This window comes from Cricetulus griseus (genome assembly GCF_003668045.3).
Source record: "Cricetulus griseus strain 17A/GY chromosome 1 unlocalized genomic scaffold, alternate assembly CriGri-PICRH-1.0 chr1_1, whole genome shotgun sequence".
NCBI lineage: Eukaryota > Metazoa > Chordata > Mammalia > Rodentia > Cricetidae > Cricetulus > Cricetulus griseus.
The window spans coordinates 58,848,006-58,920,094 of NW_023276807.1; the positions used below are offsets into that span (position 1 = coordinate 58,848,006).

The 72,089-nt window shown below is 39.7% G+C and overlaps 1 protein-coding gene across 1 annotated transcript; it reads left to right on the plus strand.

Annotated features, from left to right (window-relative positions):
* Positions 1-3,003: 3,003 nt before the first annotated feature.
* LOC100755245 (disintegrin and metalloproteinase domain-containing protein 5) lies at positions 3,004-58,936 on the plus strand. Its single transcript, XM_027395395.1, has 21 exons — positions 3,004-3,058; positions 3,981-4,060; positions 4,567-4,622; positions 6,515-6,593; positions 6,868-6,944; positions 8,439-8,613; positions 9,439-9,504; positions 10,714-10,785; positions 10,969-11,126; positions 11,940-12,021; positions 16,409-16,545; positions 24,056-24,242; positions 30,788-30,883; positions 32,319-32,514; positions 34,878-34,968; positions 35,619-35,835; positions 42,105-42,191; positions 42,968-43,082; positions 44,906-45,068; positions 46,096-46,149; positions 58,837-58,936. The coding sequence occupies exons 1-21, from the start codon at positions 3,004-3,006 to the stop codon at positions 58,934-58,936; spliced, it is 2,343 nt and encodes a 780-aa protein (XP_027251196.1).
* The last annotated feature ends 13,153 nt before the right edge of the window (positions 58,937-72,089 follow it).

Here is a 72,089-nt window from a genome sequence, read left to right on the forward strand (position 1 = left end):
TGTGATGGAACTAAACAGTTCTTAAAAGATAAAATGTGGTTAAGGAACATTTAAGAAAATGTTCAACATCCTCAATCATCAGCAAAACTCAAAACTGCTTTGAGATTTCTTCTTACCCCAGTCAGAATGGCTAAAATTCAAAAACAAATGGTGAAAAAGGATTATCTGGGTGTGGGGAAAGGGGACATGTATTTGATGCAGGTGGGCATGCAAACTGGCACAGCCTCGTGGAAATTATTATGGAGGTAAAATATACATTTACCATATGATACAGCTATACCCAAAGTACTTTATAGCTTAGCACAGAAATACTTGATTATCCATGTTTGTTTCTGCTCTAGTCATAACATCCAGGAGATGGAAACAGCCTAGATGTCCAGCAACCAATGAAAGGATAATGAAAATGTGGTATATCTACCACCAAATTATTATTTAGCTATTAAACATGGAATTATGGAATTTGAAGGTCAATGGATGGAGGCAGAAACAATCATTCTGAATGAGGATAACCTTGACACAGCAAGACAAATAGCACATTTTATCTCGTTTGTGTAAGTTTCTCTACACAGCCAGAGAACCTTAATTACTGTCATTTTAACAACAGTAAATACTGCAATCTGTGAGTGTGAGATGTTTTCACTTTCTTTATGGATATATGGGCTTGGGCCCATCCAAAAGCAGTATGATGTTGTTGATGTCCATTTTCTTCAGTCCATCCCTTGATTTCAGTGTGTGTGTGTGATGTATCAGGGAGCCTGTTAGTTGTACATACAACTCTGATGTGATAATACCCAACAGAAACAACTAAGGAGAAAGGTTTGTCTTGGGCCATGGTTTCAGAAGGCATTGGTCCGCCATAGCTGGAGTGCATGAAGGAGTGGTTGCAAAGCAAACTTATATTTTATCTTTTGCAACAAATTTATAGTTAATGTGGGGTATGGCTGGATTTTTATTGTACTTATGATTTGGGCTAGGGCCTACAAAGAGATGGGTGCCTGTGGACACTATGAAATCACTTATTTTGCTTCCAGTATATAACTTATTTTTTTTTGAGAATTTCTTAATATGAGTTCTGTACTTATGCCACTTACATTTTTGTCCCTCTGACTCCCCTACTCCCTCTTGGATTCATAACCTCCTCTTTAATATTATTAAACACTTACACACAAACATGCACATGCACATGCATGTAAACTACAGGTCCATTTAGTGTTGCTTGCACTTGCATGTGTTTAGTGTTGTATCAGGTTCTAGGAGCCCCAGAGACCAACTCAAGGAGCCGACACCTCTGATGCAAAAGCAAAGGTTTCTTTTTCTTGTTCAAGCTGGCCAGCTTGGATCTCACTCCATGGCGGGGAAATGAGATGCCAACTAGCCATAAAGAGAAGCTTTTAAAGGGGAAGACCATAAGGTTGAAGGCCACAAAGTTCAGGTTTCCATGGTTACTTAAGGTCATGCAAATGCAGAGTAAAGCAGTAACTATATGTTTTAAGTAAGATACATTTGAGTAAGATAAGACAGGGCACAGGGTTGCAGGGTTACAGCATTACAGGGTCACAGGGTCTGTCAGTTATCCCCTGGGCTGGAAACTTTGACCCATTGCGGATCTCTGTAAGAGTCTCCATATGCTGCAAAACAGGAAGTTTCTTTGACGAGGGGTTGGAGCTATGCTTACCTGTGGACATCAAGCATCAAGGCAAGTGTCTAGATGCCAAAATTATATTGGTTTAGGAAAATTGAAACAGTAGATTCTTCTAGAGTCTATGACCTTTTCAGCCATGGTTACTTGGCTAGGTTTATACCAAATTTACCAAACTTGAATCCCCCCCCCAGTTGAGTGGGCCTTAAGTCATCTTATTAGCTAGCTGTCAGTTACCCCAGGATAAAATGCCATTCTTGCACTTGGGTGCTGCCTTGCCATGCTGGCCATTGTTGTTGTTTTTCTCTGTTGGCAGCTTGCAAAGCCCCTTCAGATACTATGACAGCCTGGCTCAGGGAGGAGGCTTCCAGGTGGGTTCTACTTTGATTTTACAAAGTCTTGTGTTCAAAGTGTGGTGTCTTCAGCAATATGGTCCTGCCCTCAAGTTCTGTGAAGCAACCAAGGGTCTTGACTCCCTTGACCAAAAACTGCAAAGGAGGTTTTTGGTAGCTTGTCTGTCGCTCTTGGGGGAGAGCATTATCATCCAGTGTGGCATAACTCCAATAAAAACACATATGCAAATATACATACATTGTATATTGTATTTTAAGTAAGCTTATAAAATGTTTCCTGTAGCTTAAAAAAGAATTCTTTGTGTTTTTATCTTTCTCCCTTCCTCAGTTAAATTTCTTGCTTCCTCCCCACTTTTTTGTATTTCTTTTCTTCAAAGCATCTGTGTCCCACCATGCCCCTCTCCAGGGCTCCTCCCACACTTGCATTCTATTTTCCTGGCTTTTGTAGTTACTTCAGCTTATATACCCATCCCTTTAAAAGACTAATTAAAGGACGAGACCAGGAGTGTGACAATAAGATCCTGAAGAGAATGTTTTGAAAGTCTGTGTTTGGCCAAGAAGCATCTTAGGGAGTGTCGTGCATGCAGCATCAAAAAATAAAAAACAAAACAAAACATGTTTGCAAACATTTTATTTTGCTCAGTTGTTGGGACAACGTGCTAGAATATTATTGGAGGACACATGGCTGCCCTCAGTCAGCTGAACATTTTCGTGTATCTTTTCCTCAGTTGAGTGGAAATTTAAGAGAATGATAAACAATACAAAGAAAACCAGCTCCCCTAGCCTGAAGAGTAAACCGTAGGCAGGAGCCTTCCTTTCACAGTTCTAAGGATGGCTGGTACAGGCAGCCTATCTGGAAGTGTGCAACCAATTAATTCTCCTGCCCTTTCCTCACTGGTTTCCTTGGAGACAGCCCTGTGGGTTCGGGGCGCGAGCTGCCATTACTGGCCACAACGTCCTCCCGTCGGGCCTGATGCTCCTCAGCTTGGCTCCAGGACCACCGAGGGAGCCATGTTCCTCCTCCTAGTGCTGTTTACGGGTCTTAGTGGGCTGCAAGCCGGCCAGAGTGAGTCTAGAGATCCAGAATCTCGGCTTCTGAGGGGTCAGGGTGATCGAGGGTCGGGGTGGACTTCACCTAGCACCAGGCTCACACACTGCACTGGCTTTGCTTACGTGCTCCTCCTTGGTTGCAAAGCATTCCCTGGCTTGGGATGGGTTTTCTTAATTGTAATGTGGATGAATCGTATTTCCTCTTCCCAATTAGTATATAAGTGGTAGTCAAGAATCAACTAATCAACGCAAAAAACCTACCAATTTTTTTTTCCTGGCAACTGTTGTCCTCCTTGAATAAGTTCTTCCTTTCTTTTGTTTTTTTAATTTTAGTTAATATTTTTCATAAATCATATTTTGATCATATTCTTTCCCCTCCCCCAGATCCTCTCTTATCTCCTTACCCTACCCAACTTTATATTCTTTCTCTTTGTCTCACTCAACTGCCCCCCCAATAAAAATCAAAACAAAAAGTCCAATAAGATAAAAAGTACCAAATTAAAACAAAAAATACACGGTGTCTGTTTTGTGCTGGCTAACTGGGCACATGGGCTGCCCTGGAGTGTTGTTGATAGATCCGATGCCATTCCATTGGAGAAAACTGATTTTTCGCTTTCTTAATAACCTTTTTTCCAGGATGGTACTCTCTTATTGAGTCTATGTTTCTAAGCTTTTCACATCACTGTAGACCAGTGTTTAGGTAGTTTAGCTGTGAATTCAGAGGAGGGAGGACAGTGGGAAGTGAGAAAGAGGAGAGCAGGGGAGAGGAAGGGGAAGAGGGGGGCAGGGATGATGGATTAGCAACATTTTAATAGACAGTGGAAAAGGGAAAGGAAAAGATGTATAAACCACCCAAACAACTGCTAATGTAGAGAAACAGATGCTAAATTAGACTTAAAAATGGATCTCAAAATGGTATTGCTTATTTTCATTTTTAGATCCTCAGAAAACCCTCCTGCAGACAACAGTTCCTGAAAAGATTTCATCACCGGATGTGGAAAAAGACCCTGAAAATCATGTAATAGCAACACCATCTTTATATGTCACTGGTGCGAAGTTGAGCACGTCATGACTGAAACTGGTTAGACAGAGGCGGGGCTGGTGGAGCCCAGAAAAGCTCAACTGCAGCAGAGCATTGTGGGATAGGAACTTCCGGGATGGGGCCTCACAGGTGCCAAAAAGGTGGCAAGCAACTAGAATGGGTTGGAATGAGGGTGATGCTGTGATATGGAGGGCAAGGTGAAGTAGGTTGTCTTGGGAGACTGGGAGTATCTGTCTAAACCAGAAGATACCAGTTAACACCAGGCAAGTTTCTGCCCTAGGAATGTTAGGGAGGATCATCACGGGTGCTAAGCTTCACCACCTTCTCAGTTCAGCATCTTGAAGGCTCAGAAACCTACATGGGAAGGGAAGCCAAAGACCCTTGCATATTTTTACTAGTTTTGCTAGTCCTTTAAAACATTAAGTGGCATAAACACGTAAGTTATCATATGACTGACATTTTAAAAACTATTTTTGCTACAGATTGTATATCTTATTACGATAGCTGGAAACCCATATTTTGTCCATCTTATAAAACAGTGAGTAATTATTTTGTTATTCCAAATTTAAATTTTTTTACTTTTATAAGAGTTATTATTATCATTACAGTTCAAATGTATTAATGTCTATTGAATGTTGGCCATTAGACAAGGTCCTAGACATAAAAAGAAAAATAAAGCAAGATACACAGGGCATTTATAGCACATGAAGATATATGCCAAGGCACTAAAGCTAAGAAACAGAATTTTATTAAAATATGGTGATAAATGCATAAGTTATGTCCTTAGCAAGTTAGTGAAAGCTTTTTGAAATAGAGGTTAAGTTGTGACTTGATAAAGGATAGAGATTAAAGGTATGTAAGGGCAATGCAAAAGGACATGGTGCATGCATTGTGCTCCGTGTGAGCGTTGATGAGGATGGACAATCAGTTATAGCACGAGGAAGACAGATTTCATAGACCTCAAGACAGAATAAGTAGAACAATCAAGAGACAGGAGGGACCTCAGATAATTTAGCTGTTGCTCAAGAAAATGGGTAGGTTATTGTGTATTTAAGTGATGATTATAAATCATGGAGGTTCTCATAGGAAGACTGAGGACTTATGTCCAAGTCGGTATTTTCTGCTGGAGAGGTATATATAAGATTCATATAAGACTGAATCTCTCAGGACGTTCAGTAAGTGTATAGACTTAATAGTAAACAGTAATGTGTTATTAATTATTATTGGTGAATACATATGCAGAAAATGTTTATAAACCTTGGGAAAGATCAATATTTTGGGGCTAGGTGGAAAAGTGTGTAGCTAACATGGAAGATGAAGCTGAAGGAACATGAAGGCAGGACAAGAGGAAGTGTAATAAATACAGGTATTGGAAGGAGTGGTCACTGTTTGAGGGTAATCAGTACATTTATGGTCAATCATGTGCCTTTTGGATTTGAAAAAATGATTTTAGCCATTCCCCACAGAAAACTTTAGGGTGGTTAATAACCAAGAAAGCAAAAGATGTGTGTATAGACCACACTTCTAATTTAAAAAATCTGTTGTCAATTAAAAGAGGACAGAGCAGCATTGGAGCATGACATCAAGTGAGAATCCTTTAGGCTGGTAGTCACTTGTAAACAACTTTTCTAATAGCGCAGGGGTAAAAAGCCTATGGAATCATGGTAGAGAAATTACAGGAGAGGAATGGTTCATAGCTCAGTACATGCACAGGATGGAATCCATGGCACAGGTCAAAGGGCTTTGATTGAAATGAAGAAGTAACCCACATTAAAGAAAGGAGTAAGGCAAGCTCAGAGGGTGTGAGAGTGGGTGGCATAGAGGATATGTGTCATGGTTGGTAGGGATGGTGTCAAGTTCTTTAATATTTAGTGGGGTGGGAGATTATGGAAGAAATTTCTGACCCCTGTTATTAAGAACTGTAGACCTAGCACTCAGGAGACTGAGACAGGAGGATTGCAATAAATTTGGGTTCAGTTGTTGTGTCTGCATAGGTGTATCAAGAAGGAAGAGGAGCAGGAGGAGGAGAGGAAGGGGACTGGGGAGGAAGAAGAGGATGGAGGGGGCAAGGAAGGAGGAGGAAGTCAGTAGCAACAAGGACTTGGATTTACCAAGCTGACTGAACATAAATTTGTGGTGAGACCAAGAGAATTGGTGTTAATCCCACATTCTAATTTAGGGATTCAAATATAAAATCTGGTGTCAATGAATGGCAAAGATTTGAAAGGACTTCAGAGCCTATATTATTTCTCTTTTGAGTTGCCCATTAACCTGCATGTTAGTGTTTTCTCTATTCAAAACGCTACTATCAGTGACAGGAAACTAGACAATAGAGTACAGCAAGCCAACAGGTATTCAGTTAATTTGCATATAGAGACTGCCTGTCTCACATTTGTCTCATTGGAAGATGTTTTTGGGATTTTTACATAGATCACTTATAGCTCCAGCTGCGGTGGTTTACACATACGACAAAAATGGTGTCCAACATTCTCAACCTTTGTCTCCTCTGGTAAGCCTTAAGGTTTCTTCCATATTGGTTTGTTATTTGGGTTTTCTTTTTAAAAATGAAAGTCTCTAATTATTTCAGCATTATTTTATACATTCATTTGAATTGTATAACATACTCAGGTGCCATTTTCTGCTTGATGCTAATTTATTGTGTAATTGACTATCATACCAAAGTATTAAGGTAGGTGAATAATAAACGTGGCTGACATGTCTTGGGTGTGTATTGAAAAATGAGTTAGTCACCTGCTTTCCTATGTACATGTTTTTTTTTTCAGGGAAGTTGCACTTACAATGGATATGTTGCAGGTTTTCCAAACTCTCTGGTGACACTCAGCATTTGCCCAGGACTCAGGTTGTATATTATTTAAAAATACTATGGTAGTTAGATTGCTATTGCTGTGAGGACCATGACAAAAAGCAACCTAGGGAGGAAAGGGTATTTTTTATCTGATTCCTCTAGGGAACAGTCCATCCCTAAAGAAATTTGGGGCAGATACTTGGAGGCAGGAACTGAAGCAGAGGCTATGGAGCAACATGACTTGTTTGCCATGACTTGATCAGTTTGCTTTATTATGCAACTCAGGACCTGCTGCCCAGGGATAGCAGCATCCACTGTAGCCTGGACCCCTTCACTTCAACCATTAATCAAGAAAATACCCCCACAGATTTGCCAGTAGGCAGTCTGATGGAGGCATTTTGTCAATTGAAGCTTCTCTTCCCAGGTAACTCCAGTTTGTGGCAAACTGTTGAGGAAACAACTGGGGAGGGACTTAGCATTGTATCTTGCTGTCTTATGAATTTCTCATTCTATATTCACCCTTATTTTTAAAGTCTCTGAAAAATGAACCCAAATTGCTAAGAAAATGGGACTGTGAGTCTATTCCTGGTGAGGGGCCTAGTGGTTGAGGCTGTGATCTGTTTTGAATTCGGGGAGCATCAATCAATATTTTCATACTTCTCTAGTTTCAACCAATGCTGCTTTTGATTTCCTAGAATAAAAGAGAATATTTGAGGATAATAGAGACTTTGGCTTATTGGCCATTTTTAGGCATGTATTTCCATCAGTTCATCTACACTAATAATTTAGGACCAAGGTATCTGAGAAAAGTCAGGTGTGTCATAGATGAGGGACCTATCTTGGTTAGGGTTTCCATTGCTGTGATATAACACTGTGACCAAAGTGACTTGGGAAGGAAATGGTTTATTTCATCTTATAGTTTACAAGTCCATCCTCCAGAGAAGTCAGGACAGGAACTCAGAGACAGTAATTAATATAGAGACCATGTAGGAAGGTTGTTCCCCATGGCTTGCTCAGTTCAATATGCTGTCTTATACGACCCAGGACCAACTGCCCAGCGATAGAACCGCTCATAATGAATGGGCTTTAGACCCTCCCACATCAATTAGGAATCAAGAAAACACCCCACAGACATGTCTTCAGGCCAATCTGATGGAGGCATTTTCTCAATTAGGATTCCCTTTCTAAAAAGACATGCCTAAATTTGTGTCAGGTTAACAAAAATGACAGCACAGAACCCAAGACTAAGGAAGAGCACTTCTACCGACTAGTACAGAAAGCTGATACACACTGCACCAGAGATGAATACTGGTAGTTTTGGAGCACACATCCATGTCTGTACCTGATCTCTTACATGTCTGTGATAGGCAGGCACATGTGTCCTGTAGCACAGTGATCTAGTTCTGGTATAAACTTGAAGAAAATACAGGTAAAGGAGACAAAGATGACTTTGGACTTAAAAAAAAATCCCAGCCAAACTTTGCCGTTACAATATTACAGATTTGGTTGAATCATTCCAGACTTTTCTCTGATTGTTCTAACATTCAGGGGAACAATACAATTCCAAAATATCTCCTATGGAATTGAGCCTGTGGAAGCTGTGCCAGGGTTTGTGCATGTGGTCTATGAGAGCACAAATGAGAACATTGAGATCCCTGTCTTGCAAGATGAGAGTTACAATTGGTATAACGAGTCACAGTTAGAGTCCAGAAGCAATGCGAAGGTAGGTGTTTACTCTTTCAACTCTTTTGGCATAATTTTATGAAGTGAAAATGCTTTTGGAGTACCCATTACTGTGGTTTTATTTTTTAAATGAAGGCCCCATGTCATCTTTTAATAGCTAGAGGAATCCCAGTTGAAATTAGACACAAGTTCAGTAAAAACTTAGGCAATTAACCTCAGAAACAAGAAGATTGGAAGATAGAACTGAAAGTGTCTAGATAGTTTTAATGCCTGTGCTTTTAGATAATTAACACAGCATGTTCCCCCAATCATTCCAGGTATTTAGATGAAAGTATTAACTATTTTTATGACAGTCCAAAAGTAGATAATTTTAATGGCTTACCTAAGGTAAAATAGAGTAATAACCTTTCCATTAGCAAGGACCCATAAACTGCCATGGTAGCATGCCTGGCTCTAGTGCATGCCTCTGACTGCAAACTTAGGTGATATTTTTCTGAAGTTATGGTTAGCAAATCATCTTCCTCACACTTGTTAGCAAAAACATTGTCCTACATAGATGGTTTGAAATTATCAGAAGGGTGAAGAAAAACAAGGCCTTGGTTATAAACTTAGAATTTTATTTCAAATATTACAAAATAAAAATTTCCTGAGTTCTCATCCAGCTTGATATGTCTAGCTGAAAGTTCTCACTAACCACAGCACTTCTAGGCTGGGAGATCCTCTGCATGGCAGGGAAGTTGTGTGTTTGAAAACAGCCTTATTACATAGTTTGTAGCAGATATCTTTCATCTTATTTATAAATATAATTTTAGTAGAAGATAACATTTAAAAACATTTCTCAGGATTCACGTTGTGTGTTTTTCAGAAAACTCAATTTGTCCAGTTACCCCCACGATACATTGAGATGGATATTGTCGTGGATAAACATCTGGTGTGTGCCATTCTTTTTATGTGTCAATCAATCATTTTGACAATCTCCTAGATGTATACAGTGTGTTATGACCATATATGCCTCCATCACCCTGTCTCATCCTCCTTCCACTTCTGCTAATTCCCCACCCCTCCTCCTCCTCCTCCTCCTCCTTCTTCTCCTCCTCCTCCTCCTCCTTTTCTTCTTCATTGCACCAGTGGGCATGTCTTGCCTGACAGGCCAATATTGTAGCACTCAGAGCCCACAGCTGGCTAAGACTGTTGAAGACTTCTCTCGCAGGAGCCTACACAATTCCTTCTGGCACTGTGAGGGCTAGCTAGCAGAGAGTGAGCTTCCAGTTCAGTTTCAGCTTGATTTCTGTGTCCTGTATCCAAAGTTTGTGGTCTTCTCAGCAGTAGAGTTTTAGTACTTATTTCTTATGGGCAACCAGGGAAAATGGCAATCATCTGTACTGTTTTGGGAGCCCTTGGCATCAGAGATATATGGCATTTGACACTGGATTTTGTTTGTTAGTTTGTTTCAAAACCTAATTTTTTTCTGGGGTGGGGGACATTTCCTGCATTAGCAGGTTACCTCTGTTCATGCTTTTCTGGAATTACAATGTTGAGTTAGTTTATGAACTAGTAGCTTTCTGTATGCCCTTAAAAGCATCCTTGGTTTGGGTTGCCTCTCCTACCATTCCTCTACTCACTTAAATCTTCCTGTGCCTCGTATTCCTCCCTTGGACTTTCATATCACGTGAGGGTTATTATCACCACCACCCCTCCACCCTGCCAGGCCTCTTTTATGGTTTCGTCATGCATGGCTCCTCTCTTGTTTCCTGTCTTTTATAGACATGCATTCCGGCAACCTATGAGTATCTCCACCACTTTATTTTTTATGGCTCTACTGCTACCAGCCTCTGTGGTGTTTTTCCTGACTTCCTCACCTACTATGAATGTGGACTGGTGTGCACAACTGTTCCCCCTATGGAAACAATATGGCTGGAGCCATCATGGTGCCATCTTGCTCCTGGTCTACAATGTATTAAACAATGCTAAAATTCATGTTACTTGATATTTTAAAGTAATTATTTACTTATCATTATTGAGTTTATCGATTTCAAACAGAATGTAGTTTTATCCACAGTACAGTGTTATTTGTATGTTTAGAAGCATGTGCTTGTCTAATCATACCCATTAATTTTCAAAATTGCTTTTTTTTTTCCAGTTTGATTACATGGGCTCTGACACTAAAATTGTGATACAGAAAGTTATTCAGATCATCAGCCTTGTTAACACCGTGAGTTTTCAAAAGCAAGCTTGTTTATAGAATGTGGGAAAATAGAGATATGAATCAATGCCTGTCATACTTTGCTGAGCTCTTGAAGACACTATACAACCAAAAGTACCATGTTAAATATGTTTTTAAGTGTTCCAAGGGATGCTCAAATTCATATTAAATACCTTTATCTTTTCTTTCTAGATGTTCTCCAAGTTAAAACTGACTGTTGTAATACATTCCATTGACATCTGGTCGAAGGAAAACAGAATTTCTTTCCCAGGGGACCCTAAGGACTTATTGATTGCATTTTTAAATTGGAAACAAGACCATAAACCACAAGTTGTTTCATATTTATTGGCGTAAGCATATATTCTGTATCTACTAACATTGAAGGATTAGCTCAGATGACATATCATTTATGAAAGATACACATTTGCTTTGCATGGATATCATGAATATAAAAAAATGGAAGGCACGAAGTCTTTCTCCTTTAGGACTAATGTGAGACAAAATGTACATAGTTTTATTGAACAAGACAGAAGTGCCAAAGATGTGATGTAGAGTGCCAGTAGCTGCAGCTGTCCATCTGGACACAATGGCTCCACTGTCCTATCATAACCAAATAAAATCCTCAATAATAATGGAAAATTAGAAGTGTATGAAAATGAATCAAACAGCTTTGGCTCACAAATGTCTGTTACTTGCTATCAGCTCTCTCTAGTCCTGTTTTTTACCTAATTAATTAATCACCTAGTTAATATTTTTATTTTTAAATAAAGATCTAGTTACTGTTAATGATAAATGAATGACAAGGCCACAAAATTGAGGTTTTCGGGATCTCTAGCTAAATAGATAATCAAAGTTTTATACACATATACAGATCTGGTGTATGGAATCAGACGGAAAACTACTGTTACTACTCACTGCAGTGGCATTTTCATCAGATGGTTGGGTCTTACTTAGCCTTATATTATATACCTAGACAGTTATGAAATTCACAGTTGGTATATTGAAATATTCTTAATATTGAAGCTTTGGGGACTATATTTAAATTGTGCAACCCTGAGCACCACAGATCTTAGAACATAGTAAATGCTTGATAATCTTTGATTCTATGAAAATTACTGACATTACTAACACTGCTTTCCAATCTACTCATGTTTATTTTATAGTTTTGAGAAGTATCCTGCTTCCATTGGAGCCCTATATCCAGGGAACTTGTGCAGTGCATATTTTGATGGTGCTGTTGCTCTGGTATGCAATTGCTGTCCAGTTTTCTCCCCCAACTCTTTTTGTTTTTTTTTGTTTTTGTTGTTTTCCATGTTTCAAAAATTCCTAAATATTTTATTGGAGGAGAATGTCTTATTTGTTTGTTTATTCTTCTCTCATATAATAATAATCCAGACTGCAGCTTCCCTGATCCACTCCTTCCACCACCCCCACATCTGCCGCAGATCTACCCCCCAACCCATTTCCCCCAAGAAAATAGAGGGCCTCCTAGGGACATTGACTGAAAACATTATAGTAAGCTAGAATAAGGCTAGGCACAAACCCTCACATTAAGGCAAGGTGAGCGAACCCAGTAGAAGAAAAGGGGTCCCAAGAGCAGGCTTTTGAGTTAGAGACACCCCAACTCCTACTGTCAGGAGTCCCCCCAAAACACCAAGCCCACAACCATAACACATACTCAAAGGGTCCAGCACAGACCCATGCAGGGCCTGCATTTTCTAATTCAGTCTCTGTGAGCCCCACACGAGTCCTGCTTTCTTGGTTCTGTGATGGCGTTCTCCTGGTATCTTCTACATCTGGCTGCCACAGTTCCTCCTCCTCCTTTTCTGCAGGGTTCTGCAAGCTCTGAGGTGAGGGACCAACTGTATGGAGACCTCCAACCTGGGTTCTTTCTAGGAGGGGAAAATTTTTTTCTGAGTTTACTCATCTTTTTCTTTTCTTTTCTTTTCTTTTTTTTTATGTTACCAACCATTACATCAACCCATGCTGTGTGCCACAGCTTTAAAAGCACACTGCCCTCTGCCTTAGTGGATTCAATTTGTTAATTTTTAAGTGCTTATTGGTTGTATTTGTTTCTTAAAATTCTTTGATGGATTTTTTTTCAAATTATAGACCCATCATAGACACCATCGCCTCCTTTATTTTTGACATAGTTATGTTTCATTAAATGTTCTTTTAAAAAATCATCAATGAATCTATTTAAAGAAGTTTCCTTGCTGGAAAGTTTTAAAGAAATCAATCCAATTTACTGTTATCAATGATTTAATGCCTTGTGTCATGTGGGCAATGGTACATTGGTTTTCAAAGGTTGTGTCAATTTCATATGTTCAATAAAATTGCTCATAATATTAATTTACCTTGCCTCCCTCCATCTTGTCCTTTCTTTGGGGTTGTTTTCCCTAGGTTTTATTAGTTCTTTTCCTTTTAATGTGACTAAGATATGATTGGCTTGTTTCAATAGTGTTTGGTTTTATTGATACTTTTTAATCTAATTTTATGTTTCCCATCCCTAGCTTCTAAACCGTGATGGTGAATTTGTCTGAAGGCATTTAAAGCTACAAGTATTTTATGCCAACTTAGGTATATCATAGATATTGTGAGGTTTCATAATTAAGTCCACAGTATTTTCTAATTTTCCCAGTATAGTTTCCATTATATGTGAACCATCCCTGTCTGTCTGAGCATACCTTTACTCTGGCTCTAAATTGGAGGCTCCTTTTCTGGAACATTTTTGGATTTAACACAAGGGCTTGTTCAATTAAGGACTTTTATATCCAGATGAAACCAGAAAACCCTGATCCTGACTTCTGTCAGTTTTTAATTTCTTTTCACTATGTTTTCTGTGTTTCTTCCTTGGGTACATCTTTTTGGGAGGGGGTGGCAGGGAAGTAATTTTCTCCTCAGCTGAAGGATGGAAAATGTTTTCTTTCATTGTGTCTGAGTTTGTCAATGAAAGGGAGTCTACCCTCTCTTCCTTGGATGTGGAAGAATGTGGCACACCTCTATTTCTCTTTTCTCTCACCTACCTCATGCTTATCGTCAGCTAGGCTATCAGGCCTTTTTGTTTTTGTGATTTGACTTAATGTCTTCATTTTGATTGTCAGGCATCTACTGATGTTCATGGGGAGCTACAGGGTCTTTGAGAGCAGTAGAGTGTCCACTCTTTTGGACCTATGATCTGTTTTAGTCATTTTCTTTGGGGTTCTGTATTTTTTGTTTGTTTTAAATTTTTTTGCCATTGCACTTGGTATTATGTGACATTGTGGTTTTGACTTCTATTTCCCCAATGAATGCTAGTGCCAAGGGCCTCACACTGTTGGCCATTTGTATGCTTCTAAGAATTATAAGTTTGGGTCTTGGCACATGTCTACATTTTTGTCATGTATTAATTAATTTTTCCATTGAGTTATGAGAGTTTCTTACATGTTTGGACATTAACACTACAAGATACATACTTTTCACACTTCCTTCCTTCTCACAGGCTTCTTTTTGATTTGTTAATTGATTCATTTGCTGTAAAAATACCAAAAAAAATGATCTAATTTAAGGACTTTAGTCTGACATTCATTTTTCGCTCTGTTACCTGAGCTTTTGGCATCTTAATCAAGAAAAACTTGCAAAGGCCAAGGTCTAGAAACCTTCATACTGTTCATTCCAGGATGCTAGTATTAGGTCTGCAATCCTTGTCAAGTTTACTTTTGTGAATGATTAAAATTTCCAGTATTCACAACACCCTTCATATAACACTCTGCTTTTTTCTCACTGTGATATCTTGCCATTATTAAAAAAAGATAATCAGCAATTTACACGCATGGTTTCATGTGGGGGTCCTTATCGGAGTTCTGTTGGTCTACATACTTGGTTTTGTGTAAGTCCCATTTGTTTTGATCGACTTGGCTTTGAATTACAACTTGAGCAGTTTTGCTCCTCATGCTTTAGATGGCTGTGGCCTTTGGACTTGTGGCAGTGTACAGATGTTAGGATTCTCTTTCACTTGTGTGAAGAGTCTAAATAACTATAGATGAAGTGGATATTTTAACCACTTTTTCACTTCCAGTATCTGAGACTGGGGTAGCTTTCAGATTGTTTTTGTCACTTTAATTTCTTTAATTTTGGGGGTGTGGTAAGCCTCCGTCTAAGCATTTTGTGTTGGTTGTGTGTCAGAAGTTGTGGTGATATCTTTCTTCCACAAATAAAGCTTATATGGGGGTCAGAGAATGGAGCTTGCCACTAGCTAATCATAGAGGTCTGGAGGTCTGTGCCGACAGACAGGAAGTGACATAGCTCGGTGGAAACAGGATATAAGCAGGGAGAAACATGAAATCGCTCTCTTCTGTGTTGAGACGCTTAGGTGGTAAGGTGTGCTGTGGCTTGCTCCTTCTCTCTGATCTTGCAGCATTTCCCTCTATATCTGACTTTGGCTTTTTAATATCTAGACCAATTAAGAGCTCCTTTTTACAATAAGTAGTGTTATTTTCTTATTTCCTCTGCTGTGTCATTATTGTAAATACTATTACATTGTATGTGTTAGCTTTGGCTACTCCAAGCTTACTGGGTTTGTGTGTCCTAACACCTACTTAGCAGAATAAGTGGGCTTTCTCAGCAGGAGGGAATGCCTTTTTGGTTTTGACTTCTATAGAGTAAGAGACTTCTACAGAGACTTCCTTCTCCTTTCCTTTTGCATGGTTTTTCTTTCTCTTTCTTTGTTGGTCTCTCTCTCCTTAGATTTTCAGTCTCTCTTGCTAGATTTTCAGTGCTGTATATTGAAGGATATGGTGAGATCAGGAATCCCTCCCTCGTATCAAATTCTAGCAGGCAAGTTCTGTTGATGATATTAAGAGCACAAATATGGACATTTTTGTTGATTTATATTCCATTGGACTGCCCTTTATTCTGTCCTCACAGGTACAAACTGTGATACTTCACACAATGTCATAATGCTCACTTTAAAAGCAATGAGACTGGTCTAGTTAGTTTTTAAAATTTAGGTTGTGGGCAAAAAACACATTCTGAAGTTGTTGTTGCTTTCAAAATCTAAACTCAGGGACCTGGCAGCTGTCATGCTGCAGGAAACATGTTTCCAACCTCATGTACAGGGCCCTCTCCAAAAGTCCCTTTCCCTCCCCACATAGCCACAATTTCTTTAGTATGGTCAAGACAGAGACTCCAAGAAGGCAGTATTTGCACAGGTTATTAATAAATGTCTTCCCATGCTCCTTCTGTATTGGACAAATCAGAGGAGATCAAAGCTAGCTTCCTCTCAACAACAGAATGACATCATAGAGGGCATTAATGCCAGGAAATCTGAGTTACTGGGACACATTGAGGAATGCAGATTTTATTATTAAATAGTAGATTGGAGACATTGTATTAAAAGTAAATCAAAGAAGCCTTAAAAATGAGGTGGTGTTCATGTGTCAACTTTGCTAAGGTACTTGTGTTGCTGTCACTTAATAATAGCATTTTGAAGTAAAACTTACTCTATTGATCCACCCATGTTTAATGAACCCATTGTTAAGACATTATTATAACTACTACAGTTGCATCCATGGAGGTGTCTTGAATGTGTTAATCAATTTTCATTGCAGCCAACATTGCTTTGCTAACTCCTTTCCCTTCTGTTCATGTTTAGTATCCAAAAGGTTTATCATTAGAGTCATATAGTGTCATTGTCGCACAGCTGCTGAGCATCGGTATGGGCTTAACTTATGACAGTACTGACACCTGTCATTGCACAGGAGAGGTTTGCCTAATGACGCCCAAAGCAATGTAAGACAATCTTCTTTATTAAACACACACATTTCCTCTCGCATTTGACTGGCTTTCTATTTCTGTTAACTGAATTAAAGTATTGATCATATATATGATATATAATAATGCATACATATATGTACATATTTCGAGGAGCTTTTATGCTATTTTCTTTATTGAACTTGTGGATTTTAAACCCCATTCACTGTGTGTATGCATCTTGATAGTCCCTACCTGAACTTATCTTTTGTCTTTTCTCTCAATGTTTATTTTACTCTTTTTGGTATATAATGGTGGTATATCATTTTGAGGCACATATGAAATTTTGATTCATGAATATATTATACATTAATCAACTCTGAATAATGGGCATAACCATAACATTACACTTGTTTCTTTATTGTGATGACACTAAAACTGTCCTAATTGTTTTGAGATACATACTATATTAATGCTAACTCTAATCACCCTGTTGTACCTGAAAGGCAGAAAGTACTTCTTCCATCAAGGCCGACCTCTCTCCTTATTTTCTTCAACCTGCTCTCCATGGATTTTGGCAGCCACTATTCCACTGCCAACTTATATGGGCTCAATATTTTAAATCCTACTTTTGAGTGATGTGACATTTTTCTTCCTGTCTCTGAATTCTTCCATTTAACTGAATGTCCTCTAAGTCCACACATGTTGTTGCAAATGAGAGTGTTTTATACTTTTTATGGCTGAATAGTTGCATAAACACATATTTTCTTTTTCCCATATTTTTCTTCTCCATTTTTAAAATTAGAAACAAGATTGTTTTACATGTCAATCCCAGTTCCTTCTGCCTCCCCTCCTCGCCTGCCCCACTCAACCAACACCCTACCTATCCCATATACTTTCTGCTCCCCAGGGAGGGTGGGGCCTACCATAAGGGGTCTTCAGAGTCTGTCATATCCTTTGGGATAGGGCCTAGGCCCTCCCCCATGTGTCTAGGCTCAGGGAGTACCTCTCTATGTGGAATGGGCTCCCAAAGTCCATTCCTATGCTAGGGATAAGTACTGGTCCACTACAAGAGGTCCCATAGATTTCCAAGGTGTCCTCACTGTCACCCACATTCATGGGGTCTGGATAAGTCCCATGCTGGTTTCCCAGTGATCAGTCTGGGAACCAAGAGCTCCCCCTTGTTCAGGTCAGCTGTTTCTGTGGGTTTCACCAGTCTGGTCTGGACCCCTTTGCTCATCACTTCTCCTTCTCTGCAACTGGATTACAGTCCAGTTCAGTGTTTAGCTGTGGGTGTCTGCTTCTACTTCCATCAGCTGCTGGATGAAGGCTATAGGATGGCATATAAGTCTCATTATCAGAGAAGGGCATTTAAGGTAGCCTCTTCTCGGTTGCTTAGATTGTTAGTTGGTGTCATCTTTATAGATCTCCAGACATTTCCCTAGTGCCTGATTTCTCTTTACACCTATAATGTCTCCCTCTATTATGGTATCTCTTATCTTGCTCTCCTATATTCTTCCCCCAACTCAAACTAGCTTCTCCCTCATGTCCTCCCCATCCCTCCTCTTCTTGCCTTCTCATTCTTCTAGCTCCCCCTCCCCTCCCCCCATGCACCCAATTTACTCAGGAGATCTTGTCGCTTTCCCCTTCTCCAAGGGAACATGCATGTCTCTCTGAGAGTCCTCCTTGTTTCCTAGCTTCTCTGGAAGTGTGGATTGTAGGCTGGTGATCCTTTGCTCTATGTCTAAAATCCATATATGAGTGAGTACATACCATGTTTGTCTTTTTGTGACTGGGTTACCTCGCTCAGAATGGGTCCTTCTAGTAATATCCATTTGCCTTCGAATTTCAAGATTCCATTTTTTTTTTTTTTCTGCTGAGTAGTACTCCATTGTGTAAATATGCCACATTTTCTGAATCCATTATTCAGTTGAGGGGCATCTAGGTTGCTTTCAGATTCTGGCTATTACAAATAATGCTGCTATGAACATGGTTGAACAGAGGTCCTTGTTGTATGAATGTGCCTCTTTTGGGTATATGCCTAAGAGTGGAATTGCTGGATCTTGTGGTAGACTGATTCCCATTTTCCTGAGGAGTTGCCGTAATGATTTCCAAAGTGTCTGTACAAGTTGGCACTCCCACCAGCAGTGGAGAAGTGTTCCCCTTTCTCCACATCCTCTCCAACATGAACTGTCATTGGTGCTTTTGATTTTAGCCATTCTGACAGGAGTAAGATGGTATTTCAGAGTTGATTTGATTTGCATTTCCCTTCTGGCTAAGGATGTTGAATACTTTCTTATGTGTCTTTCAGCCATTTTAGATTCCTCTATTGAGAATTGTCTATTTAGTTCTGTACCCCATTTTTTATTTGGATTGTTTGGTGTTTTGGAGAATAGCTTCTTGAGTTCTTTGTATATTTTGGCGATCAGCTCTCTGGGAGATGTGGGGTTGGTGAATATCTTTTCCCAGTCTGTGGGCTGCCGTTTTGTCTTGCTGTGTCCTTTGCCTTACAGAAGCTTCTCAGATTCAGGAGATCCCATTTATCAATTGTTGATCTCAGTGTCTGTGCTACTGGTGTAATGTTCAGGAAGCGGTCTCCTGTACCAATTAATTCAAGGGAATTTCCCACTTTGTCTTCTAATATGGTTAGTGTGGCTGGGTTTATGTTGAGGTCTTTGATCCATGTTGACTTGTTTTGTGCAAGGCGATAGGCTTGGGTCTATCTGTAGTCTTTTATGTGTCTGAATCCAATTATGCCAGCACCATTTGTTGAAGATGTTCTCTTTGTTCCATCGTATCCATTTGGATTGTTTATCTAAAATCAGGTGTTCCTAGGTATGTGGGTTAATATCAGGGTTTTCAGCTGGATTCCATTGGTCTATCTATTTTTGTGCCAATACCAAGCTGTTTTCAGGATATAACTCTGTAATAGAGCTTGAAGTCAGGGATGGTGATGCCTCCAGAAATTCCTTTATTGTACAGGGTTGTTTTGGCTATCCTGGGCCTTTTGTTTCTCCATATAAAGTTGAGAATTGTTCTTTCAAGGTCTGTGAAGAATTGTGTTGGGATTTTGATGGGGATTGCATTGAATCTGTAGATTGCTTTTGGCAAGCTTGCCATTTTTACTATGTTGATCCTACCTATCCAGGAGCATGGTAGATCTTTCCATTTTCTGGTATCTTTTTTAATTTCTTTCTTTAGAGACTCAAAATTCTTACGGCACAGGTCTTTCACTTTTTTGGTTAATGTTACTCCAAGGTATTTTATGTTGTTTGTGGCAATTGTAAAGGGTAATGTTTCTCTGATTTTTTCTCCATCAATGTGTCATCGGTATATAGTAGGGCTACAGATTTTTTGAGTTAATCCTGCCACTTTGCTGAAGGTGTTTATCAGCTATAGGAGTTCCATGGTAGAGTTTTTCGGGTCACTTATGTAGACTATCATATCATCTGCAAATAGTGAGAGTTTGACTTCTTCCTTTCCGATTTGTATTCCCTTGATCTCCTTTGTTGTCTTATTGCTCTAGCTAGAACTTCAAGGACAATATTGAAGAGGTATGGAGAGACAAGAGCCTTGTCTTGTCCCTGATTTTAGAGGAGTTGCATTGAGTTTCTTTCCATTTAATTTGATGTTGGCTGTTGGCTTTCCGTATATTGCCTTTATTATGTTGAAGTATGTTCCTGTTATCCCTGATTTCTCCAAGATCTTTATCATGAAGGGATGCTGAATTTTGTCAAAGGCTTATTCGACATCTAGTGAGATGATCACATGGTTTTTCTCTTTCAGTTTGTTTGTATGGTTGATTAAATTGATGGATTTTTGTATGTTGAACCATCCTTGCATCCCTGGGATGAAGCCTACTTGATCATGGCGGGTGATTTTTCTGATGTGTTCTTGGATTTGATTTGCCAGTACTTTATTGAGTATTTTTGCTTCGATGTTCATGAGGGATATTGGTCTGTAGTTCTCTTTTTTAGTTGTGTTTTTGTGTAGCTTGGGTATCATGGTAATTGTAGCCTTGTAAAATGAGTTGGCTAATGAACCTTCTGCTTCTATTGTGTGGAACAATTTGAGGAGTACTGGTATTAGCTCTTATTTGAATTTCTGGTAGAATTCTGCAGTGAAGCCATTTGGCCCTGGGCTTTTTCTTTGGTTGATAGACCTTTGATGACTGGTTCTATTTCATTAGGGGCTATAGGTTGATTTAAATTGCTTATGTGTTCTTGTTTAATTTTGGTAAGTGATATCTATCCAGAAAATTGTCCATTTCCTTAAGATTTTCTAATTTTGTGGAGTACAGGTTTTCAAAGTATGACCTAATGATTCTCTGGATTTCCTCAGTGTCTGTTGTTATATACCCCCTTTCATCTCTGATTTTGTAAATTAGCATGCTTGCTCTCTCTGCCTTTTGGTTAGTTTGGATGGAGGGTTGTCTATCTTAATGATCTTCTCAAAGAACCAACTCTTTGTTTCATTGATTCTTTGTAATGTTTTCCTAGTTTTTACTTTATTGATTTCAGCCCTCAGTTTGATTATTTCCTGGCCTCTACTCCTCTGTGGCGAATTTGCTTCTTTTTGTTCTAAAGCTTTCAGTTGTTCTGTCAATTTTCTAGTGTGACGATTCTCCAGTTTTCATGTGTGCACTTAGTGCTATGAACTTTCCTCTTAGCACTGTTCAAAGTATCCCATAATTGGATATGTTGTGTCTTCATTCTCATTAAAGTCTAGGAAGTCTTTAATTTCTTCTTTTATTTCTTCCTCTACCCAGGAATGGTGCAATTGGGAGTTATTCAAATTCCATGAGTTTGTAGGTTTTCTGCAATTTGTGTTGTTGTTGAATTCTAACTTTAAAGCATTGTGGTCTAATAAGGTACAAGGGTTTATTTCAATTTTTTTATATATGTGGAGGTTTGCTTTGTTGCCAAGTATGTGATCAATTTTAGAGAAGGTTCCATGTGTTGCTGAGGAGAAGGTATATTCTTTTGTTTTTGGATGGAATGTTCTATAGATGTCTGTGAAACCCAATTGGGTCATAACTTCTGTTAGATCCTTTGTTTCTTAAGTTTCCGTCTGGTGGTCCTATCTAGTGGCGAAAGCAGGGTATTTAAGTCTCCTACTGCAAGTGTGTGTGGTTTTATGTGTGGTTGGAGCTTTAGTAATGTTTCTTTTACAAATGAATATACCTTCGTATTTGGGGCATAGATGTTCAGGATTGATACTTCATCTTGATGGACTTTTCCTGTAACGAGTATGAAACACCCTTCTTCATCTCTTTTGGTTGATTTTAGTTTGAATTCTAATTTTGTTAGATATTGGGATTGCTACACTAGCTTGTTTCTTGGATCCATTTGATTGAAAAATCTTTTCCCAACCTTTTACTCTGAGGTAAAGTCTGTCTTTGAAGTTGAGGTGTGTTTCTTGTACACACCAGAAGGATGGATTCTGTCTTCATATCCATTCTGGTAGCCTATATCTTTTTATTGGCAAGTTAAGAACATTGACATTGAGGGATATTAGTGTCCATTGATTGTTGGTTCTTGTTTGTTTTGGATTTATTGTTGGTGGTGTTATTATGTGTGGATTTCCCCTTCTTTTTAATTTTGGTGTTTGGTAAAGTGGGATTATCTATTGCCTATGTTTTTGTGAGTGTACTTATCTTCATTGGATTGGAGTTTTCCTTCTAATACTTTCGGTAGGGCTGGATTTGTGGATATGTATTGTTTAAATTCCATGGTTTTGTCATGGAATATCTTGTTTTCTCCATCTATGTTGATTGAAAGCTTTACTGGGTACAGTAGTCTGGGTTGGCATCCATGTTCCCTTAGTGTTTGTAGGATATCTATCCAGGACCTTCTGGCTTTCAAAGTTTCCATTGAGAAGTTGGAGTAATTCTGATAGGTCTGCCCTTATATGTTACTTGGCCTTTTTCCTTTGCTGCTCTTAATATTTTCTCTTTATTCTGTAAGTTTGGTGTTTTGCTTATTATGTGGCGAGGGGATTTCTTTATGTGGTCCAGTGCATTTGGTGTTCTTTAAGCTTCTTTTACTTTCATAGGCATATCCTTCTGTAGGTTGGGGAAGTTTTCTTCTATGATTTTCTTGAGTATGTTTTCTGTACCTTTGAGCTGTATTTCTTCACCTTCTTCTATACCTATTATTCTTAGGTTTGGCCTTTTCATGGTGTCTCATATTTTCTGGGTATTCTGTGTTAGGGATTTGCTGGACTTGAGATTTTCCTTGGTTGATGACTGTATATCCTCTAACGAGTCTTCAACACCTAAGATTCTCTCTTCCATCTCTTGTATTCTGTTGGTTATACTCAAATCCTTGGTTCCTGATCCTTTATCCAGCCTTTCTATTTCCAGCATTGCCTCATTCTGTGTTTTCTTTATTGTTTCTATTTCAGCTTTTATGCCTTGAACTCTTTCGATTATTTCCTTTACTTGTTTGGCTGTTTTCTCTTTGCTTTCTAGATTCCTTATGAGAATTATTTATTTCTTGAAATTTTTGCTTTTTCTTCCATTTCCTTAAGAGATTTTCCCATTTCCTCTCTAAGGGTGTCTATCATCTTCCTAAAGTGGTTTTTTAGGTCTGTCTCTTCTTCTTCCTCTGTGTTGGGCTTTTCAGGTCTTGCTGGTGTGGAGTCCCTAGATTCTGGTGGTGTCATATTGGTTTTTCTGTTGTTGGGTGTGTGGGTGTGTTCTTATTCTGTTGTCTTCCCATTTCTTCTTCCATTGGGTGCAGGTGTAGGTCTCTCTATCTCTTCATGTCACCTCAGCAGACGTCAGGGCCAAGAGTGAGGTGTTTCCGGACTCAGCAAGTCCTCCCTACGCAGAGGTCAGGGCAGAGGGGGCAAGACTGAAATTTTGAAGTTCAAATTATTTGGGACTAGTAAGAGAATTATCAGTAGCAGTCCCCATGCTTTAAGACTCCAAACTTATAGGGGAACACATGTGCAAATACACACACTCTACACAGACACACACATGCTGTCACACTTACACATACAGACACACTCTACATACACAGACACACTATACACACACAGACAGACACACATGCACACACAATGTACACACACAGACACACACAGAGACAGGCATGAATGTACACACACACACACACACACACACACACACACACACACACACACTCTTCACACACAAACACACACAGACACACACACTCTACACATACACATGTGCACAGAAATAACAGACTTTAGCATCTATGACATTGCTCTCTTGGTAGTGGAAGTCGAGAACCCCAAGGATCAGTACCTTGCATGTACTGAGGGGTCACCTGCACCAGGCTCTACATAAACACAGTATGTGATAATTTTATTTTCATTGTATTATTGGTTTTTACTTTTTCTTGGTAGAAATAAAAAAGCCTGAGAAAACATCTTAGCAATCCAGTCACTGTGTTTGAAAGTGTGCTTAATGTGTTCTGTGAAGGATGGCACTCTTGAAATTTTTGTCAAACATTGCATTATTGGAACCGGAGTGCATAGCAGCAGCTTTGATCATGTGCACATTGTTGTGTTCTAGATACTTTGGTGGTATGAAGGATTTCAGCACTTGTAGCTTGGACGAGTTTAAGTATTTGTCAACGGGCAGAGACCTTGGATGTCTCCAGGACTGGCCTATGGAGAGATCATTTCGCCGCAGGCCAAGGCGAATATGTGGCAATGGGATTCTGGAAGGTAATGAACAATGTGACTGTGGCACCTTGAAGGTTAGTATTCTTTTTTTTTTTTCTCCAACTCTTCTCAGTTTCTCATGTGTAGCAGTAAGAAAAACAGAAAAAAACTTTATCTTTTAGTTAGATTTGAAGTTGACTTTTTTTTTTGTAGCTAAAATCTTCAATCTCCTAATTTTCCTTTTGTGAGTTAGCATATTGGTTCTTTGAATGGTAACTTCCTATAAGGAGTACCTTTTGACATTAATTATTGCCTGTGACATTTGAAAAATGACTACGAAACTATCTTAAACTGTCTATACAATCTCCTCTTTGCCCAAAACCCTAACAAGGCACTAAAAGGCAAGAGGTAGACTATTTGTAATAAGATGGTAGGGTGTGTTCCTGTCTAATATACTGAGAAAACTGTTCCGGGGGCAAGTGTTCTTAATGAAACTATTTCAAAATAAAGCATCCTTTCACTTATAGAAGATATAAAGTATGAAAATCAGATCAAAATAAGCTACACATGAAAAATGACAGGGACCTCAGCAGCAGGCTTGTGACATGTTAGAGAAAAGGTTGACTATGAAAGATATCATGGCATAGTATCTCCGTCAGGTCTAGAAGACACTAATGGCACCTTGGCCCTCTTGTTCTTTCGGCTACCTCTTCCACAATGATCCCTGAGCCTTAGTTGTAGGTGTTACTGTACAGACATACCAAACAGGGTGGAACACCCCATGTTCACTCATTCTCTGTGTTCTGACCAGTTGTCTATAGGAGTGAATCTATCTACTCCCTCATAACTTATCCCATCCAAAGTGTCCCTCCCTTTAACACATTACACATGAACATCACAAAATAGGCTGAAAAAGGTTGGATATATTGTATGTATTATATAATATATATATATATATTATATCATATATATATATAATTGAATATTTCCAATTTTATTTTATTTCCTTTTTTAATTTAAATTAGAAACAAGCTTCTTTTACATGTCAACCCCAGTTCCCTCTCCCTTCCCTCCTTCCCTGCCTCCCACAACCTCCTATCCCATTCTCTTTCTTATCCCCAGAGAAGGTGAGGCCTTCCATGGGGATCTTCAAAGTCTGTCGTATCATTTGGAGCAGGGCCTAGACTCTCCCCCATGTGTCTAGGCTGAGAGAGCATCCCTCTATGTGGAGTGGGCTCAAAAAGTCCATCCATATACTAGGAATAAATACTGATCTATTACCAGGGGCCCCATAGATTAACCAGATTTTCAAACTGACATTCAGGGGGTCTGGAACAGTCCTATCTGGTTTCCCAGATATCAGTCCGAGGTCCATGAGCATCCCCTTCTTCAAGTCAGCTGTTTCTCAAGCCTGGTCTTGACCCCTTTGCTCATTACTCCTCCCTCACTGCAACTGGATTCCAGTTCAGCTCAGTTTTTAGCTGTGGGTGTCTGCTTCTGCTTCCATCAGCTACTTATGAAGGCTCCAAGATGGCATATAAGGTAGTCATCAATCTCATTATCAGAGAAGGGTATTTAAGGTAGCCTCTTCACTATTGCTTAGATTCCTAGTTGGGGTCAACCTTGCAGATCTCTGGACATTTCCCTAGTGCCAGATTTCTCTTTAAACCTATAATGGCTCCCTCTATTATGGTATCTCTTTTCTTGCTCTCCACTATTCTTCCCCTGACTCAATCTTTCTGCTTTCTCCTGTCTTCCTCTCCCATCCTCTTTCTCCTAGGTCCCTCTCCCCACCCACCTCCCAATTAGCTCACGAGATCTTGTCCCTTTCCTCTTCTCTGGGGGACCATGTGTGTCTCTCTTAGGGTCCTCCTTGTTTCCTAGCTTCTCTGACAGTGTAAATTGTAGGCTGGTACTCTTTTGCTCTATGTCTAAAATCCATATATGAGTATCTACCATTTTTGTCTTTTTTGTGACTGGGTTACCTCACTGAGAATGGTTTCTTCTAGTTCCATCCATTTGCCTGCGAATTTCAAGATTCCAGTGTGTGTGTGTGTGTGTGTGTGTGTGTGTGTGTGTGTATATGATAATAATGATTATAGAAGTAGTCATGAATTTGAGAAAACAGTTGGAAAGACCATGTACACACACACACACACACACACACACACACACACACACACACACACACAGAGTCCCATGAACAACTTTTCAACCAAACAACCAGAGATCACAGAGCAGCAGCAGAAACTCTGTAGAGCCCAGAGTCTGATTACAGAGCACCATAAGGAAATGCTAATCTATGATGCCACTTACAAGTAAGCAGGATTCCCATCACTGCCAAAGATACCTGCCATTTTCATTGACAAATAACCCTATACCTCACAGTCTGCACATCCAAACTGTGTCCTGCTTATTATTATTCAAGCTGCTGCCACTCTGTGCTATCTCCAAATCAGCTTTGTCTCTGAGATCCTACGGCTGTTGTTTAGTGACATTCATGGATGTTTGACATGTACGCACCAAGTGTTATGTCTTCCTTCCTATGGGGTTGAGCTATATAGGAAGACTCTGCTTTGCCTTGTTACTGGCTCCTGTTACAGCAGAGAAGTAGCTATGACCTTTAGTACCTGAACTGATGTGATATCCTTGCCAGGAGGATGGCAAGATTTTGCTTGAGTAAGTCTCCTTGCCTCATGGAGTCAGCAGCTGCTGTGCCCAGCCTTCTGGTATATGGACTAGTCTTCCAAAATCTGAGCCACTGAGATGCCTCACCTCCCTGGAAACCAGAGTCCCCAACTCTCCCACAGCTGAGTCTATAGCTACACTTTATCATTCCTGAATACTTCTGTACCATTCCATTCCACAGAATGCAGCCTCCTACTGTTTGCCATCATACCAAGGTGTCATTACAACACAGCACTCCTGTTTCTTTGTGGCCATGATTATGCCTGTGTGCTTCTTCCTGGAGCCCACTTGTCTGAAATGCCCTTTCCTTCCCACAAGGATCAGAGTCACCAGAATGTTCCTGCCCTCAGAGCCAGAGACACTGAGTGGAGTTTTGGAGTTTGGGTACAGTTTGAGGGAAGTTGGGAGACCTGTGTTGCCCATGTCTCCTCACAGATGACAGTTTCAACCACAGACTGGGTCAAAGAGAAAAAAGAATGTTTGAACTTGAGGATAGTTGTTTTGAAATAATCCAGCCAGATGGTAGGGGAAGGAAAAGAAAAATGAAGAATAAAGGAAGACTACAGAGCTTTTGTGGCAATTTTAATGGCAAAACTTCCTATTATGGAACTTTCCAAAAGAGAAAAAGATTATAAAAAACACATTAAAAATTACTTATAATATCCCAAATTTGGGGGGAAGATTCATGAACACTTATACTTTATCAAATAGTTTGGGCCAGTGGTTCTCAACTTTCCTAATTCCCCTAACCTTTAATACAGTTCTTCATGTTGTGGTGACCCCCAAATGCCAAGTTATCTCATTGCCACTTCATAACTGTGATTTTGCTATGGTTGTGAATTGGAGCATAACTACCTGTATACTTAATAATGTAAAAAAGTAATGTAAAAATCTGATATGTGACTCCCCCAGAGGGGTCATGGGAACCTAAACTGAGTAGTTGAGAACCACTGATTAGTGGTCATCAGATGGTTTTAACCTAATGAGGTCTCCACCAAAAAGTGGGAAGTAATTTTGAAGCAAATGACATATGAAGGATGATTATGAGTCCTCACGTGAATTTTGTCAGTAAGCTTTTGGAACAAGAGAGAGAGGGATTTTCTGTCCAAAGGACTGAGAGAAATCAGGGAAAGGAAGCTTGAGTGCAGGAAGCCCATCTTCCAGGAACAAGGAAATAAACTCTGAGACAAATAGAAGCTGAGGGAGCTCATCCCCACAATGCCTCTGATAAAATCTTAGTTGAGTCTTTCAGCTGCAAATAATAACCAGACATATTTTGCCAACAGGATATTCACTTTAGAGTTAAGAACACATACATACTTTGAGTGAGGGGACTAATGTCGTGACCCAGCATGTCACAGCCTTAGTCCATGAGGTTCTACCCGAGTGGGGGTGTGTGGACCTGGAAGCTTTGAGGAATCCAAAGGCGATAAAGACCAAACACAGGCATCTTGTCATCTTCAGAGAGCTCTCAGTTCCATGTTGTGGAACTAGAGTCATTTCTTTATTAGCCATCTTTTCTGGTGTCTCTTAACCATCCTGCTAATACTATGAGGTCTCTGCTCTTGCTGCTTGCCTGCTTTACTTCTAACCTTCTGTCCTCAAGTTACTCACATTCCTCTGATCTCCCTGCCCAGGTGCAGGCCTATTCAGATGCTTAGGTGCATAGATATGCAAATAAGGAGGTATATTATCCTGAGGCCATGGTAAACAAAAGTAGCCCTGCTGACATTAACAATACAATAGTGGGCTGGAGTTTCCTGGTGTCACTGCTGTTGACAGCCAGAGTCTGGGACCCAAAATATTCCATAACAGGATGTTCAGTCCCCCACAGACTAAAAGACATTTTATACAAACAAGCAGGAAAGAGGAGTGGTAACAATGCATGCCTCTAAAAGAGGACCAAGTCCAAAGTTCTGTCAAGAGAAACTCAAGTGTCAAATCATTGAGGGTATTTAATGGTTGTAAGGATGTATTTATTTAGCACTGGAGCAACTACATACACAGAGTACACTGTGAAGTAGACATGAAGTTAGAAATATATAATCATGCAGTATTAGCCTTCAGTTTTCTGCTTTCAACAGTCAGAAAACCATTAAGGCAGTAAGTAATGAAAGAGTTCACTCAAACTTCACTTTAGATCAAATACTCCACATAAACACACACACACACACACACACACACACACACACACACACACACACACACACACCCCACTTTATTATCTACTAGCAATAGAATATACATCCTTATCTTGTATATGTGGACCACCTATAATATTAAACTATAACAACAGTGTCCCAATATAATTATTGGAACAAAACACAAATATTTGAAAAGTGAGCTGATGCCTCAGAAGAACTAATGGTTCAATGGAGAAATAAAAAAAGAAAATAATAAAATATCTTGAGGTGAATGAGAGCAGAAACAAAAACATCTCAAAACATCTACATTGCAGCAAAAGCAGTTCTGAGAGGGAACTTTATAGCAAGAAATGTCTACATAAAGAAGGAGAAAAAGGGTGTTTCCTTTGCCTGCCTGCTTTCATTCTTTGCTGGTGAGTGCATCAACACAGCTGCCAGCACTGCTGCTGCATCAGAACCCAGCTTCAACATGGACCGAAGAATAGTAGCACTCCAAGAGTTCCCCAGGCCATCATCTCCCAACTGGAATTACTGAGGATATGTGACACACACACTTGTGAATGTTGATGATGGCATACACAACACTCTCCATGTGCATCCTCATGGCCCATTTTCTCTCCCTGAAAGCAACCATTGTCCTTTGCATACACTTTTGTCTGTCATTAGAAATCATGCAATTTTGTGACTGGGCTATGATCTACTAAACATTTCCTAGCTAGAGATTTAGCTTCACCTTTGGAATATTAACAGCTGTTGACTTGTGTTCATTAAGCTAGTCCTCTTCAATATCATACTTAACACAATTCACAGAGCCATAAGTAGACCTTCAGCTGTAGCCTTTTGCTAAACAGCTTCCTGTAGATACTCTGGGGTGACCAGTGTCAGGAGACAAATGCAATGGAACTGAATAGAGAATGGGAAAGTTATGACTGGGTAGAGCATATAACAGCATTTCCCCTAAGAGTTTGTAGTAGGCATCAATAACTTCAAGGGCATATAACATAAAATCCAATATCTTTGAGAAGCAAGTTGTAACAGGAACATGAGTAAATATTTCTATGATAAATCAGGCTTTATTTCAGGCATATAACAGTTTAATATTTAATAATCAGTCTTATTCATTACAATAAAATAAAAACTATAGTATACAGTGCAATTATAAGTTTAAAATGCTAGACAAAATAAGGCATCTATTTATGAGTCCTCCAGATCAATAGGTACTTTTGTGATGACGTTGATGTCTGTCTATCCATGAGTTACTGGCCGCATGTGGATACAGAACTGGACAACAATGTTTTTAGCTACATGTGCCCCTAGTGAATTTGAGCCTTTCCAAATGGCTAGGGATTATCCTCCTGGTGGCGAAGCTCTACACCTTCCAGTTTTCATTGTTTCTGAGGAACCAGGCAAGAGGCACCAAGCCAAGCAAAGTCCACAGGCAGTGGGCTCTGTGCCTGAGCAGCGCCGGGGCAGTTCAATGTTGGGATTTACACATAAACAGTACCAGCTGATGAGGCTTGATGTAAACACCAGAATATGGAAATGTTTTAAAGGGAGTGACTGCTAGCAAGAGATTAAATAACTTTTCCCCTGGGTGGTTTTATGGGGTAGTCTGCTTAAACTGTACCAGACAGAGAGAAATATGTTGACTTTGTTGACTGCTGAATGAGATGTCATTTCCAGGAGTATGGATTTTTTGAAACTGTAAATGTAAGAGAAACTATTTGGTTTGTAAAGTTTGCGCTGCAGCTTTGTTTGATGCTGTGCAATCACACAGAAGCACAAGTAGGCTTTGCGTTCCTTTGCAGAACTGTACACATAGAGCTTGCTGTGACCCTATGTCGTGCCGATTAAAGAAGAATGCTATATGTGGCTCTGGAGAGTGTTGTAAGCAAGACTGCACGGTAAGAGGAAATCTGCCTTTGGTAACAGCCAAGCAATTATTTTCTTGAAATGAAATATAGTCCAAAGAGATGGGAAGCATCAGTCTCACTCTTAGCTGATAACCCGATGACGTTCTCATGCAGCTGTACCCATGCCACACTTTGGCTTCATTCAGTCATCTGTCACTTCTTGTGCCCTTATGAGTGCTGTTTCTTATGTTTATTCTCTCCTAACTTGGCTTTCAGAAGTTTCCTCTGTGACCACCAACATTTCTGCCATTTGTATTTTCTGTGGGTACCTTATTTGAGGGGAAGAAGTTAGATGGGTTCTGGGTACCTGCTGAAGCCGGTTTACTGTGAAAGTCTGGGAAAGTCTTTTGCTCTGCCGCACTCTGTTGATATTAGAGCTATCTACTTCCTCAGTGTTAAAACTAAAGAGAACTCCTTTAATGTTTACATCTTACAGAAAAAATGCTGAACTAAGTAAACAGCATGTAATCAAAGACTGAGGCAAATGGTGCTCTTATAAGTCAGTGAGTATGGGGTTGTGTTAGTCATGGTTACCTAGAGGAACAGTAACATGCACCCACTCACACACTCAGAGTGTTGGCTAGTTTTACATCAACTTGACACAAGCTAGAGTTATCTGAAAGGAGGGAACCCCAATGGAGAAACTGTCTCAAAACTAATTGTAACTCAGTCACAGGGAACATGATGCCTCTTATGCCCTCTGAAGGCAACACAAATGTACCTGGTACACATACATACATACATACATACATGAAAAACACTCACACCCATAAAATCATAAAGCAAATCCTTTAAAAATGGGTACAGTATCCAGGTGGTGGCAGCAGCTCACACCTTTGTTCCCAGTACTCGGGGAGGCAAGGCATGCGCATCTCTGTGAGTTCAAGGCCAGCCTGGTCTACAGAGAGAGTTCCAAGAGAGCCAGGAAGGCTACACAAAGAAATCCTGTCTTGAAAAACCAAGAAAATGGAGGGGCACATTGATTTAGTTATCAATATCAAGTTAACTTTATTAAATCTGTCCCACCTAGCAAAGTACTAAAGATAATAAGATAATCAAATTAGTTGTCATTGCTAGACCTGAAGAGAACTTTTGATTGAACCAACCATGTCCACACATGCTCAGAGGAATAGGGACAAAGCTTCTGAGCCTGGGATAATGGATATGACCCATATCCCTGACTGCAGCTACAGAAACATCTTCTGATAGACTCAGTCATATTATCCTGTGTCCTCTGCTACATTGTCCCATGTGAGGCCTTCGGTGATAGGATTTTAACACAAGTTTCTCTCTCAAGCATTCAGAGATTTTTTTTTTTCTTTTTGATCTTGGAAACTTACAAAGAAGAATGGAAATTGAAATGAAAGAGTGGGGGGCGGGAAAGAGAGAAGCATTCTTGGAAGAAACCCTTTATTTTCTCTTCTAGATAAAGCCAATTAATACACTTTGTAGAAAACCAGTTGATGAGTGTGACTTTGAGGAATATTGTAATGGGAACTTGTCTTATTGTGGACCCAACACATACTCACGTGATGGACAATATTGTGACTCCGGTGGAGCCTTCTGCTACCATGGATCATGCCAGACTACTGACAGACAATGTATAGCATTGCTTGGAAAAGGTAAGGGCTGTAATGTTCCTCTAAAACATGATTATCTCAAAGCCCATGGTTCAATTCTATAGGACAAAAGTATGCCATCTATTAGTGGCCACAGTCTTGTTTGGTAATCATTCATTTTATAGGAAACTCATTTTCTTGTTTCCAAGAGACAAGAACAAAGAATTCCCGAGCTTACATTGACTTCCTGTTTGTGAAAGGAAGAATGTGCAAACAGAGATGCAGCTTTCTACAAGATTCACTTGATGTGTCCTGACAGGGTCTGGGTTAAGCTGAAAGGAAGCTTGGTTTCTAATCCAGCAAAGTGGGGGCAGGGCTCCAAGAGCCTGACAGTGAGCAAGGGGCCCTCTGACAGTAGACAACTCAGTTGCTTACTTGAGCATTGGGTCATTTCCTGTGGGGAAAAATAGTGTCCACTTCGACCAAGTTCATGTTAGCTGAGAACATGAACTTTTATTCTGAAGCGTCCCTTTAGGCAAGAGACAATAAAGGCATGACTTAGAAAAATAAAATCACTATATTCCCCAAAGTATTTGTCACTGGCCAAAATGTGTGATGGGGTTATAGACCTCTTATATTGAAAGAGTGACCTGGGACTCGGTCACAGAGGCCAGGCTGCTTGGCCAGGGAGCTCCAGGGACCTACCTATGTCTCCCTTTCATCTTGCCACTACTGGAATTACATGCCCAGATTTTTATGTGTGTTCCAGAGACCCAAAATCCAGTCTTCAGATGTGTGAGGGAAGCTTATTACTGACTGAATCATCTCCCAGCCTGTAGCATCACTGATTTTATAGAAAGATGACAAAGTGGTCTTGGCAAGGCTTTTAGAGTCCATCAGGGTCAAGTATGTTGCTGTGATTTGCATCGCTGTCACTCAGTGCTCACAGCACCCTTATGCCATCTATTTTAATACCCAAGTCGAAACAAAACAAAGGCCAAAACCCCTTTTTTAAAGGACTGATTCGTTTTTATTTTATATGTACATCTGAGTGGCTGAATGCATGTTTGTACGAGTGTGCAGTCCATGCAGAGACCAAAAGATGGTGTGGGATCCCCTTCAACTGGAGTTGTAGGCAGTTGGAGCCTCTGCATGGGAGTTAAGAACTGAATCTGTACCCTCTGCAAGAACAGCCAGTGCCTTTAGCCACCGAGCCACCTCTTCTGCCCTGCCTGAGATTTCAAGTATTCTTTTAAAACATTAAACATAGGGTCAGACATTACAAACAACAGCTAGGATAAACAGTTCAGTAAATTGATTAATAAAGGAAAAGTAATTGGATAGGGAACACTTTCTTTTGATTGGTATCTATATGACAGTTCTCATAAATTGCTGGGTTTTTTTTTTTTTTGTTTGTTTGTTTGGTTTGTCAAGACAGGTTTTCTCTGTGTAGTTCTGGTTGTCCTAGTATTCGTTCTGTAGACCAGGCTGGCTGGCCTTGAACTCACTGAGATCCACCTACCTCTGCCTTCCCAGTGCTTGAGTTAAAAGTCCATGCTGCCACTGCCTGGCCCATGAGTTAATTTTTAGTTATGGAACTCATACAGGTTTCTATCTCTTCAATATTTTATTTATTGTTGTAACCTCAGCCCAGGCTATGCCCATGGAGACCTGCCTAGGCTGCAACAGGTTTCACCTCCATAGCAGAGAAAGCATTTGCAGTACCACTGTCTTCACCCAGGGCTTGTTTTATTGACCTGACACTTTGAATTGCATTAGAGACATTTCTGGGACAGAAGAGAGGAAGGGGAGGGGGAGGGGGAGGGGAGGGAGCAGAGGGAGAAGGGGGGAAGGGGAAGAGGGAGAGGAACTGTCTCTGCTTTTAAAATTCAATACTTTTATGCTTAGGAGGATTCAATGGCATGGGAATGAGGAATCTAGCATGGAACACAGAAGGGAAACTCAGCCTGGGTCACACTCTGGGCACTGGGCTCTACTCTAACAAATGAACTGTCTTTTCCCAATAAATAAAGAACTAAGCAAGAAAACAAAGGGAATAGAGAGGACCACATCTGCCCCTCTCTCTTAAAATATGAAACATCTAAGCCTGTTAACCAAACTTCCTTCCTTCCTTCCTTCCTTCCTTCCTTCCTTCCTTCCTTCCTTCTTTCCTTCCTTCTTCCCTCTCTCCCTTCCCCTCCCTCCCTCCCTCCCTCCCTCCCTCCCTTTCTCGCTCCCTTCTTCCCTTCTTCCTTTGGTCAGTCTCCTAGGCTGTGATAGAACCCAGATATCTCTTTGTAAGTTCTCAATCCCAACAATGTATCGATGTTAAGGGGTCACATTGAAGTTCCCAGTCCAGCTCTATGGGTCCTGTAGTGTGAGATGAACTCTTAATACATTTTGGTTCTTTTTGTCTTTATCTTTAGGTGTGAGAGGTGCTCCCTTCTGGTGTTTTGAAGAGATGAATTCCAGAGGTGATAGATTTGGCAACTGTGTTTCTCAACTTTGTAAATTTCAGTATGTGTTTAGAAAAATATACTTTTGTTTAGAATGTATATTCTCAAATACTGGAATATATTCTGTGTGAACCACAGTGGGGTATTTGCCAGGTTTCCTTTGTCACATGATCTCAACTGAATGTTGTTTTCTCTTGCACATTTGTTCAGTGCCTACAATGTTAAAGCTACCTTGGAAACAGTTTCCATAGTTATTGTGTTAGATAGTTCACATACATTTTTATTATAAACATGATATACCTCACAAAATATATAAATAAAAGTTATCCTGTTTTACTTATTAAAAAAACCTTACAATCAATGGTTATTAGTTCAAATTCCCATAGCTAGAACAAAGCATAAAAGATCTGTCATGATGATTAATTTTTTTACTTGTAAATTGCCCCATTCAAAAAAAAGATTCATAAGTTATGCTAATTTTAATGGAGGAAAAAATGATTCAACCTTGATTTAAATTAGGAAGACATTTTTAACTTAGATGTGTACTAAGTTAAAGAGGAGTGCATTTTATTCTCACAATGTGTAGGAAGCTAAAACAGAAATAAAAAGTTTAGAGAAGGCGGTCCTCATGTGGAGCCTTTAATTGCTGGTCTGTTATATCACTTACTTATTTAAATAAATTCTAAGCGACCTTTCCCCTTATGCTTCCAGAAATGTTCTGTGTGGGAAGTTAGTCTGTACATGGCCATTCAAGAAGTTAGTGAATCTTGCCAATATGTCTGCGGCTTATACACATGTACAAGATAACATATGTGTATCTCTGTATAAAGGCGGAAGGATACCTAAGCAGACAATGACGACATACAGCACTATTGAAGACAGAGATGAAACATTTGTAGAAGATGGTGTTATCTGTGGCCCTGATATGGTAACTTGAAATACTTTAAATTTATTTAAAATTATTTTGTGATAATAACTATCTCGACACTATATCAAGCAGTATATTTTTTATAATTTCTTCATTGTGGTAAAATGTTGAATAACAAAGATTCACATCTTAATAGATGAGTGTAATTTAGTGGTACCAAGCTCACCTCCAATGCTGAGCAACCACCACACCACTGTGCATCTCTATAGCCTTTTCATCTTGTAGAGCTGAAACTCTACCTATGGGACAACTCTTCCTTTCCCTCCATAATCTCTGGAACCCCATTTCTGTGCTCTGTGATCACTGTAGAAATGACACAAAAGTGGAAAAATTCAACATTTGTTGTTTGGTTTATTTCACTTAGGTGAGATCCTTAGGGACCATCCACACTGTAGAAGAAATTACAGCTTCTTTTTCAAGGCTGTGCACCATTTCACTGTTTGTATATATTGGGTATTGTTTATCGATTCTTTAGCTCATGGCTATTTTCATACTTCAGATACTGTAAATAATGCTGCAGGATCAAAAATGCTCCTGATCCTGCTTTTAGTTATTTTGAGTATATACTTAGAAGTAGAATTGCTGGTTTGTAAGGTAATACTGTTTTCAATGTTTTGAATAACTACTATATCATTGTTCATAATGGTTATAGCATTTTGTATTCCTGCCAACATTTTAAATAGTGTGTGTAATAATATTGGTTTTAGTTTGACAGAATCTAGCATCACCTCAAAAACAAGTTTTGGCATATTTGTAAGGAATCCCTTATTGGGTGATTGAGATAGGAAGACACAACCTGAATATGGGTGAGACCATTTCATAAGCTTGGGTTCCAGACCGAACCCTCCCATCCCTTCTTCTGCCTCTTGTTCCCTCTCTCTACCCCCCACCTTTCTCTCTTGAATATGGATGCAGTGTGGTCAGCTGCCTAGTGCTTCTGGGTCACCTCTGCCATGATGGACTGTATCCTATCAAACCGTAAAGAGTAAACCTTAGTCACAGCCAAAACAGTAAACAACACGGCTTCTGGTTCCTCCATGGCATCACCAGCCCTTCTTATTATTGACTTTTTGGTAGCAGGCATCCTCATGTATGTGAGATGCTGTCTTGGTTTGTGTTTGACAGGTGGTTGGTCTGGTGGGGCCTCTCTTCAGGGCTCACTGTACATTTGTGTATCTTACTTGGGGAAATATAATTTTAATTCATTGGCCCACTTTTAATGGTGGTGTTGTTGAACTTAGGAACTCTTTGTTTTGGATGCTGATACCTTGTGTAGGACATTATTTTCCAACACCCCCCCCCCTTTGTGTGTTGCCTGCTAGAGTATTGGTAGTGTGTTTAATGGACTTTTAATAAATGCATAAAGCAATTGATATAATGGTGCTGTTTGTATAAATGTTTTGCTAAACTTCCCCACTATTCATTCTCCCCCTACTACCAATGCCTTTTGCTGCTTCTTCTTCCCCAAATGATCACTTTGCATTGTTATCACTTTATTTCCACTACCTTCTCTCCCTCTAATGTTCCTTACCTTCCAACCACACACACACACACACACACACACACACACACACACACACACACACACGGACACACACACACACACACATAGACACACACACAGACACATACATATGCATATGTGTGTAAATTTAAATCTAGATTCTGAACATGAGAGCAATTGTATGATGTTACTTTTCTGGTTCATTTTCCTTAGCATGATGAGACTTTTAGTTCCTCCATTTTTCTGAAAACGTCACACACTGATTCTCCTTGATAATGGAATGAAATATTCTATTGTATACATGTACCACATTTTCTTCCATTCATCTGTGAATGGACCTATAGGTTTGGTTGATGTGGTGGTTTGAAAGTAATAGTCTCAGGCATCTGAATGCTTGGTCCCCAGTTACTGCTGATGTTTGGGGAGGCTGAGGAGGTGTGGCCTTACTGCAGGAAATATGGCATTGATGGTGGCCTTTGGGAGTTTAAAGACATGTCATTTTCAGGTTTGCTCTGTCTGTTTCCTGCTTGTGATATAAGATGTAGTCTTTCAGCTTCGTCAAGTCACCATGCCTGCCTACAGCCATGCTCCCTCACCATGATGGTGATAGACACTTATCTCCCTAGAATTGTGAGTCCAAAAAAAGAAAACCTCAAAAACCCCAAACACAACTTTCTTTTATAAATTGCCTTGGTTATGTTATTTTTTCCACAGCAGTAGAAAAGTAACTAATAGACAGTTCTCAACCTTGTGAAGACTGAAGCTACAAACAAAGACCTGCAGGCATCTCAACATTACAGTGACTTGGATTTCTTCAGGAATATACCTAGGGGTATTCTACTACTATAAATCTTTAAAGAACCATAAATGTATAAAGGACTCCAAAAGTTAAATAGCAAAACCCTAAATCATCAGAGCAATAAATGGGCTAATGAATTATATAGATGGCTCTCAAAAGAAGTAAAAATGACCAATAAATACTTGAAAGTCTTCAATTTATGTTTTAGTTGGGGTTTCTATTGCTATGATGAAGCACCATGACCACAGCAACTTAGAGCAGAAAGGGTTTACTTGGCTGATATATCACAGTCCATTGAGGGAAGCCAAAGGGGCAACTCCAATAGGACCGGAACCTGGAGGCAGGAGTTGATGCAGAGACCATGGAGGAGCACTTTTCCCATGGCTCCCCATTGCTGCTTTCCTGTAGAACACAGGACCCCAGTTCAGGGGTGCCTCCACCACAGTGGGCTGGGCCTTCCCACATCAATCACTAATTTAGAAAAAGCTGGATTTGGGCACAGCCTGATCTTATGCAGCTTTTTCTCAATTGGGGGTCTGACTTGTCTTAAGTGGTTTTTTTTTTTTTCTCTCCATTATGTCAAAGCACCTTGTAGTCTAGAAATAATTTATATTTGAATATGCTGAGAGCTGCTGTCTGGCTTTGTTTCAGCATTTTTTTTTTCCTTTTAAGCAGATGTTGGTCTGTATTTTGGCTTTGTCATCAGGCAAATGATGGCTTCACAAAATCAGTTAGAAAATGCTCTAACCTTTCCACTTGCAGTAAAAATTTGGAAGAGATCTGGTGGTGCTTCTTAACTGTTAGAATCCACTGTGAGGCCAGGGCAAGTAATCACGTTGTGTCTTCCTATCTCAATTTTCTTGGTAGAGATACAGTTGGCTACTGATTCAGAACCCTTACCGGTTCTATTTTGACCTGCTTGTGGGTGCCATGTATAGCTGTACTAGGCCCTTTTGCTCACTTGTGAGAATATTCCTGAGCAGGAAAACAGCTTCCAGGTAGAATTTTGTTGTTGTTGTTTTGTCTCCTGAGTTTAGCCAGTGATCAGCAATTTCACTTTAGCCTGAGGTGGGGAATCTCTTTCCATCTGGGAAGCAGTGATGAGGGGATCTGGAACAAAATGTGACCACAAAGGTCACCTCCAGGGACCTGGTCTTCAACAGGTCTCATCTTCTAGTCTCTACCAATGCTCAATAATGCCACCAAGTTATGAATCCATGAATAGGTTGATGTAATTCTCAGGACAAAGCTGCTGTGATTTAGTCGTTTCCTCAAAACTCTTCAGCCAGCTTCTTTAACCTTTCCCACAAGAGCTGTTGTGCATTGCTTAAGATACAGAATGTAACAACTCGTAACAGGTTTTGTGCTTCTAGGAACTCTTCATTCTAACTACATGGTCCACTTTGTTTGGCAAGCATTCTTATTTCTGTGCAATTGGCGGTGAAGTTCTGATTTTTTATTTCTGATTTTGCATACTTGAACCAAAACTTAGAAAACTATTACTTGCAACTGAAATCTTTGTCAAGCTTGCTCTCCTAAAGAGATTCAAGGTTTGGTTTTATCAGGTTCATCGTTTCTGTTCTCAATCTTGTTTCTCTGTGCTCTAGTTTTTGGTTCCATATTCCTACTAGTTGGAGGCTGGTTTGTTGTCACTTCTACACTTTGTTTAAAGTTATGAAGATCTGTAGTTTGAGTTCTCTTAAAGAAAACCCTTTCTAGCATAGCTCTCCCCATTGGCTCTTTTGTATTTTCCCCTTTATTGTGCTGATGTGGTATCAAAGTCATCTTTGAATTCCTGCTGTCAATCTTTGTATTAGTTACTTCTCCTAATGCTGTGACTGAGGCAAGTTTAAGGGAGGGTTTGTCCTACATATTCCAACATGGCAAGGAAGAGGCATGGTGACAGTTGGTCACATTGCATCTGCTGTCAGGGAACAGAGAGCAGTAGATATTGAATCTCATTTACTTTTTCCTTTGTCTTCAGTCTACTGCCACAGTAGGTGAGCCGTCTAACCTCAACCCCATGTAGAAACTCCTTCACAGGCAGGCCCGGAGACTTATCTCCCTGGTGACTTGAGATCTTATCAAGTTGGCAATCAAAATTAACTACTGAAAGCCCACCCCTTACCCACTCGACATCCAGCATATCCAGCTCATGACCACTTTAAAATGCAAAATTCTTTCAGTCCAGCTGCAAAGGTCTCTGTAGTCATTACAGTTCCAACACTGTTCAAGGGTAAAAGTCTCTCCTGAGGCAGACAGTCTCTTACCCATCATCTCAATAGCATCAAAAAAAGTCACATGCTTCCAACTTACAATGGCATAAAGATTCCATTCCAGATATGAGCTATAGGGGTATAGCAAGGTAAATTTTAAACCAAATTAAGAAAAAAAAACCCCAGCAAACACAAAATGTTGCCACACTGGGCATCTGGCACTCATGATGGGAACAAATGGGATCTAAAGGACTTTAGTACTCTAAATTCTCTGCCTCTGTTGCTTGTAGCATAGCCCCTCTCTGACCAGCTTTTCATCTGTGCCTGTAGCTTTTGTCAATGTTGGCGTCTCTTTTATCCTAGGGACTAATGGCAACTTAGACTTACCTTTTCAGCTTCATGCCTCCTTGTAATAAATCTGATCATACCCCCTATTGCCTAGCATAAGCCATTCTCTGTATCCATGGAGCACGTAGGTCTCTGACCCCCCAGTCTTGGTACTCATTACACTTGTGAAAACAGTACCATGTGGATGATGCCAGCAAAGTTTGCTGCTAGCTTGAGATGTAGCCTGACTTTCCTGGACCACAGATACATTGATTGCCCTATGTGTGCTGACCCTAGGGAAACACTGTCCTTCGGTGTTTTTGAGAAGAGAGCCCCTCTTCCACATCCTATGTTTAGGCTCTCTCCTTTTCAAATGAATTTGTATTTTCACAAGATGAAAATATTGAAAGGCTGTACCTTTCCCTCAGGAATCCTTTCCTGTGGTACCAGTTTAGAGCAGACTCCCTCAGTACTGCCTTTGTCTACAACATGAAACCCATATCTTCCCTGACAAACATCATGTTTCCCAACTCTGCTCTCTCTCTCTCTCTCTCTCTCTCTCTCTCTCTCTCTCTCTCTCTCTCTCACACACACACACACACACACACACACACACACACACACACCAGGGCATAGTAAACAGTAACTAGAACACAGCCTGAATGCCTTTACATGTTCCTTATGTCCTCGACCAAACAAATTAATTAGTACTATACAATTTAGCTTAATTTGAGATGTCAACAATGGACAAAATGCTGCTGGAATCTTGCCAGACTCTCACAGGCACGGCTTGTAGCCGAGTTCCTAGCAACAGTCCCTGCAGTTTTTTTTAAAACCAAATGACTCAGGTCCCCACTGCCTATGTTCCTTTCAGCATACTGAGTTTTTGAGTTCCTAGCACAATGACCATTTTGGCTTTGCCTATAACATTCCAGGAATTTTCTAGCTCCAAGCTCCATCTCCTCCCTGCAAGTCACTTCTAAAGACTTCCCAACAACTTTATGTCAGCAATGACTATACTTCTGATACCAGTATTATGTGCTAGTTAGTTTTGATAATAACTCATCAAATAGACCATTTATCTGTAAATGTTCACACACTTCAGGACACACAGCTTCCCTCCACTTGTGATCAAAACTGATACCATCTCCTACCAGTCCTTTATCTTGGCAAGAGGACTTCTTCCGGCAGAAGCCTTGAAAATAGGATGCAAAAGTCCTTGCATAGTTTGCAGTCTGTAGGTACAAAACTCATTTCAATATATAAATATTACCTTTTTCTTGGCCATAGTATCACAGGCTTGAATCACAATTACAGATAATATGAATTTTCATTTTCCTAAAAGTGTCTTGTGTTTTGTCCATGCTCTCAATTTCATGGTTTGACTGCTTTTATTTTTTATCTTTGCCTCACTTTGCTTTAGTTCTGTATGTCCACAGTGTGCAGAGAAATGCGGTTTTTGTCAGATTTTAAATCTTGCGATGCTACTAGAGACTGTAATGACCACGGGGTAAGTATTTATTTCGGCAACGTGGCTTTCGTAATCCAATAAGCAAAACATTAAATGTGACTCACTTACCATACTTACTATATTTATTATGTTACATATATCTATTATACCATATTTTACCATATATAATATATATAACATATCATATCTCATATAGTATAAGTGGAATATATTTTATTTATAGATGTATGTATAAATTTATAATTTATTTATATATTATATAGATGTATTATATTTATATTAATATTATTTATATTATGTTACATATAGATACTATCTATATTTACTATATTTATCATATTCATTATAATGTGTAATTCCATCTTTCTTTTCCTAAGGACCTTGCCAACTAGCCACAGAATATAGCTCTGAATGTGTAAAATGTTTGAATATGTGGAGTGGTGGAAGTACAGGGAGTGCATCCTCATGTAGCCATAGAACTGTGCAGCCCTCTGCTGATAGAGACAAGGCAGGAGGCAGTGAACCAATGTTGTTAGAAAGTTATTTCTGGGCTTACTAGAGTCTGGGATGCCTAGTGAAGCTAGCAAGTATGGCTATTAGTTGGCTGTTATTCGTAGCTGTGGTGCTTGGGTATGGTTGTGGGAAAGCTGAAAATAAATTAGAAAACACAAGCTGACTTGGCTGCAGGAGCTTAGATGTCCCCTCTGAAGTATGGGTAGTTAGGAGAGGAAGTTGGGTGGATTTGTTCATGTAAACTAAATTTCCTAGAGTGTAGTCCAGTGTGGTGCTCAATATTTTTTTTTGGATTTTTCCAGGTTTGCAACAATTATCACCATTGCCACTGTGATAAAGGATTCAATCCTCCTAACTGTGAAAAAATGAGCGGACAGTTTGGAAGCATTGATGATGGACACTCGTACCCTGTTCAAGGTTAGAGTTCTTAAAATCTTATTGACTAAATGTAATATGTAAGAGGATTAATCAAATGCTCATATCTACGTTATGTAGTAATTAATTTGGCAAATGGGGCTTTTCATGAGATTAAAAAAATTGGACCATACAGTTTCTTAGATTCTTTCCCTATCAGTACTGACATTGCATATGAAGGTAAAAGCATGCCTAGTGTCAGCAAGTTTTATGTGATTTTGAGACTTAAATGCAAAAAAATTCTCTTAAGTGATGAGCAACCCATTGTTGTTTTTACTGAAGATATTTCTATACCATGAAGTAAACAGTAGTAAGCTCCATGGAAATAGTTTGCTCACTTGATGTCCTTAAGGGCACAATGCCTTTACTCTTGGGACTTTTTATTTGTTATTGTTCTCCTTTTCCATGTCATAGAACCAGGGATTCAGGCTGACCTATGACAGGGCAGAGCTTGGGAGGACACTTTGAGAGAAACACACTTGAGTATGAAATGGCAGATCCAAATCTCCTCTCCAGAGCCACGCTGTCAGTGAGATTAACGGACAAGTTGCCAGCATAACATTTACAGGAAGGCATTTGCTTCTTTGTAAAACAGAACTTATTAACTTCTACTGGACAGGAAACTTGCTTTTGAATCCTGTGACTACTGGGACTCCTGCATTCAGCCTCATTTAACCTTATCTCCCAAGGTCCCAGCTCCCAAACACCATTACATCAGCTGCTGAGGCTCAAAATCTGGACTTCAGAGCAGGCAGCATCACCTAGAACATTATAAAACCATAAGTCTAAAAATTCATGTTCTTCCAGTCTGTAAATACATTCATTCTATCTTTGCTGTTCAAATCTCCACCATTTCCAGCATCAATTCTAAGTCCAAATTTGCCTATGAATGTTGCCTAAATTGGATATGGTGTACATTGAAATTATGATTCATTTAGCGGCAATGTTCCTCAGGGGCTGTTGTCCCGTGAAACCAAAGCTAAATCCTAAAGAACAGTGATGAACTGGAGTGGGATTGAAATTCCAAAGTGAAGAACCTGGAAAAGAAGGAAAGGCAGGGGTTTGGAGCAAGCCTGAAACTTGCAAGCCAACTTCCACTGGAACTCATACTTGAAAATAACTATTTGTCTTGATAATCTTGGCAATTCCACCAGCAATCATTTATGGCAACTGAGGCATTTTTGTAGCCTGCCCCTGTTAACTACTCCTGTCTTTACTCTTAACCTTCTCTAAGTCTTCATCCATAAACTTAAGTATTCATTAGAACAGCAACCCTTTCTAAGTACAAAACCTAATAATTGTCAGGCATCTTTGGATAACAGAATGAGCAGTTAACACACAAAGATACAATGATGGATATCCCACCCTTGATATATGTGAAACTAGTTCACACTCTCATGTGGATGGCAAAGTCCCTTATATTGGTAGGGTGGGTTGATAAACTAGAAAGGAAATCAGCATGTACTGAAAGACTGAAATAATTAATAGGTTATATATAGATATGTATGTGTACACACACATAACAGTAAATGAAGAAGAGGGCATGGATTTGAAAGAAAGCATGGAGGACAGGGAGGGCTTGAAGGAAGGAAACGGAAGAGGAAATGGTGTAACTATACTTAAAAGGGAAAAATAATTTTAAAAGGAACTAACACTTTAATTATATACATTGATTCAATTTTATAGTTTTTTTAACAATTATACTCTAGTATATTTGAATGAAGTATTTAATGTTGGGGAATAAGTTGAGTAATGATATCTTTTCCATTTTCCATTTGGTTAATAAAATTTCAGACGCAATTTAAAACTGGTGTTTTCCATTCTAGGTAAAAGCTATAAGCGGCAGCAAAGTAATGGTATTTTTTCAAAACAGCAGCTTCAGCTCATTTTCTATATATCTATACCCGCAGTTATCATTATTACAGCTATATTTATAAAGCAAAGTAAACTGAGACAGCTATGTGACAGAGAAGGAAGTGAAAGCAACAGGTATATATTAGATATGCACATATATGTACTATTATTATATAAATGGGCTGGTTTTATTTAAAATAAAATTATAGGTAAGGCAATACAAAGAGAGGCACAGACACACCTTGTAAACTGGGTTGATTTCCATGTGTCTTCCCGTCACTAAAATCTCAGTTTTCCATCAGCATCAAGAAGAGACTACTGCTGTAGGCAGCTAGACTGCCTGGTCAGCACCGCAGGGTTCCTCCAGTCTCTGTCTTCCAGGTTGGAATTACAAGCCCATGCCACAATACTCATGGTAAGAAAAATGGTTGCCATGAAACCCATACAAACCTGAGTTTTGGTGCTTAGTCTCCATGTACAAACCTGACTCTGTGTGTCCCCCCACCCCTACACACTCCCCAAAAGGTGTAGCATGGGTAGAAAAGACATCACACACACACATGTACTCATACATGAACAGGGACACACACACATGACATGTTGTCTTTCACAAACATTTCAGAAATGCTTGCTATCTGTTGTGCAATTTGGGAGTTGATTGAAACACACATTTATCCACATAAACATTGTTGGCATCTAAAGTAAAGTGATTTAACATAAATTTTTAAATTCGAAATAATGCTTAAATGCACACATATAACAAAAATTCTCAAAATTGTTTAATATTTATTATAGGACTGTTTGAGAGTTTCTGAAATTCAAACTTATCTTGGCAGATTCACAAAAATATCAAAGCTTTATTTATGGGCTAGTATGCTTTCACTAATTTGATTTTTTTCACATTGCTAATGATTTTGCCTTAATCATGATCAGGGAGATCATAGGGTTACCTATTTCTCCCTGAATGTGGAGATGTGGCTTAATAGTGTAAATACTTGAACTAGTTAAAGTGAGAAGAATCATGTGGAGATAGCACCTTTTCACACTGGGAAATGACATTTCATGTATGTGAATCATGCTGTTTCCTTGGACAATTATCTCTGTATTTGATGTCTGAGATTCAGTTTTCTCCAGTTTAAAATGGACTTTATCAATTCTACAGATCCATGACAGAAGACAGTGGGACTCTCAGCAAGTTGACCACCAGTAAAGGAAGGTAAGTGTGGAGAGATACGTTTATCACTGTAGTGATTAGCTTTTAGGTCTGCCAAAAGTGGCTAGTTTATAGGCCACACATTCCTTTATTATAGTCTTTACAGTTGTCATCATAGACTGTCTTACCATAGTAAGCAATGAAATGCGGTTGCCTGCTATCCTGCTCTCTCCCATTGATTTGTCCAGAAGATTGATGCCTTTGTGCTAGCATACATGAGACTACCAACTGTGGGTGGAGGAAAGAATTTATTAGGAGAGGGAAGGAGGATTGGATTTTGTCAAAGGCTTTTTCAGCATCTAGTGAGATGATCATGTGGTTTTTTTTCCTCAGTCTGTTTGTATGGTGGATTACATTGATGGATTTTCGTATGTTGAACCATCCCTGCATCCCTGGGATGAAGCCTACTTGATCAGGATGGATGGTTTCTCTGATGTGTTCTTGCATTCGATTTGCCAATATTTTATTGAGAATTTTTGCATCAATGTTCATGAGGGATATTGGTCTGTAGTTCTCTTTCTTAGTTGTGTCTTTGTGTGGTTTGGATATCAAGGGTATTGTGGTCTCATAAAAAGAGTTTGGTAATGACCCTTCTGCTTCTATTGTGTGGAATACTTTGAGGAGAATTGGTATTAGCTGTACTTTGAATTTCTGGTAGAATTCTGCACTGAAGCCATCTGGCCCTGGGCTTTTTTTGGTTGGGAGACTTCTAATGACTGCTTCAATTTCATTAGAGATTATAGGTCCATTTAAGTTGCTTATCTGTTCTTGATTTAACTTTGGAAAGTGAAATCTGTCCAGAAAATTGTCCATTTCCTTTAGATTTTCAAATTTTGAGGAATATAGGTTTTCAAAGTATGACCCGATGATTCTCTGGATTTCCTCTGTATCTGTTGTTATGACCACCTTTTCATTCCTGATTTTATTAATTTGCATGTTCACTTTATTTTGTTTGGTAATTTTGGATAAAAGTTTGTCTATCTTGTTGATTTTCTCGAAGAACCAACTTTTTGTTATATTGATTCTTTGTATTGTTCTCCTAGTTTCCATTTTATTGATTTCAGCCCTCATTATTTCCTGGTTCTGCTCCTCCGGAGTGTATTGGCTTCTTTGTTTTCTAAAGCTTTCAGTTGTGCTGTTAATTCTCTAGTGTGATTATTCTCCTGTTTCATCATGTGGGCATTTAGCGCTATGAACTTGCCTCTTAGCACTGCTTTCAGAGTATCCCATAGGTTTGGACATGTTGTGTCCGCATTCTCATTGAATTCTAGGAAATCTTTAATTTCTTTTTTTATTTCTTCCTGGAGCCATAAATTGTGCAATTGGGTGTTACTTAATTTCCATGAGTTTGTAGTTTTTCTGTAGTTCTTGTTGTTGTTGAATTCTAATTTTAAAGCATGGTGGTCTGATAAGACACAGGGGGTTATTTCAATTTTTTTTGTACTTGTTGAGGTTTGCTATGTTGCCAAGTATGTGGTCGATTTTAGAGAAGGTTCCATGTGGTGCTGAGAAGAAGGTAAATTGTTTTGTATTTGGGTGGAATGTTCTATAGATATCTGTTAAGTCCAATTGCACCATAACTTCTATTAGTTCTTTTGTTTCTTTGTTAAGTTTCTGTCTGGTGTTCCTGTCCAGTGGTGAGAGTGGGGTGTTGAAATCTCCCACTATAAGTGTGTGCGGTTTTATGTGTGATTTGAGTTTTAGTAAAGTTTCTTTTACAAACTTGGATGCCTTTGTATTTGGGGCATAAATGTTCAGAATTGAGACTTCATCCTGATGGATTTCTCCTGTGATGAGTAGGAAATGACCTTCTTCATCTCTTTTGACTGATTTTAGTTTAAAGTCCAATTTATTGGATATTAAGATTGCTACCCCCGGTTGTTTCTTGGGTCCATTTGATTGGAAGATATTTCCCCAACCTTTAATTCTTAGGTACCATCTGTCTTTGAGGTTGAGGTGAGTTTCTTGTATGCAACAGAAGGAAGGATTCTGTCTTCTTATCCATTGTGCTAATCTATGTCTTTTTATAGGGGAGTTAAGACCATTAATGTTGATGGATATTAATGACCATTGATTATTGTTCATTCTTGTTTGTTTTTGATTTGGTGATGGTGGCAAGATTATGTGTGGGATTCTATCCTTTTTTTCTTTTGACTGTTGGTAAATTGGGATTATCTATTGCCAATGTTTTTCTGGTTGTAGTTAACTTCCCTGGGTTGCAGTTGACCTTCCAGTACTTTCTGTAGGGCTGGATTGGTGGATATGTATTGTTTGAATCTGGTTTTGTCATGGAATATCTCGTTTTCTCCATCTATAATGATTGAAAACTTTGCTGGGTATAGTAGTCTGGGCTGGCATCCATGGTCTCTTAGTGTAGGTAGAATATCACTGAGTATCAGGCGAAAACCTGGAGAGAGATATATTTTATGTGACACATTTTTGGGGGTCGGGGAGACATGAATACATGTGTGCTCACCCCACTTACGGGACCAATGACAGACCAAAGTAATGATACTACTGAGGTGTGACTTGATGAGTTGTTTATTGGAGATTTACAGGAATATGGATGAAAAGTTTAGTCACAGGATAAGACATGACTCAGACAGCTAGCTAGTTGTATTGCCAATTGCTTATCCCAACATTGGTGATGACTAATGAAAGTTGGAATCTCTCTATGATGACTTGCAGGCAGCTCCTTAAGTTAGGTAGTCTCTCTCCTTAGCAATCCTTACTGCAAATATAACCTTGGTGGTAGGGGTGGTCAGGTAAGTTTTAGGGACTTCCTGAGACTTATAAGTTGTTTACTTCCTGAATCTTAATTCTTAATCTTTACAATTTCTTGAGTTATAACAAACTTCCATCTAGGAAGAATGTTTAATTCAGATGAAATTGCTACATAAAGCATGTGCATTTATTGCAAACCCTAACAACACAGAAAAAGATAAGCTAATTGTACTCAAAGACACTGAATGGAAAGAAGAGTAGAAACAAATCCATACAGGAAAAATAACTGAAGGAGTAAGCAAAGACAAAAGATGATTCTTTGAAATTTCATAAAATTTACACAAATTATTACATAAATCAAAAGAGAAAGGCTATGAAGTATTATTGTAAAATGGCATTATTTTTATTTTCTGGGCATTAGAAGAATGTAAAGTCATGAAATTAAAATATTTAGATGAAATATATGCCATTCCCCAAAATATGTCTGTGTCTAGCCTCTCCAGATGCAATAGTGAAAACAATTAACCAATTATCGTATATCTACTCAAAATAGGAAATGTACAGTTTAAACTCTCTCTTTGTCATCTATGGTGGCACACACCTACAATTCCAGCCCTTGGGAGGATTGGACAATAGGATCATCATGGCTCCCAATCGCTGGGATTACAGGTGTAAACTATTGCTTTTGGCTCTATTGAAATTTTTGCATCAATTTTCATTAGAGATAGCATCTATAGAGTTTACTCTTTGTGCTACTTTTGTCTAACTTAGGCATCCTGATGAATTTTTTTGTTAACTTGACACAATCTAGACTCACCTGCAGAGGGAGTCACAAGGATTATATAGTTCAGGTTGGCCCATGGGCATGTCTGGGGAGGATTATCTTGATTATGTTCACTGAGGTGGGAAGACATACCCACTGTGTGTGGGGGGGTATCATTCCCCATCAGGAAAAAAAGAGCCAAGAAAAAGGGTGCATACATTCACTCTCTCTCTGTTCTTGGCTGTGGATATGACTAAATCTGCTTCAAGATTCTGCTGCTTTGACTTCCCCCTATTGATGGACTATAACCTAGAACTGAGTGGTAAGGATTTCTTCCCTGAAAATGCAAATCAAAACCACTCTGAGATTCCATCTTACACCTGTCAGAATGGCTAAAATCAAAAACACCAATGACAGCTTATGCTGGAGAGGATGTGGAGAAAGGGGAACACTCCTCTTCCATTGCTGGTGGGAGCACAAACTTGAACAGCCACTGTGGAAATCGGGATGGCCATTTCTCAGAAAATTAGGGATCAACCTACCTCAAGACCCTGCAATACCACTGTTGGGTATAACTGGAGGAGGCACATTCACACAACAAGGACATTTGCTCAACTATATTAATAGCAACATTATTTATAATAGTCAGGTCTTGGAAACCTTAACTGAAGAGTGGATAAAAAAATGTAGTATATTTACACAATTGGAGTACTACTCAGCGGTAAGAAACAATGCCATCCTAAAATTCGCAGGCAAATGGGCAGAACTAGGAAAAAACCCCAAAAGCTCCTAAGTGCAGTAACTCAAAAACAGAAAGAGAAATATAGGATGTACTCACTTATAACTGGATACCAGACATAAAGCAAAAGATAACTATCCATAATCCCAGAGAAGATAGAACCCTCTTCCAGAAACAAATGGAAGCAGATGCAGAATTCCACAACTAACCAGTGGGCCTAGCTCCTGGAGTACTATCAAAGTGAGGGAGGGACAAAAATATAAACAAAGTAGTCAAGAGCATGATGGGGAAGCCCACAGAATCAGCTGGCCCAAGCTTGTGAGAGATCACTGACTCAGGTCTGACAAATGGGGAATCTGAATAAGACCAAAGTAGACTCCCTTAATATAGGTGACAGTGGTATGACTGGGACAATATATGGGGCCACTGGCAGGGGGTCCACGACCTAACACTAATGCACAAACTGACTTAGTGGAGCCCATTCTATATGGAGAGATACAATGCCCAACGTAGACACAGGTGTGTAGAGGTGGAGAGCTGCCTTGGTCCTGCCTCAATTAGATGATCGTACAGACTTAATAGACTTCCTATGCGAGGAGGCCTTACCCTCTCCATGGAACAGATGGGAGGAGTGGGTAGTGGGAGGGAAGAAAGGGAGTGAAACTGGGATTGGAATGTACAAAGTAAATTAATAAAAATAATAAAAGAGGAAGAAAAACAGATTTCTATCCTGAGTTGCTTTTGTCATGGTATTTTATTATAGCAACTAGAAAAGAAACTAAGAGAGGAACCAAGATGATGGTGGCCTTGTCAAATGTGCCTTGCTCTCTCTCTTATGATTCTTTGTGGTTAAATAAAGTGTTAATTATTCATGGCTTTTCTTTCCTTCTTTAAAAGTCAGGTTTTCATGTATCCCAGGCTAGCTTCAAAGTAGCTACTTAGCCCTTTGGGCCCAACCTTAACTCTACTGCCTCCTCTCACAAGTGTCTAGTTTTTACCAGTTTCTTTATCCATTTATCTGTCATTGGGCATCTAGGGTGGTTTCATGACTTGACTTGGTGAATAGCACCTATACTTATGATTTCACTTGCATCTCCTGTCCTTTATTCTTAGTCTTGATAGTTTAAAAAGTGTTGTGAATAAAGAACCAATTCTTTGCTTTGTTGTCCTTGCTGTTCTGTGTTTGATTCAGTCTAATGTGTCTACTGTGATATTTATCAGTTCATTTTATCCTATTCTCTGTATGTTCTCTTTTCCTTAATGCATAATCTCAGACTTTATTTGATATCCTTCTTTGTTATTCAAGCGTTTAGTGTTGCAAACTTCTCTCTTAAAACTGTCGTTGGACATCTGATGAAGTATGAACATAAAATGTCTCCTTCTCTCCATGCATTAAAGGCTTCCTTTCCAGAATCTGGGATTTGATTGGATCTTAAGAACCCTGTCCTTATCGATGGAGTTACTCCCTGGTGCATGCATAATATTAGAACATGGAGATCATGTAAAATGGAAGGTGTGGTCAGCTAGAGTAGGGATGTCACTGCACACCCTCTTGGAGGTGGTATCTTGCCCTGGTGCTTGCTTGTCCTATTTCCTTCCTTTTCCATGGCTCTTGCAGTCCTGTGCCAAGGTCTGCATGTCTGGTGGGATGATCATACCCTAAGAATTAAAAGTGCTGACAACAAAACAAGTAGTCAGAACAACATTAAATTAAAAATCTTCAGTGTGTAAAGGGGAATAAGAGTGAAAAGACATTGAAAAACAATTTGAGACTAAGTACCAGAATAAGTTATTCATTTCAAAAATAGAAACCAACTCAATACCCTCAATAAGTAATGCTACTGCTAATGATGATAATAACTTGATTGTCAAAGCAAGTGAATTACTTAAATAGAATTTTCACTAAAACCTCAAGTAGCTCTCCCAAACAACCAAAACCAAGCATTGCTTCCAACTTGATAGCTAATTCTTTAACGATCAAGTAAAACGATGAGGACTGAAGCCTTCAACACATCTTCAGCCAAAGAATACATGCAGATGGCCAGCAGGTGTATGAAAAGATGCTCAGTAGCAAAATCATCAGAAACATGTTCGTCATGCAAGATAACCACATCTGTTTGGAAAGCTCTCATCAATTAAATGAACTCAAATTTAGGATGTTGTGGCGATTTCTGGGAGAGGAGCAAATGGGAGCATTATTAATCATGGAAATAAAGCCTTAAACATTCAAGATTAACAAATTCTAGAGTCATGCACAGCAAGCCTCATGATAAACAATACTGTATACTGCACTTAAACATTCCTCAAGACGTTGGAGCCCATGCCAAGAGCTTTATCACATTCAAATAACAATTTTGTAGCTCTAGCTGGTCATAGATTCATGATAACTCCATCTCAGCCTTGTAGGTGCTAGGATTACAGGTTCTTGATAGCATGCCAGTAATACAGCCTCAAAACAAAAAAATGTGCTTGCTTTCATTATTTTAAAAAAAGATATGAATTATGAAAGGAATCTCCTCTGTCCAGTGTTTAGTTGGCAAAGGTTTCCTACCCTTCTGTAGGCTGTCTTGATTAGATTAACTATTTCCTCTGCTGTACAGAAACTTTTAATTTTTTGAAGCCCCATTTGTGCATTGTTGGGTTTATTTCCTGAGTGCATATAGTTCTGTTGAGGTAATCCTCACCAATGTCTACATCTTGAATTTGTTTCTCTACCTGGGCAAGATGAGAGGTAAGGAACTGATCAAATTCTGCTTGATATAAATATCCAGCTTGACCAGCACTATTTATTGACAATAAATTCTGGCATAGATATTGGGAAGGGAAAGCACTTATCCACTGTTGTTGAGAGAGTGAAATGTGTGTAGAGAAATCTTTTCTCCTTTTTATATTGTTTGAGAATTTCATACATGCATATAGTGTGTTTTATCAAATTTACCACCCCCTAATTAGTTTCCTATCTAGCCAACACATTTCCCCCCCCCCAACTTCATGTTCTCTTTTAAAATCCCAAGATTTTACCTATATGTACAAGGGTGTAATCTCTCAGGAGATGCATCTGTCAAGAAAACCTGCCTCTCTGTTATCTGGAAGTCATTAATTGCCTGTAGCTCTATATCGACTATGCTGGATTTTGACTGCTTCATCTTGTATAGGTCTTGTGTGTACAGCCACAGCCTCTGTAGGCTAATGTCTTTAATGACCCAATTAATGTCATAATCTCTGGTAAATATTGTTTTGCAGCAGATGCTAAGTACCTCATTCTTAAAATATTTGTTTCTTCTTCCAAAATTATCCCTGAACCTTGAGGAGAGGGAATGTGATACAGATGTCCTATTGTGAAATCCTCCACGTACTTTTATTTTCTGAGTATTGACAGCTTGTGGGTTTCTGGGTTAATCATCATCTACTGCAAAAGGAAGGTTCTCTGATGAGGGTTGAGAGATGCAACTCTTGGGGAGCAATTTATTACCATGTCTACTAGGCAGAATGATAGTAATGGGTTCTCTTTGATGGCCTAGGAATTAACCATTGATGATTTTTTTTTTTTTTGGCCAGTTAATGGTACTAGGCATGAGTTCCATCTTGTGGAGCAGACTTTAAATCCAATAAGTAAGTGGTTGATAAAATTGATGGCGCCATTTCACCAGTGGGCATATTTTACCAGGCCTGTTGTTATTGTAGCTCTTGGGGACCATAGCTCGGTAAGATTGTTGAATACTTCTGTTCCCTGGCAATGTAAATCGTACCTTCCAGCACTATGAGCACTAGTCACTAGGGATGAAGCTATCAGGTCAGTACCAGTTTCATTTCTTCATGTCCTCTGTAGAGTCTTCAAGCAACAAAGTCTTACCATCAAGTTCTGGAGGGTAACCAAGACCAACAACAGTAGCCTGTAGTGTTTGGGAGGGTCTGTGGGACTCCACCTGCCAACAGTTCAAAAAGAGATAACCCATACCTGACATTTTTTTTTTGTTGGTAACTTTTGGTGTCTTGGAGTGGTGGTGTCACTCTTGTTATAAGGCAGCTTCATTTAAAATCATTACGTGTGTGTGTGTGTGTGTGTGTGTGTGTGTGTGTGTTTACAAAGTTGTTTAATGTTAGTTATCCCTCTCCACTTCCCTCATCTGCACTGCTCTCTCATTCCCCACCCCCATATCTCTTCTGTTCCATTATTCCCTTCCCTTTTTCATACCACCTACATTCTATCCTCTCTTCCTTGAATCCTCTTCCATTCCCTTGTCCTATTGCTATCTTCTTGATTTTTATGGGAACTCCAATTTAAACACACATAGCAAATTTTCAAATCTATCATCTGTCTATTAAGAGAGAAGACAGGATGGTTGTCTTTCTGGTTCTGTGTTATCTAACTCAGAGTGATTATTTCACACTCCATTTCCATTGCATATATGTACCATATTTTCATTATCTATTCATCAGCCAGTTCTATTTCATGACCATTATGAATAATCAGTAATGAACACAGATGAGCTGTCACCTTTTTAGTGTTCTTTGGAAATATGGTCAGGAGGGGTGTAGCTGGATTATATAGTAGACACATTATTTAGCTCTGTGAGGGAACATACAGACTGATTTCCATAATGGCTACACACATTTCACTCTCTCAACAACAGTGGATAAGTGCTTTCCCTTCCCAATATCTATGCCAGAGTTTATTGTCAGTGGGGAGTGAGTGTGAGTGTGTGTGTGTGTGTGTGTGTGTGTGTGTGTGTGTGTGTGTGTGTGTATGTTAATCTTAGTCACTTTGACTGGGCAAGATGTAATCTCACAGTAGTTTAATTTGCATTTCCCTGATGGCTAAGGATGTTGAAAATTTTAAATTGCATTGCTCAGCAACTTATATTTCTTCTTTTGAGAAATCTCTTTGGTTCCATGTCTCTATCTTTAATTGGGTTTTCTTGGTGTCTAAAACATGTCCTTTCCTATGTCTATAAACTGAGGCATATTCTCTACTTTCTCCTTACCAGAGGCTATAGATGACACCAAGGAAACATTGTCTTCCAGACACAACAGAACTGACACACAGATAAACTCACATAGACTATGGCAGCATGCACAGTACCTGCCCAGTTCACCAGACTAGGTTCCAGTGCTGAACAAGAAGCTATCTCCAACTAACAACCACTCACAAAGGAACACTTAAGTTTCTCTAAGGGAGTCTCACTGGATTACATCTAACTGAGTTGTTGGCCAACGGGCTCCATGGAAACTCCCAAACAACTCAGGCTATTTGTAATGCTATTGGTTAATTTCCATAAACTGATGTAAGTTTCTAGCACTGAAGGCAACACTTGGATATCTCATTGAACACAGAAAAGTTTAGCTGGTGCATAATTAGAGCCTTCATCCCTACTGACTAGTGTTCATGGTACTGGAAGTTTCTTGCATACTACCAGAGGAGAAAGGTAGCCAACATAGCTACAAACCCTGCCATCTGTGACAGTGACCAGCCAGAATGGTATTCTGGTGTAATCATGGCAGAAACATTGTGGGAGAAACCAACCACTATCTGATTAGATTTAATGCCCACTCCACAAGATGGAGCCTATGACTGACACTGCTCAGGTGGCCCAAAACCTGAAACTAGTCAGTCTGTGGGCCTAGAGGAAAACTAACCACTACTTCTTCTACTAAAGGAACACAACATAAATTGACTTCTAATGACATTCTGTTTGTTAAACTCCTATATCAGCCTCTCACTCAGTTACCATCAGAGAAGCTTCCTCTTTCAGAAGATGGCAACTCACACAGAGACCCACAACTGGAAAATATTCAGAGAGTGGGAGACTTTGGGGCACTCAATCTTCAATGGGATGTCTTCGTCAAACCCCCTCCCTTCAAGGGTCAGGGAACTATGGGGTAGAGGAAGTAGAAACATTACAAGACTCAGAGGAGATGGATGATACCAAGGAAACAGTCTCTTCTAGACACAACAGGACTGACAACACACCTGAACTCCCAAAGACTGTCATGTACAAATCTGAACAGGTTCAAGACAGATGAGAGTCCAGTCTTGAGAAGGGAAGACACACAAGGTTCTGTCATACCTAAGCAAGAAGCTATCTCCAATTGATAACTGTTTGCAAAGGAAAAAATAGTTCCTTCAATGGGTTCTCTTGGGTATATAACCACACTCAAGTGCTAATAAGCTGATGACCAGCAGCAGATGACCAGGACAAAACCAACTCAGTGGTACTTTTTGGAGTTTTTCTGTGTTGTAGGATGTTTATGAATTATGAACCCTGAGATTGTGTTACTTATTAGAAAAACCCGACTCTAGCTGTGGTGTGGCCCAGCCCTAGTACACACCTTTAATACAAGAGTTTACTGTAAGCAGGATTAAATAAAATCAACCATGGGTCAAGAGGTGGAGCAAGCAACTAGTTGACAGGAAGTAACCATAGAGAGCAATAGGGAGTTGGGAAGAAGGATAGAGAGACACACAAGTATGATACAGGGGATTTTAGTTTGGTGGTCTTTTTTGGTTTGGGGTGGTGGAAGAGAAGCTCTGTTTCCTGGGATGCTGGTGAAGGAGGAAGGTCAGCTGGCTGCTTTCTCCGACTCTCTGAGCTAGCAGGTTTTCAGCCCAGCATCTGGCTCCTGGGTCTCTATTGGTAAGATAAAAGGATAGAGACTTAGTTAAAACATTTGTCTCCCTATGTGGAGGCAACTGCCGCAATGTGGCAGCTGAATGTGGAGGCGTCCCTGGCTGCAGCTTCAGCCGATAGGTGGTGACTTGGAGACATAGTCACCAGCTGAAGCCAGCAATAGGATTAGGTTGCATTCACTGTGCCACAGATATAAAAACAACCATATGTCTTTTGGGGGGGCATTTTTGTTTTTACTTTACTTGTTGGTCACTTATATACTGTGGTTTCCAATTTCGTGTTTTTTTTATTGTTTTGTGTGTGTTGTGATTTTTCTTTTTCTTTTTTTAAATCTCTCTCTCTCCCCCCCCTCTCTGCCTAAATAGAGAGGGAAAGAAGTGGTCTGGCAGGAGATGGGAGAGGGGAAATTATGATCAGTATATATTATGTAAATTTTTATTAAGAAACCAAATGAGCCGGGCGTTGGTGGCGCACGCCTTTAATCCCAATACATGGGAGGCAGAGGCAGACAGATCTCTGTGATTTCGAGGCCAGCCTGGTCTCCAGAGTGAGTGCCAGGATAGGCTCAAAAGCTACACAGAGAAACCCTGTCTCGAAAAACAACAACAACAACAACAACAACAACAACAACAAAAAACAAAACCAAATGAGATCATGGACCTTGTGTTTAGTTGATCTGTGTAATAAAGGAGATATTTCAGTACAATAAAAAAGGTATGATGGTTTCAGCATGTTTTTGAAAAGATAATTGTATAGGAAAGTTTTTAGTTTTTAGCATTACCTCAAACACACATAAACATGCACACACAGAGATCACAGCCTGCAAAATCTCCACCAGATGCTCTCTAGATATAAATGTAAAAAGTAGGGAAGAAGATATCTAGAATAAAACATGGGAGATGTCTTCATTACAAGTAGAAAGATGCAAAATGTGTTAACCATAAAGGAAGCTCTGTGGCTTAGTGAAAACCAAAAATTCCCTGCCATTGAAGAACATCATTAAGACCACAAAAAGCCAGAAATGGGGTTAGAATTTGTGTTAACAAATCCAGCCAAACCTTAGCATTAACACCTTGAAGTAAAGTGATGTGCACTAACCAGGGGAGTCTTAGTATTAACACTGGGTGGAAACTGTGTGTGGTATACAGGTATGCAAAATAAAATTACTACTACTAGCCTGGCTCATCAGTCATTAAAAGCATATCTTTCTACATCTGGATATCTACACATGTATGTGGACACATGCACATGTATGTATGGTGGTATTTAATCTAATGTCAAATAAAACCCACACATAATTACTATTTTTTCTTTTAATTAAATTTGTTTGCATCTGAGAATAGAAATACTGACTCAACTCCTGTGACTGAACATGTAGTATGTTTTCAGAAGTTATTTTTATTACACAGTTAAGTACATTTCCCATTGAGGGACCAGTATTTTTTTCTTAAATTAATCTTTTACTAATCTCTCTTCCTCAATTATGTGTCTTTAAAATCATTTGAGCTAGAAATAGGTGAACTGCAAAAGAAACTGAGCAACACTGGCTCACTGTTTGTGATCTGGCTTCTCCCACAGCACCAGTTTCTCCCAACCTCACAGTGCTGCCACCTAGAAAGAGAACACTCTGGAATAACCATGAGAAATTGGGCTTTTAATCAAGAAGAAGGAAAAACAAAAACAAAAAGCAATCTCCTACTTCTGCAGTGATCATTGAGGACTTGAAACTATGAAACAATAAATCACCTGTGCCTGAATGGATGAGCCTATGTCTGGTGTCTTCTCTGTATTTTCACTTGCATTTCTGTTTTATCTGCCTCTGCTTATGTCTATAGAAATGGTGAATCCAAACTGTGTAGACATGCTTATGTCTATAGAAATGGTGAATCCAAACTGACCTTCATGAAGTTTTCAGGAGACCGCACTGCACCCTAACTGCCCAAGGGCCCAGGGTCTCCCACTCCCATTTTCTCACTAGATAGGATGGCCTGCCTGTCTCTTCCTTTCTGTCTCCTTCTAACCTCCCCATGTCAAACATTATTCACATGAGAACAAATCCATTTCCTGTTTGGCCATTGCTTCTCTTCTTCCATAAACACTAAGATATGCCAAGCTATCTGTTCAAAGGAACTGGAGAGATGGCTCAGTAGTTAAGAGCACTTGTTGCTTTTCCAGAGGACCAGGTTTGATTCCCACCACCCACATGGCAGCTCATAACTGTAACTCCAGTTCCAGGGATTCTGACACTCTTCGCTGATCTCCATGGGCACCAGGCCACTCGATGCACAGACATACATGCAGGAAAAAGCCCATACAAATAAATCATAAAGGTGGGAAAGGAAAGAGTCCAGGGCTATTTTTCTGAACACCCCTCTTCCAAAGTCAAAGGCTTTTATCATTTATCAAATTTGATGTAATTCAGGCCACACCGAAGGCACTGGTGTGGTGTGAGCACTGCACATTAATACATCCAAATGGGTCATCAAAGATTCCAAACTTGGAAGTCAGTATGGCGGTTCCTCAGGAAAATGGGAATCAGTCTACCACAAGATCCAGTAATTCCACTCTTAGGCATATACCCAAAAGAAGCACATTCATACAACAAGGACATCTGTTCAAAGATGTTCATAGCAGCAATATTTGTAATAGCCAGAAACTGGAAGCAACCTAGATGCCTCTCAACTGAAGGATAGATAGAGAAAATGAGGTACAGTTAGTTACACAATGGAGTACTGCTCAGCGGGAAAAAAACAATGGAATCTTGAAATTCACAGGCAAATGGATGGAACTAGAAGAAACCATCCTGAGTGAGGTAACCCAGCCACAAAAAGACAAACATTGTATGTACTCACTCAAAAATGAGTATTAGATATGGATCAGGGGATTGCCAGCCTACAATCCAAACCACCAGAGAGGCTGGGAAACGGAATACCCTAAGAGAGACATGCATGGTACCTTGGAGACAAGGGAGTAGGATCCCCTGAGCCCATTGGGAACATGGATGGAGGGGAGAGGGAGCTGGGAGAAAGAGAGGGGGAGAAGAGGAGGGGAAAGGAGGAAATAGGGGTGCTGGAAGGTTGAGTTGGGGGAATAGAGAGCAGGATGAGACACAGAATAGATCGAGCCATTAGAGATTTGAGGAGAGATCTGGCACTAGGGAGAATTCTAGAGATCTACAAAGATGATACAAACTGGCAATCTAAGCAATATTGGAGAGGTTTCCTTAAGCGCCCTTCTCTGATAATGAGATTGATGACTATCTTATATATATATACTACCCTAAAGCCTTCATCTAGTGGCTGATGTAAGCAGGGGCAGACACCCGTAGCTAAACACTGAACTGAACTCCTGGAATACAGTTGCAAAGAGGGAGGAGTGAAAAGCAAAGTGGTCAAGACCGAGCTGGTGAAACCCACAGAGACAGCTGACCTGAATAAGGAGGAACTCATGGACCCCAGACCAATGGCTGGGAGGCATGGGACTGATCCAGACACCCCTGAATGTGGGTTTCATTCAGTATTTATCTCTGGTGTATGAATGGACTTTGGGTGCCCATTCCACGTGGAGGAATGCTCTCCCAGTCTGGATATATGGGGGAGGGCCTAGGCCCTGCCCCAGATGATATGACAGACTATGGTGATCCCCCATGGAGGGCATCACCCTCCCTGGGTAGCAGAGGGGGATGGGGTGGGGAGTTGGTGGTATATGGGGGAGGAGGCGAGAGAGTGGGAGCTGGGGTTGACCTGTGAAGCAGGCTTGTTTCTAATTTAAGTAAAAATAAATTTTATTTTTTAAATATTTTTTAGTAGTTCAAATTAGAAACAAGCTTGTTTCACATATCAATCCCATTCCCTCTCCCTCCCCTCACTCACACCCCTCCTCCCACACCTCCAATCTACCCCCCACCACATCCACCCTCCACTCCCCAGGCAGGATAGGGCCCTCAATGGGGGCTCCCCAAAGTCCACCACATCATCCTAGCCCGGGCCTAGGCCTTTCCCCATGTGTCCAGGCCAAGAGTGCATCCCTTCATGTGGGATGGGATCTCAAAGTCCCTTCTTACACCAGGGAAAAATACTAATGCACTACCAGGGGTCCCCTAGAGTGCAGAGGCCTCCTCAGTGACATCCATGTTCAGGGGTCTGGATCAGTCCTGGACTGGCCTCCCAGACAGCATCTGGGATTGATGTGCTCCCCCTTGTTCAGGTCAGCTGTTTCTGTGGGTTTCACCACCCTGGTACAGACCCCTTTGATCTTCATTCCTCCCTCTCTGCAACTAAGTTCCAGAGTTCAGCTCAGTGTATATCTGTGGATGTCTGCCTCTGCTTCCATCAGCCACTGGATGAGGGCTCTAGGATGGCATAACAAGTAGTCATCAATCTCATTTTAGGGAAAGGGTGTTTAGGTTATCCTCTCCACCCTTGCCTGGATTGTCAGTTCATGTCATCCTTGTAGGTCTCTGGAAATCTCCCTAGTGCCAGATCTTTCCTTGGACCTATAATGGCTCCCTCTAATATGGATCTCTCATCCTGCTCTCCTCTATTCTTCCCCCAACTCAATATTTCTGCTCCTCTATTTTCTCCTCTCTTCTCCTCTTCTCCTCCTCTCATTCTGGCAGCTCCCTCTCCCCTACTCTCATGATCCCCATTAGCTCAGGAGTTCCTGCACCTTCCCATTCCTGGGGTCCATGCATTTTTCCCTTAGAGTACTTCATGTTTCCTAGTTTCTTTGGTGAATAGGATTGTAGGCTGGTAATCCTTTGCTCTATGTCTAAAATTCATATATGAGTGAGTACATAAAATGTTTGTCTTTTTGTGACTGAGTTATCTCACTCAGGATGGTTTCTTCTAGTTCCATCCATTTGCCTGTGAATTTCAAGATTCCATTGCTTTTTTCTGCTGAGTAGTACTCCATTGTGTAAATGCACCACATTTTCTCTATCCATTCTTCAGTTGAGGGTCATCTAGGTTGCTTCCAGGTTCTGGCTATTACAAACAATGCTGCTATGAACATGGTTGAACATAAGTCCTTTTTGTATGAACGTGCATTATTTGGGTATATGCCCAAGAGAGGAATTGCTGGATCTTGAGGTAGACTGATTCCCATTTTTCTAAGCAACAGCCATACAGATTTCCAAAGTGGTCTTAGAAGTTCGCACTCCCACCAGCAATGGAGGAGTGTTCCTTTTTCTCCACATCCTCTCAGCATAGATTATCATTGGTGTTTTTGATTTTAGCCATTCTGACAGGTGTGAGGTGGTATCTCAGAGTTGTTTTGAGTTGCATTTCTCTGATGGCCAAGAATTTTGAGCACTTTCTTAAGTGTCATTCAGCCATTTCAGATTCCTCTGTTGAGAATTCTCTATTTAGTTCCCACCCCACTTTTTAATTTCATTGTTTGGTGTTTTCGTGGCTAGCTTTTTGAGTTCATTGTATATTTTGGAGATCAGCCCTCTGTCTGATGTGGAGCTGGTGAAGCTCTTTTCCCATTCTGTGGGCTGGCATTTTGTCTTATTGACTATGTCCTTTGCCTTACAGAAGCTTCTCAGTTTCAGGAGGTCCCATTTATTAATTGCAGATCTCAATGTCTGTGCTACTGGTGTAATGTTCAGGAAGCGGTCTCCTGTGCCAATTTGTTCAAGGGTATCTCCCACTTTCTCTTCTAGAAGATTCAGTGTAGCTGGATTTATGTTGCGATTTTTAATCCATTTGCACTTAAGTTTTGTGCATGGTGACAGATATGGATGTATCTGCAATCTTTTGCATGTCCGAATCCAATTGTGCCAGCACCATATTTTGAAGATGCTATCTTTCTTCCATTGTATAGATTTAGCATTTTTGTCAAAAATAAGGTGTTCGTAGGTGTGTGGGTTAATATCAGGGTTTTCAATTTGATTCCATTGGTCTATCTGCCTAGTTTTGTGCCAATACCAAGCTGTTTTCAGAACTATGGCTCTATAATAAAGCTTGAAGTCAGGGATGGTGATGCCTCCAGAAGATCCTTTATTGTACAGCATTGTTTTGGCTATCCTGAGTTTTTTGTTTTTCCACATAAAGTTGAGAATTGTTCTTTCAAGGTCTGTGAAGAACTGTGTTGGGATTTTGATGGGGATTGTGTTGAATATGTAGATTGCTTTTGGCAAGATTGCCATTTTTACTATGTTGATTCTCCCTATCCAAGAGCATGGGAGATCTTTTCATTATCTGATATCTTCTTTAATTTCTTTCTTTAAAGACTCAAAGTTCTTACTGTACAGGTCTTTCACTTTTTTGGTTAGCATTACCCCAAAATATTTTATGTTGCTTGTGGATATTGTGAAGGGTGATGTTTCTCTGATTTCTTTCCCATTGGATTTACCATCTGTATATAGTAGGGCTACTGATTTTATTGAGTTAATTTGTATCCCGATACTTTGCTGAAAGTGTTTATCAGCTGTAGGAGTTCCCTGGTTGAATTTTTCTGGTCACTTATGTAGACTATCATATCATCTGCAAATAGTGAAAGTTTGACTTCTTCCTTTCCAATTTGTATCCCTTTGATCTCCTTTTTTTGTCTTATTGCTCTAGCTAGAACTTCAAGTACAATATTGAAGAGATATGGAGAGAGTGGACAGCCTTGTCTTGTTCCTGATTTTAGAGGAATCACTTTGAGTTTCTCTCCATTTAGTTTGATGTTGGCTGTTGGTTTGGTGTATATTGCTTTTATCATGTTTAGATATGTTCCTGTTATTCCTGTTCTCTCTAAAATCTTTATCATGAAGAATGTTGGATTTTGTCAAAGGCTTTTTCAGCATCTAGTGAGATGATCCTGTGGTTTTTCTGTTTCAGTTTGTTTATATGGTGGATTACATTGATGGATTTTCATATGTTGAACCATCCTTGCATCGGTGGGATGAAGCCAACTTGATCACAGTGGATGATTTTTCTGATGTGTTCTTGGATTCAATTCGCCAATATTTTGTTGAGTATTTTTTGCATTGGTGTTCATGAGGGATATTGGCCTGTAGTTCTCTTTTTTAGTTGTATCTTTGTGTGGCTTGGGTATCAAAGTGATTGTAACCCTGTAAAAAGAGTTTGGCAATGTCCCTCCTGCTTCTATTCTGTGGAACAATTTGAGGAGTATTGGTATTAGCTCTTGTTTGAATTTCTGGTAGAATTCTGCAGTGAATAACCCGTATTATAAGAATTTTGAGTCTCTAAAGAAAGAAATTAAAGAAGATACCAGAAAATGGAAGGATCTCCCATGTTCTTGGATAGGTAGGATCAACATAGTAAAAATGGCAATCTTGCCAAAAGCAATCTACAGATTCAAAGTAATCCCCATCACAATCCTAGCACAATTTTTCACAGACCTTGAAACAATAATTCTCAACTTTATATGGAAAAACATAAGATCCAGGATAGCCAAAACAACCACGTACAATAACAGAGCTTCTGGAGGTATCACCATCCCTGATTTCAAGCTCTATTATGGAGTTATAGTCCTGAAAACAGCTTGGAATTGGTACAAAAATAGACTGGTAGACCAATGGAATTGAGTTGAAAACCCTGATATTAACATGCCCACTTATGAACACTTGATTTTTGACAAAGAAGCTAAAGCGATACAATGGAAAAAAAGCATCTTCAACAAATGGTTGTGGCATAAATGGATGCGGACATGTAGAAGACTACAGATAGATCCATGTCTATTGCCATGCACAAAACTTAAGTCAAAATGAATCAAAGACCTCAACATAAACCCAGAACAGAGAACTAATTAGAAAAGAAAGTAGGAAATACCCTTGAACGAATTGGTACAGATTACATAACACCAGTAGCACAGACACTGAGATCAACAATTAATAAATGGAACCTCCTGAAACTGAGAACCTCCTGTAAGACAAAGGACACAGTCAACAAGACAAAACGACAGCCCACAGATTGGGAAAAGATATTCACCAATCCCACATCCAACAGAGGGCTGATTTCCAAAATTTATAAAGAACTCAAGAAGCTAGTCTCCAAAACACCAAATAATCCATTTGAAAAGTGGGGTACAGAACTAAATAGACAATTTTCAATAGAGGAATCTAAAATCACTGAAAGACACATTAGAAAGTGTTCAACATCCTTAGCCATCAGGGAAATGCAAATCAAAACAACTCTGAGATACCATCTTACACCTGTCAGAATGGCTAAAATCAAGTAACACTAATGACAGTTTATGCTGGAGAGGATGTGGAGAAAGAGGAACATTCCTCCCCTGCTGGTGGGAGTACCAACTAGTACATCTACTTTGGAAATCTGTATGGCAATTCCTCAGGAAAATAGGACTCAGTCTACCACAAGATCCAGCAATTCCACTCTTAGGCATATACCTAAAAGAAGCACATTCATACAACAAGGACCTCTGTTCAAAAATGTTCATAGCAGCAGTATTTGTAATAGCCAGAACTTGGAAGCAGCCTAGATGCTCGTCAACTGAAAAATGGATAGTTAAAATGTGGTACATTTATACAATGGAGTACTATTCAGCAGAAAAACAAAACAAAACAATGGAATCTTGAAATTTGCAGGCAAATGGATGGAACTAGAAGAAACCATTCTGAGCAAAGTAACCCAGTCACAAAAAGACAAACATGGTATGTACTCACTCATATGTGGATTTTAGACATAGAGTAAAGGATTACCTACAATCCACACTGCTAGAGAAGCTGGTAAACAAGGTGGATCCCAAGAGTGACATACATGTTCCCTTGGAGAAGGGGAAAGAGACAAGATCTCCTGAGCTAATTGGGGCATGGGGGGAGGGGAGAGGGAACTAGGAGAATGAGAAGGGAAGAAGAGGAGGGGTGAGGAAGACATGATGGGGCAGGGAGGTTGAGTTGCGAGAAGAACAGAAGAGAGCAAGATAAGAGATACTATAATAGAGGGAGACATTATAGGTTTACAGAGAAATCAGGCACTAGGGATATGTCTGGAGAGCTACAAAGGTGACAGCAACTAACAATCTAAGCAACAGAGTAAAGGCTACCTCAAATGCCCTCCCCTGATAATGAGATTGATGACTAATTGATATGCCATCCTATAGCCTTCATCCAGCAGCTGGTGGAGGTAGAAGCAGACACCCACAACAAAACCTTGAACTGAACTGAAATCCAGTTGCAGAGAAGGAGGACTGATGAGCAAATTGTCCATACCAGGCTGGTGAAACCCACAGAAACAGCTGACCTAAACAAGGGAGAGCTCTTGGTCCCCAGACTGATAGCTGGGAAACCAGCATGGGACTGATCCAGACCCCATGAATGTGGGTGTCAGTGAGGAGACCTTGGAAATCTATGGGGCATCTTGTAGTGGATTAGTACTTATCACTAGCATAAGAATGGACTTTGGGAGCCCATCCCACATGGAGGGATACTCCCTGAGCCTAGACACAAGGGGGTTGGCCTAGGCCCTATCCCAAAGAATATGACAGACTTTGAAGACCCCCATGGATGGCCTCACCTTCCCTGGGAAGCAGAAAGTGTATGGGATAGCTAGGGTGTTAGTTGGGGGGTGGGGCAGGGGAGAAGGGGAGGGATAGGGTCTTGGGATTGACATGTAAAATAATTTTCTTTCTAATTAAAAAATAAGGCATGTTGAAAATCTATAATCAACATCATAACAAAGAGGGGAAAACTTTAAGGTATAAGATAAGAGTATCCATTTTCTCCACTTGCATTCAATATAGTGCTTGAAGCTTCAGCTATAGCAGTATGATAAGAAAAGGAAACACAAAAGATTCAAGTAAGAAAAGAAGAAATAAAAACATCTTTATTTAAAAACACTGTGATCCTTTTTGCAAAGACTCTACCATAAAACTCTAAAAAGTTATGAATATTTTAAGCCAAGTAGCAAGATGTGAACTCAACATACAAAACTCAGTAGCCTTCCTTTATACTAGTAACAAGCACACTGACAAAGAAACCAGGAAAAAAATCCCATTCAAAACAGCTTCAAAAATATCTTGGAGTAAATCTAACTAGGGAAGTGAGTGACCTCTACCAATAAAAGTTTTAAACACTGAAAAAATAAACTGAAAGCAGGGCATGGTGGCATATGCCTTTAATCCCAGCATTCAGGAGGCAGAGACAGGCAGACCTCTGAGAGTTCAAGGCTAGCTTGGTCTACATAGCAAGCTTCAGGACGGCCAGGGAGGCTTTGTTTGAAAGAAAAAAGAAAGAAAGAAAGAAAGAAAGAAAGAAAGAAAGAAAGAAGGAAAGGAAGGAAGGAAGGAAGAAAGAAAGAAAGAAAGAAAGAGGGGAAAATAAATCAATGAAGACACTAGAAAATGGAAAGTCCTTCCAAGTTCACAGATGAGCAAATTATATAATGCATATGACACAACCCTCAAAAGTAAACTTCAAATCCATGCAATCCCCATCAAAATCTTAATGATATTCTTCACAGAAAAATTCTCTTAAAATCCTAAAATTATCTTGGAAGCACAATAGACCCCAGACATCCAAAACAGTTCTGAGCAAAATAGAACAATGCTAGTGGTCAGTCTCCACAATGGATTCCAACCTATCCTTCAGGGTCACAGTAACTGGCACCAAAACAGATGCCTACATCCATGGACTAGGCAAGAGGACCTAGAAACTTTCCCAAGCAATTACAACCACCTGATTTTTGACAAAGATGCCCCAAACATACACTGGAGAAAAGAGAAATGGTGCTGGGGAAACTTGATACTACATGCATGAAAAACTATATTTCTTTCTGCCACCTTATGCAAAAAACAAAGCCAATGGATCAGAGATCTTTAACATGAGACCTGAAACCATCTCAGGGGAAATGCTTAAAGATATTGTTAAGGGCATGGACTTCCTCAGACAGTTTCTAGTTTTCCAGCAATAATGCTAAAAATTGGTAACAGGATTGCATAAAGTTAAAAAAAAAAAACTTCTGTCTAGCTAAGGAAATAATCAGTAGAGAGAAAAACAGTCCTGCAATGGGAGAAAAACCTGTGCTATCTACAATCTGTCAGAGGACTAACATATAGGATATACAAACAACAACAACAACAAAACAAATACAAAAAAACCAAGCAACCCAGTTGATAAATGGGATAATGAAATGAACAGATAGTTCTCAAAAAACCAAGTCTGAATGGTTAGTTAACAAATGAAAATGTTCAACATCACTACCATCAGAGGAATGCAAATTAAACTGCAGACAGATTATACGTCCCCCTGATCAGAATAGCAGTCATCAAGAACACCGATAGCAGCAAATGCTGGCGAGGATATGGAGAAAAGGAAAAGGCTATGCACTGCTACTGAGAATTTGTATGTCCCCATGACTGTGGACATCAGTGTGGAGGATCCTCAAAAATCTAAGGGTAGAACTACCATGAGGTCCAGGTGTGCCACCCTTGTAACAAGTTGACATGTCACAGAGAGATATTTATTCATGGGTGACATTTGCAGCATTGCTCAAAATAGCTGATACTGCCTATCAACAGAATTAAGAAGGAAAAGTTGATATACATATGAAGTGGAATCTTGTTCAGCCACAAAGAACAAAATTATGTCACTTCCAGAAAAAATACAACTGGAGATGATCATAGTAAGGGAATTGAGTTAGAATCAGAAAGATGGATATTGTGTGTTTTCTCCTATTTGTGGAGTCCTGTTTTTATAAAGACATATAAAAGCATGTATGTGCATACCACCTAAAAGTAGGAATGGGATTAAAGAGACTGGGAGGCCATGTTCATACTTGGAATTTAATTCCAGAACACAAACCTAGAACCATATAATAGGTCTGTTTCCATAAATTGTACAGGCATGCATGTTGTCATAAATACATGCTCAAAGCCCTGAGTTCTAGTCCCAGTAAACCCTGCCCACCCAACCCACTACTCCACAAACTTGTGTGTGTCTCGCACACACACACACACACAAGACTGGCTAGATTCTATTTTTCTTTTCTACTGAAGTTTTGGCATTGTTGCAACTCTGTCTTCACAATCTGTGTGTCTATGGGTTTTGAAGTGCTTAGATTCCTGGGTTCTAAAGCTTGGCCATGACAATGCTTGTCTGCTGTGGGACCCTGTTTTAAAAAGCTCTTAATTTAAAGATACTGTTTAAACTCTTGGCCATCACCAATAAAGACCTATGGAACCATTTCTTGCCTCCTTTCCCGCAGTATTATTTTTGTCAGTTGTTACTTAAGGTGGTTCCAGCTAGAGGCCTCCTGTTGTGATAATGCTCTGAAACACTTGTGCCTCCAAGACCTTCACACTCACTGTGTCTTAGGCTATAAACACAAGTCCTCCCCTCCCCCATCTTCTGGATTCCCCCTTTTAATCTTCTGTTTGAGGAGTACTTGTAGCATTTTATTTTTTATAAATTTATTTCTATATATTTAGCCTAACTTCATCTAGGTGAGATTACACTAGTGTCATATGTCTTAGCTCCCCAACTTTCAATAAAGTTTAGTACATAGATCAAAACTGGTAAGAATTGGGTGAAAAAGAGTGACATAGACTAATAGGTGATATTATTAGTTACTTCTAGTCATGAATGTCATAGGGTCACATACACATAGAGACATGTACTTTTTTGTGCCCGTCCATATTAATTACATACATGTAGATGCAAATAGCAGCTTTGCAAGGATCTGTAGCTACAATATCAAGTAGACATATTAATAGATACAACTAAGGGCTGGATTATTTACCTTTTAAATAATTATTTTAATTACTTTCTTCTTAAACCCAATCATTTTGAATATCCCCATTATCCTACATTCACTTCAGAGGGCAAGTAATTCTTAGAATAAAATAAAAACCAAATGCTTACTCATGTGTCCTAGGCCTGAGGAGAGCAGCCATAAAACAATGTGCCAATTGGAAGAGAGAAAAAATCCAGTTACAAAACCAGGGTAATCTGAGTATTGGCTCATACACTATGATTGATTAGTGTTGAGATACAGGTTTAATGAAGGGAAAACATTTTTTTTTTATATTTCTCAACCTTCTTAATGCTGAGACCCTTCAATAAAGTTCCTCATGTTATGGTGTCTCCCTCAACCATAAAATTACTTTCATTGCTACTTCATAACTGTAATTTTGCTACCATTGTGAATCATGATGTAAATATCTGATATGACAACATAACTGATATGTGACTCCAAATGGTGTCACAACCTCCAGGTTGAGAACCTCTGAGTTATATACATTAAGAAACAAAATTCAGAATTATTTGTTACTAGGCAGGAACATTCTAGAACAAATCCTTGCATTTTGAGGCACTCCCATGTGCTGACTCCATCTCACAGGTACAAGTTATAGCCACAGGGGCTGCTAGCCCCTTGTTTTTTGTTTCAGGTCCCATCACTGGCTGACTTCTGAACAGGCTGCCCTGAAAGCACACAGGTAACTGCTTCTCCCACTGAGGATGTGTTCATTCTTAAACATAATTGTCTATCTAGAAATTAAATCTGTGGAATCTCAAAAACACTTTAATGAAAGGAAACCATATATTAAGAAGTTTGTATTTGATGTTTGTGCTGGCTAATGGTTTTAGAAGAGGGAATATTAATTGAGAAGATGCCACCACCAGATTGGCCTGTGGGCAAGCTTTTCTTGATTGATGATTGATGGGGGAGGGCCCTACTCAGTGTGGGCAGTGCCACCCTCTGAGCTAGTGGTCATGGTGCTATAAAGAATTTGACTAGAGTCTGGACACACCTCAGCCTGTCCACAGTCTGGACACACCTCATCCTATCCACGCTCCGCCCTCTGTCCTGTGGTGGGAACTGGAGCCTCAGGTGAGTCTGGGTGCTGCTCTGTCCCCCAATACTCCCCCATCAACCCCTGCTCACTTCTGCCCAAAACACAATCCCAGACAAGAGTGGATCTGCCCAGACCGGAAGGCCCACCCTGAGTCTGGACACACCTCATCCCTGTCCACACTCTGCCCTCTGCCATCCGGCTGCTACCAGAGGCTGAGCCCTCCAATTGCTACTGGAGAGAGGTAGAGACCACACCTGCACTCACTGTAAGAAGGGACGGGAAGAAGACAGAGTAAGAACACACTGAACAACAGAAAAACCAATATGACACCACTAGAATCTAGGGACTCCACACCAGTAAGATCTGAAAAGCCCAACACAGAGGATGAAGAAGAGATGGACCTCAAAAATTATCTCAGCAAGATGATAGAGACCTTTAAAGAGGAAAAAAGAAAATCCCTTTAAGAAATAGAAGAAAAAACAAGCAAAAAATTACATGAAATGGAGGAAAAGACAAACCAAAAAATTCCAGAAGTAAACAAGCCTCTTACAGAATCTAAAGAAAGCCAAGAAAAAATAACCAAACAAGTGAAGGAAGCACTGGAAACAGTTCAAGGCATGAAAGTTGAAATAGACACAATGAAGAAAACACAGAACAAGGGGATGCTGGCAATAGAAAGGCTGGATAAATGATCAGGAACTAAAAATGTGAGTATAACCAATAGAATTCAAGAGATGGAAGAGAGAATCTCAGTTGTTGAAGACTCGCTAGAGGATATACAATCATCGACCAAAGAAAATCTCAAGTCCAACAAATCCCTAACACAAAAATATCCAGGAAATATGGGACACTGTGAAAAGGCCAAACCTAAGAATAATAGGTATAGAAGAAGGTGAAGAAATACAGCTCAAAGTACAGAAAACATACTCAAAAAAACCATAGAAGAAAACTTCCCCAACTTACAGAAGGATATGCCTATGAAAGTACAAGAAGCTTACAGAACACCAAACAGACTGGACCAGAAAAAGAAGTTCCCTCCAGCACATGGACCCCAGACTGCTGTCTGGGAGGCCAGCACAGGACTGATCCAGACCCCTGAACATGGATGTCAATTAGGTGGCCTCTGCACTCTAGAGGACCCCTGGTAGTGGATTAGTATTTTTCCCTGGTGTAAGAAGGGACTTTAAGAGCCCATCCCACGTGAAGGGATGCACTCTTGGCCTGTACACATTGGGGCCCAGGATCATGTGGTGGACTTTGGGGAGCCACCGTCAAGGGCCCTACCATGCCTGGGGAGTGGAGGGTGGATGGGGTGGGGGGTAGA

Coding starts and splice junctions, on each gene's coding strand:
- LOC100755245 (XM_027395395.1), top strand. CDS start 3,004: ATGTTCCTCCTCCTAGTGCTGTTTACGGGTCTTAGTGGGCTGCAAGCC. Junction 6,945..8,438: donor AGCATTTGCCCAGGACTCAG/GTTGTATATTAT, acceptor TCTAACATTCAG/GGGAACAATACAATTCCAAA. Junction 30,884..32,318: donor GTTGTAAGCAAGACTGCACG/GTAAGAGGAAAT, acceptor TTTCTCTTCTAG/ATAAAGCCAATTAATACACT.